The sequence below is a fragment of the Panulirus ornatus genome, chromosome 27, assembly GCF_036320965.1.
Source record: "Panulirus ornatus isolate Po-2019 chromosome 27, ASM3632096v1, whole genome shotgun sequence".
NCBI classification, from domain to species: Eukaryota; Metazoa; Arthropoda; class Malacostraca; order Decapoda; family Palinuridae; genus Panulirus; species Panulirus ornatus.
In genome coordinates this window covers 15557601-15629689 of record NC_092250.1, presented here as the reverse complement: position 1 = coordinate 15629689, position 72089 = coordinate 15557601, and the positions used below count along the sequence as shown (strand labels likewise).

Here is a 72089-nt window from a genome sequence, read left to right as displayed (position 1 = left end):
CTACGAAGGTACGACGATTTCGTACAGCCATTGTATTTACTTCAAGTCGATAGACATTCCCACCTCACTGTTGATTTTCAATTTTTTTTCGGAAAATTATTCTCAACGCAGAGGGATGAGCCACTGCTTATATTCCGTGCTTGCTGAGTATTGACACCTCGTCCTTGAATGAGTGGCAGTTCATTATCATCTCCAGTCCTGTGCTCCTCTATCGCTTAATACACCTCTGAAACCTCATTTACATAAGATGTTTCCATAAAACACGGTGGACTGTAGGATTTCGCAGACCGAGTTTACTCCTGCGTTTCATTCTGTGGTGTGCGGGATGATACTGTTCCCCAGACGTGTGTATGTGTTCATTTTAATCCCATTTTATCTCTTGCCCATTTATACATCCGTGCATTTTTTATCATTTTTTGGTGAAGGCTAACTTTATAGCGTGTTCCATTTGCCTCAGATATTTGGTATGAGTTGATGAACCAGGTTGAAAAAGCCTATGTCAAGCGCGCTTCCATGCAAGAATTCGCAGTGTTTACATGATTCTGTGCATGTTTGTAGAAGTTATTCCCATTCTCTGTGACGTGCTGTGACCCACCCTTTTATTCTAACCAAGGTTTATATGCACCATAGTCTAACCAAGGTATATGCACCATAGTCTAACCAAGGTCTATGCACCATAGTCTAACCAAGGTCTATGCACCATAGTCTAACCAAGGTATATGCACCATAGTCTAACCAAGGTCTATGCACCATAGCCTAACCAAGGTCGATGCACCATAGTCTAACCAAGGTCTATGCACCATAGTCTAACCAAGGTATATGCACCATAGTCTAACCAAGGTCTATGCACCATAGTCTAACCAAGGTCTATGCACCATAGTCTAACCAAGGTCTATGCACCATAGTCTAACCAAGATATATGCACCATAGTCTAACCAAGGTATATGCACCATAGTCTAACCAAGGTCTATGCACCATAGTCTAACCAAGGTCTATGCGCCATTTCTTTGTCTCTGATCGCACCGTCCCTTCTGCAGCGTTGTGTGGTCGTGCAGGAGGTCTTCCCTGATGGTCTGGTGGCCCAAGACGGTCGCCTGCAGCCTGGGGACCAGATCATCGAAGTGGACGGCGTGGACATGACCTCAGCCGCCCACCAGAAGGTCTGCCAGGCACTGAGGCGACCCCAGACGGTGCTCAAGCTCGGGGTGTACAGGGAGAGGATCGAGGCGCAGAAGAGCTTGTCGTCCAGTTCGACTCCAGCTCCGCCAGCGACGACCTACCAACCCCAGCCTGGTGAGTACAGTGGTGGTAGCGTACCCGACCGTGACGCATTCACGGGGCCGCCCGCCCGCCCAAGGGTTGAGTATGGCATAGGTTCGAATCCTCGTTCGCGGCAGGCGGTCCACAGTCAACCCAGCTGTTCATCCAACTAACATTAAAAAAAAAAGTGAGAGAATATTGACGATTCTCTCAAAAGTCGGCTTGGTTTATTCTCTCATTCTTGGCAACGTCTCACATCCTGCCTCTACCAATAGCCCTACAATTAAAAAAAGGCGGGGGCGCCCCCTTAGTGGGTCAAATTGACCACCTCGTTCATATTGTTTTTATGAGAAAAGTCTCGATATTGAACGTGACAATTACACCATTAGTCTTGAAGAAGTTACCCAATTTTGCCACAGCCTTTTTAGTAACTTTTTTTGTTTTGTTTTCTTTAAACTTTTTTGAGTGCCTATAAAAAAAAAAGGTTAGAAATTTAAGGGTGGAGCTGTTTCGCTCTCTCGTGAGCACTGGGACAGATACACTTCGTCTCGGACGTGTGGTACACTGAACTCATACGCTTGTGAACGAAGGAGTCCAGAGACGGACAGACAAACCACTGGGGCCCTTCGAGGCTGTTTGTGACAGTGGAAGAGACATAAACATCACTGATCAGTGTAGGAAGAAGAGAAATACGTACATATTAAAGATAAGAAAAAAGAAAAAAAACATTATTTAACTTTCCCTGTACTTAAGGAGACGCCACTATTCATGTCAATCTTGAATGTGAAGCCAAATACTTTTATATCAGTTCTGTTCTTAAACGCATCTATGGTGCTACTCTCAACCACTCTGATTGGTAAACCATTCCATATGTGAACGAGAGCCTGTTGGAGGAAAAGGTTATGTCGCCTCATTCGAGGTAAAAACGCTTGCCCACGAGTTTGTATGTAAGCACGACCACGAATGCAATCCAACGAATTCGTCCCAATAGAATTCGTGAGATCGAATTTACCGAAGCCTTTGATAAGTTCTATATATTATTTGTCACCAGTGATTCGGAGCCCAAAACATCGACTTCGTAAGATAATTCTTTGGGGGGACTTTTAGCTGGGGGTAATTTTTGCGGTGTGTGTAAATTGATTAGGAGTGTCATATGTGATAGAATTTTAGTATAGGATTAGAAAGATGGAGGGATATACAGTAGGATTTTAGTGTAGGATTAGAAGGATAGTTTCGTATGATCATTCTTTGAGGGGACTTTTAGTTGGGGGTAATTTTCTGGTATGTGTGTGTGTGTCTGTTGATTAGGAGTGTCATATGTGAGTAATGTGTGTGTGTGTGTCTATTGATTAGGAGTGTCATATGTGAGTAATGTGTGTGTGTGTGTGTTGTGGCAGGTGAAGCCATGATGGTCACCCTGCGGAAGGAGAGCAGCCGACAGCTGGGCCTGAAGCTGGGAGGGCGCCGCACCGAGCCTGGCATCTTCATCATGGAGGTGCTGGAGGCGTCCGTGGCCGCGCAGGACGGCCGCCTCCACCCGCACGACCGCATCCTGGCCATCAACGGCGCCGACGTCCGCTACGCCCGCCTCGACCACGCCTCCCGCCTCATCCAGCAGACGCGGAACCACGTCAGTCTGGTGGTGAGCCGCGGAGGAGGGGCGGCCACCAGCGCTGGCCACTCGTCCAGCCCGCCGCCAGAGTACCAGCACCTCTTCCGACGCCCCGACCCGGCTCTCCCCGTCCACCACTGGCGCACCAAGTCCGCGCCGGACCGCCTCGTCCCTCGCCTCGACTGCCACAACAAAGACGTCAACAAGAGCCTCGGGGACGTGACGGACGGCCTGGAGGACGACGTCGGCGGCAGCGTCGATGACGTGGGCCTCTCGGCCTCCTGCGAGTCGCTGGACGATCGCGGCTCGGCCGTCTCCCGAAGGGAAGGGTCGCTCCGACAGTCGAACGGGTCGCTGAGCACCCCCGGCGAGCCCTACAGCAGCTCGCTCGGCTCCCTCAACGGCGTCAGCACGCACTACCAAAGCAACGGATCCCTGGGTTCCATGGGCTCTGCGCTCCACCAGAGCTCTGGCAGTCTGTCGTCCGCCGTGCGGACAGGAGGGAACGTCCTGGAAGGGGAAGGTGTCCCGCCGGCTCTGCCACCCCGCCACCGCCACGCCCTGGCGCGGACACGCTCCAGCGACCAGCTCAACCCGCCGGACAACGCCAGCGACTCCACGCGGGAGAAGGCGCTGGAGCCGCAGAACCTGGATGTGTCTGTGCAGAGCGGTGGGTCGGCCCTCTCCGGCGGAGGTCAGGGGGTGGACACGGCCGACGGCTCCACCAGCAGCCGCATTAGGAGCCGGCGTTCCAGGGACTCCAGCGATATGTCTGACCTGGTGCATGGCCTCCGGAAGTCACTGCGCATCGAGAGTACGCAGCTCCACCAGAAGACTGTTACCATCTCCAAGGTCAGTTGAGCTTTCATCATTCCACCCAGTAGTATCTTAGTCCAATGGCTATTGGGTATTATACAGGATGTCATTGTCGATGTTATCCGCTCTTGTTACGATGATTAGAATGGTTTTCCAAAAGATGACCATCGCATGTAAACATGTCTCATCATTTCCTTCTCTTTTACAGGCCGGGAATGAGAGTTTGGGAATGAGAATTGGTGGCGGCGTCGGCAGTAATGAGGGAGACACGCCCATCTATATTGCCAACATCAACCCTCAAGGACCTGTGGGCAAGTCTAAGAAAGTCAAGGTATGATATGGTAACCCGTAGCCGACCGTATCTCTTCGACATCATGCTCACCTCATTTCATGACCGAGTGAGACCTAGACAGGAGTAAAATGGGGCACGATAGGAAGAGAGAGAGAGAGAGAGAGAGAGAGAGAGAGAGAGAGAGAGAGAGAGAGAGAGAGAGAGATGAGGAGATGAAGATACGACGAATTGTGAGGTGAAAGGATTTGATAATGGGAGTAGAAATCAGCGAAAGGTAGTATGCAGATGAAGGCATCAACATGGAATAGAAAACAAGGACGCTTCTGTAGTTTGCGCTTATACGCCTTCATCTGAAAGTAGATTTACTTTTGAAAGTAGATTGACATGAGACTGAGAGAAAGCATCTATTACTCAGGCAGTCTAAGTAGCGGGTTAGCACAGCAACTGGTCAACACTCCGGGTAGCTTTTGAGGAGCAAGGCTGGCAGGGCCCAGTGCAAGGGGGAGGGTCTGAAGTAAGGAGGCGAACCCAAAAAACAGTTGGAGAACCGTCTCTCTCTCTCTCTCTCTCTCTCTCTCTCTCTCTCTCTCTCTGCTGATGATGATGCACAAGCAGTCTTAATACACAAACTCGCACACCGACAATAGAATAAAGAAAAAGCAAAAATTTTTCAGTCCAGAAATCACCTCAGAGGAAGATAAGTTTGATATCCACCAGTGCCCAGAGCATCATTACGAAACGCGATGCACTTGTATCCTCTTCAGTTACTGAAAGACCAAACATTATTGCGAACTCAGGAACGTGGGTCAACTTTGAGATTAAACACTTCATCGCCGAGTTAGCAATACCCGGATACAAACTATTTACGAAAGATCGCTTTGTACAGGGTAGGTGGTGGTGGAGTTGAGATCCACTTCGCTAAAAAATCTAAACGCTATTAAGATTAGCTAACACACACACCCATCTCTCTTTATATTGACATTACATCTCTCTTTATATTAACAAGTTCAAAAGTAAACTACGCCTCGGCTTTATTTACAGACCTCCTTAGCAAATAAAGACGACAACGATAGGATGCTAGACAATAAAATTATAACTTTAGTAAACGGTAAAAAGAGGTTATGATGGTAGGAGACTCCAGCAGTCCAGACATAAACTGGAAGACGTTAACAAGTGACCGAGAGGGAACGAGACTTAACGGAACTGATTTAAGAACTTTTATTTAGAACAGTCACTTCAAAAACCAACTGGAGGTAAAAAAAAACATTCTTAATCTTGTCCTCACCAGTGACATAAAACTTAATTACCTCTAGCGAAGGAGGTGCGAGTTTGTCAAACAGCGATCACAATTTGATTAGTGATGAATTTAGATTTTGAAATAGATGACAACAAAGTCTTGGTCCCAGATTACAGGCGAGTGAATTCTGAAAACATTAGACACGAAGGTCCTGCCTGACGAATTTGTTGGAATTTTTTTAATGTTATCAGAATTAAGACGAAAAAGTGCCGTCTGATGTAGTATATTTAGAATTCCAAAGGGCTTTCGATAAAGTACCTCACAAGAGACTTTTACATAAACTCAAAGCGCACGGAATTGGTGAAGAAAACTATGTACATGGATCAGAGACTGGCTCACCGGAAGAAGGCAGCGTGTGGTATTGAACGGCGAAGCCTCAGATTGGCTGGACGTAACGCGTGGTGTGCCACAGGGGTCGCTCCTAGGCCCAATTCTTTTCATAATACACACTAAGAACTTAGAACTCGGTCTCATATCTAAGATCTCCAAACCTGCTAATGATACTAAACTAGGATGTAGAGCTGTAAACAGGCTGAACTGCGAAATGATTCAAAGAGATCTTAAAGCAGAGTGGTCGGATAGATGGCAAAAGAAGTTTAATTTAGACAAGTGTAAAATTATGCACTTTGGAGACAAGAATGTGCATTACAACTCCAAACTATTAGGAAATTCACTAACTAAAGTAAATGAAGAAAAGGATCCTGGAGTTGTCATTAGCCACAATTTGAAGTGCACTAGACAGTGTCAAGCAGCAAGTAAAAAAAAAGGCAACCCAATGTTAGGTTTCATAACCAGGAACATAGATTAAAAGGCACCAGGATCAATTTTCACCCTTTGATTCTCGAGTAAGACCTCGCCATGAATATGCAGTGAAATTTCGGTCCTCAAACGATAACAAGACGAGAAAGAAGAAAGTGCAAATACAAAGACGCGCAACAAAATTGATCCCATCTCTTTAGAAATCTGGCATACGAACAGAGGCTTGAACGATTGGATCTCTTCTCCCTTAAAAAAAAAAAAAAAAAAACATAGACTTCGTGGTGACTTAATCCAAGCGTTCAACATTCTGAACAAATTCGATAAAGTAAATCACGAAGATCTTTTTAAAATACGAGATAATGCGGTTACCAGGAAAATGGAATGAACCTCAGAGCTAATAGATACAGTAGGGACGTGGGGAAATACATTTTCTAAAGTTGGGTTGAGCACACGAATAAGTTGCCGTCAGACGTAGTGAATGCTAAGACTATTAAATACCTTCAAAAGTTTTATAAACAAATACTTTATAAATTCTGGTATGGTCTGAGAAAAAACGCCAGAAATAGAGTGTATGAACGACGGCATTAACGGGGACACTAAAAGGCCAATGTGCAGCAGCTGGGAGTCGGTGATAGCTTATAAAACTGCTGAGTGGAATTTCATTTTCTTGTCGACTTAAACTCCTTTTTTTTTTTTTTAACCAGACAACCCAGTCGTGGGTCAATCAGGCCTTTTGTTGTCAGTGTCTTGACTATCTCATGTAAACTCGTTTAAACTTAGGCAAATATTTCCCATGTTTACAATTACTTTGTTCTGACTATCTTATGTAAACTAGTTTAAACTTAGGCAAATATTTCCCATGTTTACAATTACGTTGTTCTGACTATCTCATGTAAACTCGTTTAAACTTAGGCAAATATTTCCCGTGTTTAATATTGCGTTGTTCCACGTAATGTAGTGTTCGATTTTTAGGGCTATTCCCTTCTTACATTCAGATTAAGATGTGAATCTGTTCACCAAACTAACCATTAGTATGTCTTGCGTCATCAACATCACATTCTCTTCTCTATGTCACTCTATAGCCAGTTACTGTACTAAGCTACCAGAGACCGTATGCAGAAAACTTCTTAGAATGTTTAAGTATGCTTAACCCCAAAGAATTTTACTTAACTTAAAGAATTTTGCTAAGCATGTTTCTGAAAGCTGCCCTACGCTTAAGTATATGTTTAGCAGACGACAAATTTTGACCCAAACTTCATTTCAGACTTCTTAAATATTATGCTTGAGTTTTGCTAAGCATCGTGTTTAGTCCTTTTCTGTGTGGCACTGAAGTCACTTGCTCAACTAAGCATGAAAATAAGCAGAAATCTAAGAATTTTTCTGCATACGGCCCCAGGACTTTTAATCCAGGATGGAGAAAGTGACTGGTGATGATCCCCTGGGATTTGTCTCACAAGTCCTCTCCCCTTGTAGTCAGTCTGCTTTCATTCATCGTGTCAGATGTGCAATACAGCATAATGAATATGTTTTGAATATTCACCACACATTGTTTTCGTAGATTGTGAACACTGCCAGATCCACAGCATGATTGGAAGTGGTGGTGGTGGTAGTTTCGTAGACTGTGAACACTGCCAGATCCACAGCATGATTGGAAGTGGTGGTGGGGGTAGTTCCGTCAGGTCAGTGTAAGGCAATGGTGTTTCTCCTCTCAACAGAAGGGCGACGTCTTGCTGTCGGTCAATGGACAGTCCCTCTTGGGTCTGACCCACGGTCAAGCGGTGGCGCTGCTGAAGGCCACGGCGGAGCTGGCAGGCGTCACCCTCTCTCTCCTAGATGGGCCCGAGACATCCCTAGGCTCTGCGAACTTCGTCCCATCTTGGCTCTACTGGCAGAAGCTGCCGCGCTCCCTCCACATCTCCAAGAGCGTGGTGCTCCACCGGGCATCGGGCGCCTCCTTAGGTTTCAGCATTGTCGGCGGTTCGGACCCACAGCGGGGCGCCGAACCCATCCACGTCCTCTTCGTGGTCCAGTCCTCCCCGGCTGCCGTCAACGGGAGGCTCCGCTGTGGCGACCGACTCCTCTCCGTGGATGGCCACTCGCTGGAGCAAGTCCGCCACGCCTCCGCCGTCAGCCTCCTGAAGCAGGCCGGACAGAGGGTACATCTGGAGGTGGTGTCGTGGCTCGGGACGGAACTGTGAAGGAAAAAAAAACAAAAGGGTGGGTCCCGGCATTTCCAGAAATGCTGACGACCACACACCTTTTAGCATTTCGAAGCGAAGAGGTCCTGGAAGGGGCCGAGGCCATGGTTAGGGGTCCAGCGTTGGACCACGAGGCCCTTTTTTATTTATAAGCCTCAGTCGTTATTTCCATTTCTCAGGAGGGCGATGCATCCAGTACTAAAGGCCGTACCCCCACAAGCCCACCAGCTTTCGGGGCCGAGTTCATGTGCTTCACCAGGCCAGTTCCTAAGGTGCATGGCAATGCTACGTGCAGGGGGGTCACAGCAGGGAGCCAGCGACCTCGCCAGGGATAAAACATTCAGCACCAGACACACTTTTTGCTAGCAGATGACTCCCGTCTTCATGGAGGAGTACACCAGTCCGATCCTTCGAGTACAGTAGCTGTGATTTCATATTTAAGGGTTCCTCTGTACGAAGAACTAGTCTCATATTTCTTAGACGGGGATGGGGTGGGGGTCAGAGGTGATGGGAAGTATTGACTAAGCTAACCTAACCCAACCATTTCAGTACCTACGAATTCCATTCTTGTAAATAAAAGGTCAGGAACGGAAAACCAATGAACGAAGCGAAAAAAGGAAAAGAGGGGAGGGACACACAACTCTCTATGCTGGCGCGCCCTTATAACTATAGCGATATAAGAATATTTAGGAATTTTCGTTGCATCATAATGTGTTTTTTTTTCTGTCTCTCTTTTGGTCAGCTGTTAATGATTAGGAGTTTAGTTAACTGTGCGTGAGACTTTTATTATAACCCGGTCATGTGTTTATCCATTAGGCATCTGGTGTAAACTCAACAGTTTTGGAGATTTTTGGTCAACGCTCTGGGTTATTCCTCAAAGTATATTGGCATATAGATAGATAGACACACACACTTTAAGGCATTAGTGATCTAGATATTACAAAAAAAAAAAGAAGTAATACACTAATTTAGAAAGTAACAATATCCCTTTTTTTTTTTTCATTCATTAGGCATAGACAGTTTGTATTAGTGGTGATCGTATTTCCACACTTGAATTGTTCCTAACACTGCAGATGTGTAAGTCATTTGTGATGACACACACACTCGAGCCAACCTCTCCAGCCTGTGGTGTTACTGTGCACTTCCCAAGGGCCGCGCCCCTTGGGATTGGGCCTTTGAAACCAAGTGCCTGTGATGTAGTATTGCTTTCCAATGTCCTGTTTTATTTTCCCCCCCTGTGTGTGTGTGTGTGTGTGTGTGTGTGTGTGTCTTCATGTCTTCTGTGCATCGTTGCCAGCCGCAAAATGCCTTCCAGTTTGGATTCCGTCGCGAATTTTGATCAGTTTTCAGGGTTCAAAACTAAACAGGTTTTGCCAATAGGATATATATATATATATATATATATATATATATATATATATATATATATATATATATATATATATATATTGGGGAGTCATAGTATATGGTTGCATTAACTAAGAGTCAAAAATTGTTCAAAAAAAAAAGAAACGAACTGATTGAGTATTTTTCAGAGTGAATCGCACAATGACATTCGCTGGTTTCGACAGAAGATATCAGAAGAAGGCATGTCCTACCTACCACTTTCTCCCTCCGCATTGTTAGTAAAATAGTTAGTTATTTGAGATAATAATACATAAAAAGCCCAAGATTAATTAGATGTTCTCGTGGCTAACTGGTTGTAGGCATGAATGAGCATCAACTGCTTCGTTAGGTGATAACTGCCATCTTTTCATGGTAGTGTCCCCCAGTTATTAACTGTATTTTGAAATTTTTTTTTTTTGTGTTTAATAAAAATGAACCTCAATTTGTATCATTTGATTTCCCCAATGAATTCCTATAACCTGTTTGTTTGTGTGTGTGGTTCACAAGGGGAAGACAGACCCTTGAACAGCTCCAGCTGCAAAAATTCTTGGAGCTGTTGGGTGCCAAACGCAACAGCTTCATGTGGGACAGCTGTGCCAAACACAACAGCTTCATGTGGGGCAGCTGTGCCAAACGCAACACTTCATGTGGGACAGCTGTGCCAAACACAACAGCTTCATGTAGGGACAGCTGTGCCAAACACAACAGCTTCATGTGGGACAGCTGTGCCAAACGCAACAGCTTCATGTGGGGCAGCTGTGCCAAACGCAACACTTCATGTGGGACAGCTGTGCCAAACACAACAGCTTCATGTAGGGACAGCTGTGCCAAACACAACAGCTTCATGTAGGGACAGCTGTGCCAAACACAACAGCTTCATGTAGGGACAGCTGTGCCAAACACAACAGCTTCATGTAGGGACAGCTGTGCCAAACACAACAGCTTCATGTAGGGACAGCTGTGCCAAACGCAACAGCTTCATGTGGGGCAGCTGTGCCAAACACAACAGCTTCATGTGGGGCAGCTGGGCCAAACACAACAGCTTCATGTAGGGACAGCTGTGCCAAAACATATCGAAGAACTCAAGTGTCACATGTCTCAAAAAGTCTGCATTCGCTGGCAGAATTTGCGTCTGACCTTTAGTTCAACAAATGTTCAGATGAAATGACATTCCCTGGCATACAAAACACCTAAGAGTCTAAACAAATTTATGGAACCAGTGTAGCAATTCATGTTACGCCATTTGAACATTTGTTGAACTAAAGGGAAGCAGCTGTCGTCTTTCCCATCAACAAAGCCAAACTCTCTCTCTAGTTCCCTTTTCTTCTCGTAACTCCACCTTGGATGACTCTTTTAACCATCCCTTCACACAGACACACACACACCGATGCTCCTCTTACTAGTCCTACGCCCCTTCCTCTTAATCACTTTACGAACAGTTAAAAAAAAATAAAACGCATCTCTTTCTTTTCTCTGGACACAAAGCAAGGCTGATGGTGCAAGGTTCCTATCTTACTAATGTCTAGCCATCATCCCAAAACGACTTAGGGTAGTCTTGTGAAGTTGCCCTCGACATAATTGAAGCTTTTGACAGATAATTACTACGTAAAAATAATGAAAATAAAAAAAAAAGGGCGAAATCCTCAGACGCTATGGATTCTGAAAATATCAAATCACCATCTAAACCTGTGGATTCTGTAACCATATCTTAAACCTTTGGTAAAGTATAAGGTTCATGGGGATGGGAGTCCCACAAATATTTACGGTATCTCACACCTACAGCCCCATCAACGAAGGTCAACAGATTCTTATTTATGTACACCACGAATTCTGTTGTGGAAAATTTTTTTTTTTTTTTTTTTTTTTTTTTTTTCATACTATTCGCCATTTCCCGCGATAGCGAGGTAGCGTTAAGAACAGAGGACTGGGCCTTTGAGGGAATACCCTCACCTGGCCCCCTTCTCTGTTCCTTCTTTTGGAAAAAAAAAAAAAAAAAAAAAAAAAAAAAAGAAAATATGTTACAAAAAAGGAACATAAATTTGGATGTTAAAACGTGATGCACAATATCGTTTTTAACTTCTTATAGGAATGTGTTATGGGAACTTCACCGTAACGCACTTTTGTGCAGTGTACAATATAACAGACAACGAAAATAAAAAAAATTAATAAGCAGCTATTTAAGCATAAGAATTATCATTCTGTGCTGTACGAGTTAAATCAGAAGTGGCACCAGATCGTGCTGCCGGCCATACGAAGTTTTGGATGGCACCTACATAAAAGCTCTACATTGATATATCGGAAGTGAACTTTACGAACTTTTCGGGCGACGTAAAATATATAAGACAACAACAATAGCAACAAAAAAAGAATCGTGAATAAGCAGCTATTCAAGCATGGGATTATTCTGTGCTGTACGAGTTGTCTCAGAAATGGCGCCAGATCGTGCTGCCGGCCATACGAAATTTTGGATGGAACTCAATTGAATACGTCATTACATAAAAGAGGCTCTATATCAACATATCAGAATTGTCTGTAGCATTATGATTCTCATCCTTAACACATACTTTTTCGAGTCTAAAAGCGATAATTACGGGCCTAAAGTTTGTTGCTTGCAATTCTTCGTCAAATAACTTTGTTATTCGTTATTATCATGAAATTTCTTAATGAATAAAGTCTTGTATTTCTTCACTTTCCGTGAGCAAATGTATAAGGAAATTCATCATTGTTTCTCGAGCAAAATATATATTTTACCCCCGTAGGAACCTCAGTCATGGTGGCGTATTTACCTTTGTGAAAAGTGACTAAGTTTGACGGCGGAAATCCTTATTTTTTTGAGTGATACAATCAGTGTGGCAGCTCTATAGCAGGACGTAGACTTACATGGATAATTACTGCATCGACAGGTTAGCGAAGGTGTCACGAAATGAACCATGAAGTTGTAATAACGGCCTGAATAAGACGACCCACTTCAGGCTTTCGAAAGGTAGGGTAATGGCCGTGGTATGGTATGGGGTCGAACGAGGCATATATATTCTTCCATTAACATCCACAAGTTGATTTTCTAGGTTAATATCTTGTCTGGAAGGACAAATGTAGAAATGTCTAGTCCTACTTGATATATTTGGCGAGTAATTGTAATATAACGGCCGCCCCGTTTAACGGTACAATGGAGTTTGTTAGGTGAGAATATAGTTAACAGACCGTTTAACGGTACAATGGAGTTAGTTATGTGAGAATATAGTTAAAATACCCGTTTAACGTCCGCTCGTTTAACATTATATGTTCTTCCGTTGGTGTTTTATTTGGATGTCTTTTGGCACGATTCCGACCTTCATTTCCACCCTAGAACCACCGAATCACTTAAAAGAAAAAAAAAAAGTATGGCCACTCCCTTTTGGGATATCCCAGAGTTAACGAAATTGAAAACCAGGGTTTGGTTTTAGTCATTTGAGAGAAAAAAAATCCCAAAATAATGATTTGCGAGGGGAATATAAAGGCCAGAATCGTTCAAAAGCCCATCGATGACCACCGAGACGCTTTCAACCCAGTCATATCTAACGTAACCTAACCACACCTAATTTAACCTAATTAGGACATAAAGTAACCAATTGGAACTTATAAACAGGTGTACTTACCCTAATTAACGTAAGAGGAGGCGTTGCCGTGGTCTTCCTCCTCCTCCTCCTCCTCCTCCCTGGCGTTGGAGTCTCCTCTCGCTGAACTGCCTAACGATCAAGCTAGGCCAATTTCACTCACTCCTTTATGTCCCCTCCTCAAATCCTGGATATTCTTAGAGGTTTTTTTTTTGGAGGGGGGTCAACGAAATTCTCGGGGCGGTTGATTATAAGGGGGGGGGGGGGGTGTCGAGTCGTATCCGTGGTTCACCAGGCTGTTGTAGGATGCTCATTTCTCGGGGCAACGGATTCTGTTTACGGGGCAACGGATTCGGTTTAAGGGGCAACGGATTCGGTTTACGAGGCAACGGATTCGGTTAACGAGGCAACTTATTCGGTTTACGGGGGCTACGGATTCGGTTTACGGGGCAACGGATTCGGTTTACGGGGGCAACGGATTCGGTTTACGGGGCAACGGATTCGGTTTACGGGGGCAACGGATTCTGTTAACGGGGCAACGGATTCTGTTTACGGGGCAACGGATTTTTTTACGGGGCAACAGATTTGGTTAATGGGGCAACGGATTCGGTTTACGGGGGCTACGGATTCGGTTAACGGGGCAACGGATTCTGTTACGGGGCAACAGATTCCACGAGAGGAATTACGTAAAACTTTTTTTTTCGACTGCTTCTCAGTGCCTTCAAAACACCTAGATATCACTTTTGAGGACACGGCCTCTTTCTCGTAGTTCCTCTCCCGTTTTTTCCCGTCACTGGCGAACAGAAGGTGCACCAGTCGACCACTCGTATTGGGAGACAGGTTCACAGACCGTATAGAAACCAGTGATTAACCGAGAATATTTTAGATTTCCTGTACACTTCCACATGTGCACCATTGGTTCCCTTCAGAAATAAGATGACACGTGTTGATTGTTACACTTCTTCCTCTCCTCACACTGAGGAATAACTCATCCTGCCCCAGAATTAAATATATTTATCAGCATATTTAAGTGAGAGACTGGTTACACTTCACACAATTCACTTTAATAAGTATACGCATCTCCCACTTCACTTCACTAGGTAAAGGCTAGGTACACTTCACACAATTCACTGTATTTAGTATACACATCTCCCACTTCATTTCAGTCGGTAAAGGCTGGTTACACTTCACACAATTCACTTTAATAGGTATACACATCTCCCACTTCATTTCAGTAGGTAAAGGCTGGGTACACTTCACACAATTTCCTTTAATAAGTATACACATCTCCCACTTCATTTCAGTAGGTAAATTTTCACAACATTTCCTTTAATAAGTATATACATCTCCCACTTCATTTCAGTAGGTAAAGGCTGGGTACACTTCACAACATTTCCTTTAATAGGTATACACATCTCCCGCTTCATTTCAGTAGGTAAAGGCTGGGTACACTTCACAACATTTCCTTTAATAAGTATACACATCTCCCACTTCATTTCAGTAGGTAAAGGCTGGGTACACTTCACAACATTTCCTTTAATAAGTATACACATCTCCCACTTCACTTCAGTAGGTAAAGGCTGGGTACACTTCACACCATTTCCTTTAATAAGTATACACATCCCCCACTTCAGTAGGTAAAGGCTGGGTACACTTCACACCATTTCCTTTAATAAGTATACACATCCCCCACTTCAGTAGGTAAAGGCTGGGTACACTTCACAACATTTCCTTTAATAAGTATACACATCCCCCACTTCAGTAGGTAAAGGCTGGGTACACTTCACACCGTTCACTTCACCAGGGAGGATTCTGTGCCTTGAGAAATAAAGGAAAAAAAATATATAATCCCATTTTCCTCGACCGTTATATTTGATCACGAAATCTCCCGTGGGTCTCCAAGCAGCGGGAAGACCATGGCCGCCCAACGTATTTGGAGGAGACTTTCAAAATCGAGCGCGGGGGCTCTTTGCTGCTGCTGAGAGAGCCTCGACCGAGCTGTGATTGGTGGATCCAAATTCGTACAGGCCAGTTGATGCCCAGAGACCGAGTACGCATGCGTTAGCAGCCCAGCCCAGCAACCAACCAGCGTACGAACACACACGCACGCGCGCGAGAGCTCTGTGGGATACGCGCCATGTCAAAATATTTACGAACAGAAGTCTCGTAATTTCCTGGGAATGCGGTCATTTCGGGATGAATGGCATAGGAGAAAAGGGTCTTAAAATGGCCTAAGCTACTGATTCCATGGCTTTAAATTCTCCCCCCCCCCAAAAAAAAAAAAAAAATTCGTTGGATGTTCTGGGATGCTGACTTTCATTTTTTTAAATGTCCACGGGAGTGGATGGGCTGCGCACTGTATTGTGCGAACTGGATATATATAAAGCCTTCCGTTTAATGATAGATGAATTTGATGTTTAATGATAGATACATTTGATGTCGAGTGGGAAACCATATATCCCAGAAGTAGCATTTAATGTCGATACGCGGGAAAACATCACTTTCAAATATGACACCGCTTGCATGGCCCTTCTTTCATATTGTAATAGATCGATTTCAAGCGACGTTTTTTTCATCAATTGCCTAAATGAACGTTATTTTGATTTCATATTTCGATAGAAGTAACTGTTAGAGTGAGGCAGGGATAACGTAATTATTAGGAAATTTGCGTCATTCACGCTTACCATTTCTACCTTCCTTCTTTCATATTGTAATATATTGAATTCAAGCGACGTTTTTTTCATCATTTGCATCATTAAACGTTATTTTGATTTCATATTTCGATACAAGTAACTGTAGAGTGAGGCAGGGATAACGTAATTATTAGGAAATTTGCCTCATTCACGCTTACCACTTCTACCTTCTTTCATATTGTAATATATCGAATTCAAGCGACGTTTTTTTTCATCATTTGCCTCAATAAACGTTATTTTGATTTCATATTTCGATAGAAATAACTGTAGAGTGAGGCAGGGATAACGTAATTATTAGGAAATTTGCCTCACATTCACGCTTACCACTTCTACCTTCCTTCTTTCATATTGTAATATATCGATTTCAAGCGACGTTTTTTCATCAATTACATCAATAGACGTTATTTTCATTTCATATTTCGATAGAAATAACTGTTAGAGTGAGGCAGGGATACCGTAATTATTAGGAAATTTGCCTCATTCACGCTTACACCGGGGATCACTTTTTTTTTTTGGGGGGGGGGGGATGTTCTTGTTGCGTTAATGGATTGGTATTACTTTATTGGATAGAATATGTTAAGGTGAGGTAGCAGAGGGTAGTGAGCTACTGGAGGTGCATGCAGGTTTATGGCGTGGTGATGGTGAAGAGCCAAGGGCCACAAGGAGGACTGGCACCAACTTTTAAGAACGCCACAGTGGCTTCTTTCTCCCTCACCGCTGTCCTGGTAGGAGACGGTCAGGGCGTGAGTAAGCGAGCTTGTTGTGTGTCTTACAGGCCAAAGGTTACAGGTTGACTGACTGACTGCGTGGATGGATGATGATGATGATAGGAAAGGCCCTTCTAAGCTAGGGGAAGGAGGAGGGGGGGAAGGTCAAGAGCTAGCTTAGAGGGAGTGAGATCCGTAGAAGGTGAAGAACCGGGGCTTTTGAAAAACCCAGCGTGTATTGGCCTGGCTAGGTTAGCCAGGACAGAGCCGGGGGGGGGAGAGTGGAGGGAGCAAGGAAGGGGTAGTTTTATTTCTGAGAGAGAGAGAGAGAGAGAGAGAGAGAGAGAGAGAGAGAGAGAGGTATAGGAGGAGAGGGGTTGTATCTGTGACGCTAGACACTGATTAGGCCATCAAGTTTTCTCCACGGATTCGCGATGTAAGGTCTGTCTATAAGAGTTTCAGCTTTCTTTTTTTTTCTTAAGTTTTGATAGATAGGGCTTTGGCTAGTGTCCAGGTGGGAATGTTGAATAGATTTGTTGGGATTGTCTATTCCTAAGAGATTGTCGAAGAATACTATTCAGGAGATATGGAGGGGATATCGAAACGCTCCACTGGTTCTTCGCCAAGCTTTCTCCAGTAGATGGTTAGTAGAGGCATCGCGCGCTCTCGTGGAGTTCTCTGTTCTCCTGGTGAACTCGTGCCATTTGGGGTTAAAGATCCACCGTGAGGCTTTCTTTTGTATTATGTGGAGGGAGCGGGTGTTGTTTCTTTTTGGGGTGTGAGCTCAAGCGCTGATGGGGTGTAAGTTATCAGTGGACGTATCACTGCTTTATACTTCCTTCTGTAATGCCTGGGTATGTAAGAGAGGGCGAGGTCTAGTCTGGGCTAGCTAGCTGTTTCCAAAGGGAATGTGAGACGTCGAAGCCAAACATCGCTGGCTCTTACTTCCCTCCATGCTTTTGGGCTGAGGTTTAACTTCGTAAGAGCGGCTTTTCCCATAAGAAATAGTCAGGTCATGTATTTGACTGAATGATGACACTGGCGGCTTTTGATCCGCCGCTACTGAACATCGGGTCTGAGTGTCATGGATTAATATTGCAGGTGCAGCTGTAGGTTGGGTCGCCAAACGTTTCTTGTAGGGATTATTCGGTTAGGTAAGGTCACTCACTCGCTTGCCACCTAGCCAAGGCGCCGTCAGCAAGGCAGGCATTCTGTGGGGCGACTGTGGGTCGCCCCACAGAATATGCTACTGTGGGTCGCTACACCACTCCCTTTCTTGCCCTTTTTCGAGTTTGAAGGGTTGGATGTTGAGGCATGTATGGTATAGTGGACTGATCTCGCAAGGAGCAGATTCCTCTTTAGGTTCCTGGCAGCGTTCGCGATCTGCAGGAGGGTCGCTTTTATTGTCTGATGACTGATGGGGTGTCTGTTGGAAACGCCAGGATCACGGGGACGTATTTGATCTGGGTTCAAAGTGATCTGATCGGGGGTGAAGGTTTTGTGTGTGTCTGTGCCCGGGCCAAGCCACATGTCGGCTGAAGAGGGCGAGTTTTGTCCCGTAGGGCCATGCTGGAAGCACTCGGTGTCACCACCTCGGGGTTCTAGCAGGTAGAGGGCAGAGTTACGGTGTGGTGTGCTAGACCTGACGACGAGACGAGGTGGTCTGGTATGGGATGACGCTGGTTGGGGTGGTGGAAATAGAACTATGGCAGTAGGGGGGTGTCTAGGAAGGCTGACAGTGGCACTGGAAGGACGTGTTTGAAAGCCTCTTTCATTCCACCTCCAGGGATCATCAGTTTTGTGGGTGTTTTTGGTCGGGTTATTGGAGTGGTATAACTGAGAAAGGATACAAAAACACATTTAACGACAACAGTACTTTATTGGATTGGATGTGTAAGGTGGGGTAGCAGAGGGCAGTGAGCTACCGGAGGTGCAGGTTTATGGTGTGATGGTGAAAAGCCAAGGGTCGCAAATATGAGAACACCACAGTGGCCTCTTTTGAGACAGCGTCCTGAGAGGAGACATCGGGGCGCTAGTAAGCGAGCTTATGTGTCTACAGGCCAAAGGTTACGGGTTAACTGACTTCCTTCAGTAATGCCCCGGGTATATGAGAGAGTGTGAGGTCTGGTCTGGGAGGGGTAGCTCATCCCATAGGGAATTTAAGACATCGAAGTCGACCATCGCAAGCTCTGACTTCTCTTCATGATCTTGGACTGAGTTTTAAGGCCGTAAGAGCAGCTCCTCTCATGGAAATAGTCGGGTCATCTATTTATCTAAATAATTTCAATGGCAGCTTTTGACCTGCCACTGCCGATCATCGACTTTGGGTGTCGTGGATTAACATTATAGGTGCAGTTGTAGGATGGGCCACCAGACACATTTCTTTAGGGATTATCAGGCCATGTGAGGTCACATTCTCTCACCTGCCACTTGGGCAAGGTGACACTTTTTGGAGTAACACTTGAGTCGCTGCAAGTTGTATTGGATCATTGTGAAATTCATCAAATCCATCCCGGACGATGATTTTTTTATTGTGTGTTCATTTTACCAGTCTTTTATATAGTTTTTGATATAGATACAGTTTAAGGATTTTCGTCAGGGGTAACCATGATATTCAGAAGCATCCGTGTTCCAGAACACCCATATCTAGAATCAGATAGATATGAGGTAAGAATATTATGTGATTATGTACGTGCTAATTTCGTGAGAATCAACAGTGTATGCGAGTTCACGTAATTCTAGGCTGATACCAATATTTTGTCTTCGGTGTGAGTGTAATGATGCTTTGGATTTATGTGTGAAGGGGTGATATGTTGGTCAAAACTGTCTGTTTGTCTATATCTCTGAAGCCCATTCCTCCAGGAACACCCTTCCAGCGGGTGGCCACGGGAAAAAAAAATGTCTCCACTTATCGCTGTCCTTACATGTCTCCCTCGCATACACCATTCCATGCATTCTTCCACCATTTCTCCATTTCCCCCCAGGTCACAGGTGGTCCTTCTCTCACAATGACCCCTTTAATTGCACTATTGTTCACTCTACTAATAAACTTCCAGTCTTGCATTCTCTTCATACACCCAAACTGCCTCAAAGTATTCTGTTTCACCCCCTGTGCCACTCCACAATGCTGTCCCTTTGCATTCCCGGCCATAGCACATCTCTCATACACCCCTCTTCATTTCCTTCTTCATTCCACCTAGCTTTACGACATGCTCCTCTCAAGCAGTCCATTTCCACAGCCTGGATTCTTGGCCTCTCTTTGTAACTCATTTCATGTCCATGTTTTGGGTGCAGAGATCAGGGTTGGGAGGATTAAGCTGTCCCTTACTCCTCTCTTCACTAAAATGATTACAAGCTCTCCTCTTCATTGTTCTGTTAAGGAACCCAGTAACTTCTACCCTGTACTGCTTTCTCTCTTGATCACTCCTCTATCATGAAGCTTACCGAAGACAGCTCCAAAATACTTTATTATACAACCTCTTCCTGTCTTTCTCCCCCCAATATCCAAAGCGCAGGTTAGTGTACTTTCTTCTTTTACCTTGTATGTTTCTGCAAAATCAGACACCATTACTGTACTTTTAACTGCATCAACTCTTCAATCACCCATGCTTACGCACTTCGTAAACCACGCAATCTTTTCTGCAACTCCTCTTCACTCTCAGCAAACGACACATTTGAAATAGATATATATTATCATCCACAAACAGGCTTGACACTACCCATCATATCACGCAGCCACACTCCATCTCTGCTACCCCCCTTCCCATAGCTTTGCTTTCATATGTTGATGTGGGAAGTAAGGAAGAGGAATGGCTGAATGAAAAGGAGGAAGTGAAAGGAAGATGGACAGAGTATTTCAAAGAACTGATGAATGTGGGAGAAGGGGAGGCAGCAATTGTTACACATCCATGGGTGTGGAGGAGGGAAGGAAGAGGAAAGCCAAAAGGGAGGTAAAAAGAGCATTAATGAGGCTGAGGGTAGGAAAGACACCTGAAGTGTAGATGATGGTATGGGCCATATCCCGAGTTCTTCGCCATTGTCATTGTCTTCTCGATGCGTCGGTTGGAGGCCACACTCGTCTTCACTATATCTCTCGTTGCCTTTGTAAAGCCTAGCGCCAGTTTAACCCACACCTTATGTGAGTTTTTTTGCGAAACATCATCGGTGAAAGAGAAATCATAATAGATGATAAGTCAACAGCTCTCGGAATTGCCGAGGAGAATGGAAAAAAAACATGGGACCTGGATTGCAGCATCTTCACACAGGTCATCAGTTGAAGAGGTGCTCTGATAATGTTAAGAGAGAAAGTAAGTGATATGTCATCAACTTTTACTCTTAAATAAGTTTTTTTTTCAGGTTATTTACTATAATTTCCTTTCCTACCCAAACAGGACACGCAAAACATTAATTGCCCTTTCACTAAAGCACAGTAATGCATCCATGCATTTTATTGAAAGTGCTAATTTTATTCCATTTCTATTTACCTTTAAGTATGATTCAGAATTGGCAGAGTTATGATTTAAATTAGAGAAAAAGAATCATGAATAATTTTTTATAAAGAAATTATTTGATTTCTTATTCTCTATGGTTGAACTGATATAAAATGCAGCAACCCAATCTAAATTATAAGGATTTTTATGTTATGCACAAGTTTGTGCTTATGCCTACATTGTTTCTAATAATAACTAATAATTCAATTACTAATATGGTAGCTGTATGTTTTTGAATTACTGTTCATAGGTATTATTCTTGACAAGATGGGAATTATATGTTTAATTATGTTTTAGGTTTGTGTTCAACTTCAGAATTCATATTCATTTCAACTTCAGTTTTTTCTCATTTTAAAGTGTTTCCCATGAACTTATTTTTCACAGAAAGAGCCTTGTATATATATTCAACTGTGCTTAATTTGATCATTTGGTGCATTAAAGATAATCCTCTGATAGCTATATGTTATCGTCAATGATGGTAACATATAGCTATCAGGGAATTATCAATACATCAAATTTCTTGAAATCCTTATATCAAGACCATAACCAGTTTTTATTTTTCTAAAAAAAATTATTAGACGAAAAGATCATTCTGTTGATTTAGAAAAATTATCTACATTGAGTAATTTTTTTAATCTTTCAAATCATGATTTTTTTCCAGCCCTGGAATTAGGTAATTATTGATGACAAGCACATGCACAAATAAATGGGTTTATACAAAATTCAACTCAGTTTATCTCTGTATCTTTGTTATTATATTCAGTATATTAATTTTTTTACAGGTGCATATGTCTTTTATATTGTCATGGCCAATAACATTGATTTTGTACATACCCCACGCAGTACTTTTTCCAAGATTAACCAAGAATTGATATTGATATATTACATATACAGTACACACACATTGTATGCATGCATTTATATATTTACAGTATATTTGTATGACATTTGTATTACAGGGGTTGACATGCTGTTAGTGTTTTGAAACAGGGCGTGTGAAGCATCTGGGATAAACCATGGAAAGTTCTGTGGGGCCTGGATTTGCAAAGGGAGCTGTGGTTTCGGTGCATTATACATGACAGCTAGAGACTGAGTGTGAACGAATGTGGCCTTTGTTGTCTTTTCCTAGCGCTACCTCGCACACATGCATGGGGAGGGGGTTGTCATTTCATGTGTTGCGGGGTGGCAACGGGAATGAATAAGGGCAGACAGTATGAATTATGTACATGTGTATATATGTATATGTCTGTTTGTGTATATATATGTATACATTGAGATGTATAGGTATGTATATGTGCATGTGTGGACATATACATGTGTATGTGGGTGGGTTGGGTCATTGTTTCATTTGTTACCTTGCGCTATCTTGCTAACGCGATAGACTGACAAAGTATAATGAATAAATATAAATATAAATAAAGATGAAAGGCAGCGGGTTTGGATGGTATTGCAGTGGAATTTATTAAAAAAGGGGGTGACTGTATTGTTGACTGGTTAGTAAAGTTATTTAATGTATGTATGACTCATGATGAGGTGCCTGAGGATTGGAGGAATGCTTGCATATTGCCATTGTACAAAGGCAAAGAGGATAAAAGTGAGTGCTCAAATTACAGAGGTATAAGTTTGTTGAGTATTCCTGGGAAATTATATGGAAGGGTATCGATTGAGAGGGTGAAGGGATGTACAGAGCATCAGATTGGGGAAGAGCAGTGTGGTTTCAGAAGTGGTAGAGGATGTGTGGATCAGGTGTTTGCTTTGAAGAATGTACGTGAGAAATACTTAGAAAAGCAAATGGATTTGTAGCATTTATGGATCTGGAGAAGGCATAAGATAGAGTTGATAGAGATGCTCTATGTAAGGTATTAAGAATATATGATGTGGGGGGCAAGTTGTTAGAAGCAGTGATAAGTTTTTATCGAGGATGTAAGGAATGTGTACGTGTAGGAAGAGAGGAAAGTGATTGGTTCTCAGTGAATGTTGGTTTGCGGCAGGGGTGTGTGATGTCTCTATGGTTGTTTAATTTGTTTATGGATGGGGTTGTTAGGGAGGTAAATGCAAGAGTTTTGGAAAGAGGGGCAAGTATGCAGTCTATTGTGGATGAGAGAGCTTGGGAAGTGAGTCAGTTATTGTTCGCTGATGATACAGCGCTGGTGGCTGATTCATGTGAGAAACTGCAGAAGCTGGTAACTGAGTTTGGTAAAGTGTGTGAAAGAAGAAAGCTGAGAGTAAATGTGAATAAGAACAAGGTTATTAGGTACAGTGGGGTTGAGGGACAAGTCAATTGGGAGGTAAGTTTGAATGGAGAAAAACTGGAGGAAGTGAAGTGTTTTAAATATTTTGGGAGTGGATTTGGCAGCAGATGGAACCATGGAAGCGGAAAAGAATCATAAGGTGGGGGAGGGGACGAAAGTTCTGGGAGCATAGAAAAATGTGTGGAAATCGAGAATATTATCTCGAAAAGCAAAAATGGGTAAGTTTGAAGGAATAGTGGTTCCAACAATGTTATATGGTTGTGAGGTGTGAGCTTTAGATGGAGTTGTGTGGAGGAGGGTGGATGTGCTAGAAATGAGATGTTTGAGGACAATATGTGGTGTGAGATGGTTTGATCGAGTAAGTAAAAATAGGATATGAGAGATGTGTGGTAATAAAAAGAGTGTGGTTAGGAGAGCAGAAGAGGGTGTTTTGAAATGGTTTGGTCACATAGAGAGAATGAGTGAGGAGAGATTGACCAAGAGGGTATATGTGTCAGAGGTGGAGGGAACGAGGAGAAGTGGGAGACCAAATTGGAGGTGGAAAGATGGAGTGAAAAAGATTTTGAGTGATCGGGGCCTGAACATGCAGGAGGGTGAAAGGCATGCAAGGAATAGAGTGAATTGGAACGATGTGGTATACCAGGGTGGAGGGGGTTGTTATTTCATGTGTGGCGGGATGGCGATGAGAATGAATAAAGGCAGACAGTATGAATTATGTACATGTGTATATATTTATATGTCTGTGTGTGTATATATGTGTATATGTTGAGATGTATAGGTATGTATATTTGCGTGTGTGGATGTGTATGTAAACACATGTGTATGTGGGTGGGTTGGGCCATTCTTTTGTCTGTTTCCTTGCGCTACCTCGCAAATGCGGGAGACAGCGACAAAGCAAAATAAATAAATATAAATATATATGTATATATATACCTCGCAAACGCGGGAGACAGCGACAAAGCAAAATAAATAAAATAAATAATATATGGGGATAGGGGAGAGAGAATGCTTCCCACGCATTCCTCACGTGTCGTAGAAAGCAACTAAAGGGGACGGGAGTGGGGGGCTAGAAACCCTCCCCTCCTTGTATTTTAACATTCTAAAAGGGGAAACAGAAGAAGGAGTCATGCGGGGAGTGCTCATCCTCCTCGAAGGCTCAGATTGGGGTGTCTAAATGTGTGTGGATGTAACCAAGATGAGAAAAAAGGAGAGATAGGTAGTATGTTTGAGGAAAGGAACCTGGATGTTTTGGCTCTGAATGAAATGAAGCTCAAGGGTAAAGGGGAAGAGTGGTTTGGGAATGTCTTGAGAGTAAAGTCAGGGGTTAGTGAGAGGACAAGAGCAAGGGAAGGAGTAGAACTACTCCTGAAACAGGAGTGGTGGGAGTATGTGATAGAGTGTAAGAAAGTAAACTCTTGATTCATATGGGTAAAACTGAAAGTTGATGGAGAGAGATGGGTGATTATTGGTGTATATGCACCTGGGCATGAGAAGAAAGATCATGAGAGGCAAGTGTTTTGGGAGCAGCTGAATGAGTGTGTTAGTGGTTTTGATGCACAAGACCAGGTTATAGTGATGGGTGATTTGAATGCAAAGGTGAGTAATGTGGCAGTTGAGGGAATAATTGGTATACATGGGGTGTTCATTGTTGTAAATGGAAATGGTGAAGAGCTTGTAGATTTATGTGCTGAAAAAGGACTGGTGATTGGGAATACCTGGTTTAAAAAGAGAGATATACATAAGTGTATGTATGTAAGTAGGAGAGATGGCCAGAGAGCGTTATTGGATTACGTGTTAATTGATAGGCGCGCAAAAGAGAGACTTTTGGATGTTAATGTGCTGAGAGGTGCAACTGGAGGGATGTCTGATCATTATCTTGTGGAGGCGAAGGTGAAGATTTGTAGAGGTTTTCAGAAAAGAAGAGAGAATATTGGGGTGAAGAGAGTGGTGAGAGAAGGTGAGCTTGGGAAGGAGACTTGTGTGAGGAAGTACCAGGAGAGACTGAGTACAGAATGGAAAAAGGTGAGAACAAAGGAGGTAAGGGGAGTGGGGGAGGAATGGGATGCATTTAGGGAAGCAGTGATGGCTTGCGCAAAAGATGCTTGTAGCATGAAAAGCGTGGGAGATGGGCAGATTGGAAAGGGTAGTGAGTGGTGGGATGAAGAAGTAAGATTATTAGTGAAAGAGAAGAGAGAGGCATTTGGATGATTTTTGCAGGGAAATAATGCAAATGAGTGGGAGATGTATAAAAGAAAGAGGCAGGAGGTCAAGAGAAAGGTGCAAGAGGTGAAAAAGAGGGCAAATGAGAGTTGGAGTGAGAGGGTATCATTAAATTTTAGGGAGAATAAAAAGATGTTTTGGAAGGAGGTAAATAAAGTGCGTAAGACAAGGGAACAAATGGGAACTTCAGTGAAGGGGGCTAATGGGTAGGTGATAACAAGTAGTGCTGATGTGAGAAGGAGATGAAGTGAGTATTTTGAAGGTTTGTTGAATGTGTTTGATGATAGATTGGCAGATATAGGGTGCTTTGGTTGAGATGGTGTGCAAAGTGAGAGGGTTAGGGAAAATGATTTGGTAAACGGAGAAGAGGTAGTAAAAGCTTTGCGGAAGATGAAAGCCGGCAGGGCAGCGGGTTTGGATGGTATTGCAGTGGAATTTATAAAAAAAGGAGGTGACTGTATTTTTGACTGGTTGGTAAAGTTATTTAATGTATGTATGATTCAAGGTGAGGTGCCTGAGGATTGGCGGAATGCTTGCATAGTGCCATTGTACAAAGGCAAAGGGGACAAAGGTGAGTGCTCAAATTACAGAGGTATAAGTTTGTTGAGTATTCCTGGTAAATTATATGGGAGGGTATTGATTGAGAGGGTGAAGGCATATACAGAGCATCAGATTGGGCAAGAGCAGTGTGGTTTCAGAAGTGGTAGAGGATGTGTGGATCAGGTGTTTGCTTTGAGGAAAATATGTGAGAATTACTTAGAAAAGCAAATGGATTTGTATATACCATTTATGGATCTGGGGAAGGCATATGATAGAGTTGATTGAGATGCTCTGTGGAAGGTATTAAGAGTATATGGTGTGGGAGGCAAGTTGTTAGAAGCAGTGAAAAGTTTTTATCAAGGATGTAAGGCATGTGTACGAGTAGGAAGAGAGGAAAGTGATTGGTTCTCAGTGAATGTAGGTTTGTAGCAGGGGTGTGTGAGGTCTCTATGGTTGTTTAATTTGTTTATGGATGGGGTTGTTAGGAAGGTGAATGCAAGAGTTTTGGAAAGAGGGGCAAGTATGCAGTCTGTTGTGGAAGAGAGAGCTTGGGAAGTGAGTCAGTTGTTGTTCACTGATGATACAGCGCTGGTGGCTGATTCATGTGAGAAACTGCAGAAGCTGGTGACTGAGTTTGGTAAAGTGTGTGAAAGAAGAAAGTTGAGAGTAAATGTGAATAAGAGCAAAGTTATTAGGTACAGTAGGGTTGAGGCTCAAGTCAACTGGGAGGTAAGTTTGAATGGAGAAAAACTGGAGGAAGTAAAGTGTTTTAGATATCTGGGAGTAGATCTGGCAGCGGATGGTATCATGGAAGCGGAAGTGATTCATAGGGTGGGGAGGGGGCAAAAATTCTGGGAGCCTTGAAGAATGTGTGGAAGTCAAGGACATTATCTCGGAAAGCAAAAGTGGGTATGTTTGAAGGAACAGTGGTTCCAACAATGTTGTATGGTTGCGAGGCGTGGGCTGTGGATAGAGTTGTGCGCAGGAGGGTGGATGTGCTGGAAATGAGATGTTTGAGGACAATATGTGGTATGAGGTGGTTTGATCGAGTAAATAATAATAGGGTAAGAGAGATGTGTGGTAATAAAAAGAGTTTGGTTGAAAGAGTAGAAGAGGGTGTTTTGAAATGGTTTGGTCACATGGAGAGAATGAGTGAGGAAAGATTGACAGAGAGGATATATGTGTCAGAGGTGGAGGGAATGAGAAGTGGGAGACCAAATTGGAGGTGGAAAGATGGAGTGAAAAAGATTTTGAGTGATCGGGGCCTGAACATGCAGGAGGGTGAAAGGCGTGCAAGGAATAGAGTGAATTGGAACGATGTGGTATACCAGTGTCGACGTGCTGTCAATGGATTGAACTAGGGCATGTGAAGCGTCTGGGGTAAACCATGGAAAGTTCTGTGGGGCCTGGATGTGGAAAGGGAGCTGTGGTTTTGGTGCATTATTACATGACAGCTAGAGACTGAGTGTGAACGAATGGGGCCTTTGTTGTCTTTTCCTAGCGCTACCTCGCACACATGAGGGGGGAGGGGGTTGTTATTTCATGTGTGGCGAGGTGGCGATGGGAATGAATAAAGGCAGACAGTATGAATTATGTACATGTGTATATATGTATATGTCTGTGTGTGTATATATATGTATACGTTGAGATGTATAGGCATGTATATTTGCGTGTGTGGACGTGTATGTATATACATGTGTATGTGGGTGGGTTGAGCCATTCTTTCGTCTGTTACCTTGCGCTACCTCGCTAACGCGGGAGACAGTGACAAAGCAAAATAAATAGATAAATAATATTTATTTCATACATATTCGCCATTTCCCACATTAGCAAGGTAGCATTAAGAAGAGAGGAATGAGCCTAATAGGAAAAAGTGTTCACTTGGCCCCCTTATCTGTCCCTGGTGTGGGGAGAAAAAATTCAAGCTCCATACTCCCCACATGTCATAGAAGGTGACTAAAGGGCTGGAAACCCACCCCTTCTTTTATTTCAATTGCTAAAAGTGGAAACAGATATAGGAGTCAAGTGGGGAGTGCTCATGCTTCTAGAAAGCTCAGATTGAGGTATCTGAATGTGTGTGGATGAAACCAAGATGAAAAGATAGATTGTAAGTTTTAGGAAAGAAACCTGGATGTTCTGGTGCTGAGTGAAATGAAGCTCAAGGGTACAGGGAAGAATGCTATGGAAATGTCTTGGGAGTAAAGTCAGGAGTTGGTAAGAGGACAAGAGCTATGGAAGGAGTAGCACTATTCCTGAAGCAGGAATTGTGGGAGTGTGTGATAGTGTTAAGAAGTTGTAGGTGAACCAGTGCATCAAGGGATCAGATCATGCACCACTTTGTGTAGAGCTTGACCTTAGTTATCACCAACTCGTCTGAATTACTTTCATCAGAAAGAGCAAGTTGCTTAGGCCGAACATATTACAGGCCATCTGTCACATGCTTGCCTGAGAAAAATATTCTGCACAGAGTGGTGGATGTCATAGTTCTAGCACTTTTATGGAGGATAACCCGCCACTAGATTTCTATAATGGAGAGGTTTAAAATCTGTCTGATGTGTTAAATGTAGGATGTCACATTATTGATGAGGTGTCTAGAGATTGGATTAAACAAATAATGAACATGGTAATGGATGGAACATTATCAATTGTAGATGGAAGAGACTTTTAAATACAAATGATAAAAAAGGTATTTGGAAAGCCATAAACTGGAAAGGAAAGGTTTCTAATCATGGTGCTGTTCAGCCTAATAATACTGAGTTTGTCACATTTGGAAAAATTATTAAATCCTAATAACCAGAGTGCACAAATATATACAGTAATGATATTGAGTTGGAAACTACTCCATATAATCCAGTGTTGGATGATCCACATACCCAAGAAGAGTTGGAAGTTGCCATGAAAAAGTTAAATACAAATAAGAGTTTTAACGGAGTATGTCCAGCATTAGTGACTAGATTGCCTGACATGGTTTATGTTCCTCTTAAATGTATTTGGTATGGTGGTATGTTTTACCCCATTTCATGGCAACAAGTTGATTACTTTTTTTTTTTGGTATGTTTTACCCCATTTCATGGCAGCAAGACAAGTTGATTACCTTTTTTTTTTTTTTTTTTTTTTTTTTTGGTTTTACCCCATTTCATGGCAGCAAGACTAGTTGATTACTTTTTTTTTTGGTATGTTTTACCCCTTTTCATGGCAACAAGTTGATTACTTCTTTTTTTTTTGTATGTTTTACCCCATTTCATGACAGCAAGACAAGTTGATTACTTTTGTTTTTGGTATGTTTTACCCCATTTCATGGCAACAAGACAAGTTGATTACTTTTTTTTTGGTATGTTTTACCCCATTTCATGGCAACAAGACAAGTTGATTACTTTTTTTTTTTGGTATGTTTTACCCCATTTCATAGCAACAAGACAAGTTGATTACTTTTTTTTTTTTTGGTATGTTTTACCCCATTTCATGGCAGCAAGACAAGTTGATTACTTTTTTTTTTTGGCATGTTTTACCCCATTTCATGGCAACAAGACAAGTTGATTACTTTGTTTAAGTCAGTAGATTACACTGCCTCAGTTTTAGAGGTATAAGTATCATAGTCACCATTGCTAAAGTATATGGCCTCTTAATATTAAGTAGATTATAACTATGGTGCTTTATCGATAAATGCCAAGGTGGCACAAAAAAAAGGCCAAGGATATTTAGAGCAAATGATGTGCCTTAGATTACTGATTGATTATGATCAAGGGAAAAAGGAAAATCTGTACATTCTTTTTGTTGATTTTAGCAAAGCTTATGACAGAGTCCCATGACATAAGTTAGTCATCTAAAATCTTTGGGATGTGGTAAGGTTATGCTCATGGCTCTTAGCGCTACACATAAATTTACATGAAATATACTAAAATCAATTGTAATATCTTCATCTGTTGGAGAGTGACAAGGTGCACCAACCAGCTGCTTGTTGCTTATTATTTATATTGATAATATGGTAAAGATGATAAAGCAAACTTCCTGATGACGGTTTCTTAGGGACTTTACCTGTTTATTATTAATGGATGCCGCTGTCATACTTGCAAACTCTGGAGATATGTGTAGAAGGAAATTTGATAATCTACTTGAGTATTGTAATGAGTATCTGATGATTTTGAATAAAATCAAAATTTTTCATAATAAATGGAGATGATAATGATAAGTTATCCTTTTAGAGCAGCACTGTTGAGATAAAGTATTGTCCTAAATACTTATATCTTGGATGACAATAAAACAAGCTCAGTTCTATCACTTCATGATGTGGAAATGTCAGTCTTAGTGAATATATTTGGTATTTTCTGTTATAAGAATAATGACACGCCATTTGTAAACAAACTAAAAGTCTTTAACGCTGCTATGTTATCATTGTTGTTTAGTTTCGAGACCTGATTTACCTTGAATACTAAGTGAGAAATTAGTCATTATAACCAATTAGTAAAATGCCTTGTAGGGATAAGGGAAAATACTTGTGCTAATTTATGTTTGGTTGAGTCGGGAATGCCGCCAGTTCAATAACTTATGTGTAAAAAGAGAACCTTATTCTTAAAGAAAAGTTACTGTCACTTGATATGGATGAACCATTTGCTTGTGTATGTGACCTGTGTAAAAAGCATGATATGGGAGGGTATAAATTTATTCAGGTGATGGATTTTTACTATTGTTTTTGACCCTCTAGAATTAATTAAGATCTCAATACGAAACAAGCATTTTTCAAGTACTAAATATGTTACATACAGGTCATTACTAAATCCCAAACTCTTTGATCATAATGTTTGCTGTAGTAAAGATTGTATACCAGACCATGCCCATATAGCATTTACAAGATTGCATTTCATGTCTCATAATCTGAAAATAGAAACTGGTAGATAGAGTCGAACACCAGTGGAATTTAGGCTTTGTGCTTGTGATCAAGGCAAAGTTCAGAATGAGACTCACGTTCTGCTAGAGTGTCCCATACTTAATGATTGTCGGAGAAGTTTTATGCTGTTAAATTTTTCGCCTGTGGACAGTTAGTTGAATGAGGGAGCTCACTGTGATATGTTGTGTAGATATGTTTATAAGGTCTTGCACATGGAGACTCACTGGGTATAGAAATAATTGTGAGCTCTCTTCTTTATAATGTACTCATTATTAAATGTGGACAAAAGTCTGTAGTTTTTACTGTGAAATCGGTCTTTTTTCAATGAATTACTAAGGAAGTAAATTCCAGATTGATGTAGGTAAAAGTGAAAGTGGATGGCGAGAGACGGTTGATTATTGGTGCTTATGTACCTGGCTGTGAGAAGAAAGATCATGAGGCAAGTGTTTTGGGAGCAGTGGAGTGAATTTGTCTGCAGTTTTGGTGCTCGAGACCATGTATTAGTGATGGGTGATTTAAATGCGAAGGTAAGTAATGTGGCAGTTGATTTTAGCTTTGCCTTTAATACAATCCAGCCACATATTTTGTTAAAGTATTAGGGATGGATGTAACCTGTAACTATGAAATGGCTCTTCAGCTTTTTATTTAACACAGAGACCAAAGTATACCAAGATAGATAACTTTAAGTCCAAAATAATTTTTACCAATTCAGGTACACCCCAAGGATGTGTTATATTCCCCACTTTGTTCAGTTTGTATACTGATGACTGTAGAAGTGTGTTTAAGAACTGCATTATTTTAAAATATGCTGATATAGTAATCTTAGGAAAAATAGTAAATGATAATTGTAATGATTATATCGCACAGGTTAGTTGCTTTGTTGATTGGTGTAAAACAAATTACTGCACTTGAATATAAAGAAAACTGAAGAGATGGTGATAGATTTTAGGACAAAAAACTTCATGTACCAGACTTAATTGCAATTGAAGATGAAAAATGTAGAAAAAGTGAGTCAGTACGAGTATCTAGGCTTTATCAAAGATAACCAGTTTAAAGGTGGTGCAAATACTGATATGATAGGTATGAAATGTTTTCAAAGATTTTTTTTGTATGTATCTTAAATAGTTCACATATAAACAATGCAATAATTAATCTTTTTTATAGGTCAACCATAGAGTCAATTTTTTTTTTTTTTTTTTTTTTTTTTTTTTATACTTTGTCGCTGTCTCCCGCGTTTGCGAGGTAGCGCAAGGAAACAGACGAAAGAAATGGCCCCCCCCCCCCATACACATGTACATACAAACGTCCACACACGCAAATATACATACCCACACAGCCTTCCACGGTCCACCCCAGACGCCCCACACGCCCTGCCTCAATCCACTGACAGCACGTCAACCCCTGTATACCACATGACTCCAATTCACTCTATTTCTTGCCCTCCTTTCACCCTCCTGCATGTTCAGGCCCCGATCACACAAAATCTTTTTCACTCCATCTTTCCACCTCCAATTTGGTCTCCCTCTTCTCCTCGTTCCCTCCACCTCCGACACATATATCCTCTTGGTCAATCTCTCCTCACTCATTCTCTCCATGTGCCCAAACCATTTCAAAACACCCTCTTCTGCTCTCTCAACCACGCTCTTTTTATTTCCACACATCTCTCTTACCCTTACGTTACTTACTCGATCAAACCACCTCACACCACACATTGTCCTCAAACATCTCATTTCCAGCACATCCATCCTCCTGCGCACATCTCTATCCATAGCCCACGCCTCGCAACCATACAACATTGTTGGAACCACTATTCCCTCAAACATACCCATTTTTGCTTTCCGAGATAATGTTCTCGACTTCCACACATTTTTCAAGGCTCCCAAAATTTTCGCCCCCTCCCCCACCCTATGATCCACTTCCGCTTCCATGGTTCCATCCGCTGACAGATCCACTCCCAGATATCTAAAACACTTCACTTCCTCCAGTTTTTCTCCATTCAAACTCACCTCCCAATTGACTTGACCCTCACCCCTACTGTACCTAATAACCTTGCTCTTATTCACATTTACTCTCAACTTTCTTCTTCCACACACTTTACCAAACTCAGTCACCAGCTTCTGCAGTTTCTCACATGAATCAGCCACCAGCGCTGTATCATCAGCGAACAACAACTGACTCACTTCCCAAGCTCTCTCATCCCCAACAGACTTCATACTTGCCCCTCTTTCCAGGACTCTTGCATTTACCTCCCTTACAACCCCATCCATAAACAAATTAAACAACCATGGAGACATCACACACCCCTGGCGCAAACCTACATTCACTGAGAACCAATCACTTTCCTCTCTTCCTACACGTACACATGCCTTACATCCTCGATAAAAACTTTTCACTGCTTCTAACAACTTGCCTCCCACACCATATATTCTTAATACCTTCCACAGAGCATCTCTATCAACTCTATCATATGCCTTCTCCAGATCCATAAATGCTACATACAAATCCATTTGCTTTTCTAAGTATTTCTCACATACATTCTTCAAAGCAAACACCTGATCCACACATCCTCTACCACTTCTGAAACCGCACTGCTCTTCCCCAATCTGATGCTCTGTACATGCCTTCACCCTCTCAATCAATACCCTCCCATATAATTTACCAGGAATACTCAACAAACTTATACCTCTGTAATTTGAGCACTCACTCTTATCCCCTTTGCCTTTGTACAATGGCACTATGCACGCATTCCGCCAATCCTCAGGCACCTCACCATGAGTCATACATACATTAAATAACCTTACCAACCAGTCAACAATACAGTCACCCCCTTTCTTAATAAATTCCACTGCAATACCATCCAGACCTGCTGCCTTGCCGGCTTTCATCTTCCGCAAAGCTTTTACTACCTCTTCTCTGTCAATTTTATTTTTTCAATTACTACCTGGTATGGCAAGTTAAAAGTATAGATAAAAATAGACTTGAGAAATTGTTAAGAAAGATAGGAAATTGGGTGTAAACAATAAGACATTAGATATGCTGTATCAGGAATGTGCAATAAAGCAGATGGAGATGATCATGCAAGATGCAATTCACCCGCTGTACCAATATTATGTATTTTTAAGGTCAGGAAGAGGACTGTCTCTGCCTACACAGTGCCCTGATAAGATCCAGGAAATCATTTGCATCAAAAACTATTCTACTGTTCAACCTCTAAAGACGCTGTATCTCCTCTGTAGTATAGCTTCTGGGCGCAATAGATAACTCTTTATATGGTATTTCATGTGGTATTTTTTGTGATATTCTCAGATTTAATTTTATAATTCTAATACTTTTTAACCTTGAATAGAACTTCTAGCCATAATTTCATTTTCTATCATATATCATATCTTAGTGTGATGTCTCCATGGTTGTTTAATTTATTTATGGATGGGGTTGTTAGGGAGGTGAATGCAAGAGTTTTGGAAAGAGGGGCAAGTATGAAGTCTGTTGGGGATGAGAGAGCTTGGGAAGTGAGTCAGTTGTTGTTCCCTGATGATACAGCGCTGGTGGCTGATTCATGTGAGAAACTGCAGAAGCTGGTGACTGAGTTTGGTAAAGTGTGTGAAAGAAGAAAGTTAAGAGTAAATGTGAATAAGAGCAAGGTAATTAGGTACTGTAGGGTTGGGGGTCAAGTCAATTGGGAGGTAAGTTTGAATGGAGAAAAACTGGAGGAAGTAAAGTGTTTTAGATATCTGGGAGTGGATCTGGCAGCGGATGGAACCATGGAAGCGGAAGTGGATTATAGGGTGGGGGAGGGGGCGAAAATCCTGGGAGCCTTGAAGAATGTGTGGAAATCAAGAACATTATCTCGGAAAGCAAAAATGGGTATGTTTGAAGGAATAGTGGTTCCAACAATGTTGTATGGTTGTGAGGCGTGGGCTATGGATAGAGTTGTGCGCAGGAGGATGGATGTGCTGGAAATGAGATGTTTGAGGACAATGTGTGGTGTGAGGTGGTTTGATCGAGTAAGTAATGTAAGGGTAAGAGAGATGTGTGGAAATAAAAAGAGCGTGGTTGAGAGAGCAGAAGAGGGTGTTTTGAAATGGTTTGGGCACATGGAGAGAATGAGTGAGGAAAGATTGACCAAGAGGATATATGTGTCGGAGGTGGAGGGAATGAGGAGAAGTGGGAGACCAAATTGGAGGTGGAAAGATGGAGTGAAAAAGATTTTGTGTGATCGGGGCCTGAACATGCAGGAGGGTGAAAGGAGGGCAAGGAATAGAGTGAATTGGATCGATGTGGTATACCGGGGTTGATGTGCTGTCAGTGGATTGAATCAGGGCATGTGAAGCATCTCTGGTAAACCATGGAAAGCTGTGTAGGTATGTATATTTGCGTGTGTGGACGTATGTATATACATGTGTATGGGGGTGGGTTGGGCCATTTCTTTCGTCTGTTTCCTTGCGCTACCTCGCAAACGCAGGAGACAGCGACAAAGCAAAAAAAAAAAAAAAAAGATCATATCTTAGTGGTGTGCATGAGGTATTCATTACTATGAATGGAAATGGTGAAGAGGTTGTGGGGTTATGTGCTGTAAAAAGATTGATGATTGGGAATACCTGATATAAAAAGAGATATTTATTATTTATTTATTTTGCTTTGTCGCTGTCTCCCTCGTTAGCGAGGTAGCGCAAGGAAACAGATGAAAGAATGGCCCAACCCACACACATACACATGTATATACATACACGTCCACACACGTAAATATACATACCTATACATCTCAATGTACACATATATATACACACACAGACATATACATATATACACATGTACATAATTCACACTGTCTGCCTTTATTTATTCCCATCGCCACCTCGCCACACATGGAATAACAACCCCCTCCCCCCTCATGTGTGCGAGGTAGTGCTAGTTACAACAAAGGCCTCATTCATTCACACTCAGTCTCTAGCTGTCATGTAATAATGCACCAAAACCACAGCTCCCTTTCCACATCCAGGCCCCACAGAACTTTCCATGGTTTACCCCAGATGCTTCACGTGCCCTGGTTCAATCCATTGACAGCACGTCGACCCCGGTATACCACATTGTTCCAATTCACTCTATTCCTTGCACACCTTTCACCCTCCTGCATGTTCAGGCCCCGATCACTCAAAATCTTTTTCACTCCATCTTTCCACCTCCAATTTGGTCTCCCACTTCTCCTCGTTCCCTCCACCTCTGACACGTATATCCTCTTTGTCAATCTTTCCTCACTCATTCTCTCCATGTGACAAAACCATTTCAAAACACCCTCTTCTGCTCTCTCAACCACACTCTTTTTATTTCCACACACTCTTACCCTTACATTACTTACTCGATCAAACCACCTCACGCCACATATTGTCCTCAAACATCTCATTTCCAGCGCATCCACCCTCCTCCGAACAACTCTATCCATAGCCCACGCCTCGCAACCATACAACATTGTTGGAACCACTATTCCTTCAAACATACCCATTTTTGCTTTCTGAGATAATGTTCTTCGCCTTCCAAACATTCCTCAAGGCTCCCAGAATTTTTGCCCCCTCCCCCACCCTATGATTCACTTCCACTTCCATGGTTCCATCCGCTGCCAAATCCACTCCCAGATACCTAAAACACTTTACTTCCTCCAGTTTTTCTCCATTCAAAGTTTCCTCCCAATTGACTTGACCCTCAACCCTACTGTATCTAATAACCTTGCTCTTATTCACATTTACTCTCAACTTTCTTCTTTCACACACTTTACCAAACTCAGTCACCAGCTTCTGCAGTTTCTCACATGAATCATCCACCAGTGCTGTATCATCAGCGAACAACAACTGACTCACTTCCCAAGCTCTCTCATCCACAACAGACTGCATACTTGCCCCTTTCCAAAACTCTTGCATTCACCTCCCTAACAACCCCATCCATAAACAAATTAAACAACCATGGAGACATCACACACCCCTGCCGCAAACCTACATTCACTGAGAACCAATCACTTTCCTCTCTTCCTACACGTACACATGCCTTACATCCTCGTTAAGACTTTTCACTGCTTCTAACAACTTGCCTTCTTAATACCTTCCACAGAGCATCTCTATCAACTCTTTCATATGCCTTCTCCAGATCCATAAATGCTACATACAAATCCATTTGCTTTTCTAAGTATTTCTCACATACATTCTTCAAAGCAAACACCTGATCCACACATCCTCTACCACTTCTGAAACCACACTGCTCTTCCTCAATCTGATGCCCTGTACATGCCTTCACCCTCTCAATCAATACCCTCCCATATAATTTACCAGGAATACTCAACAAACTTATATCTCTGTAATTTGTGTAATTTGAGCACTCACTCTTATCCCCTTTGCCTTTGTACAATGGCACTATGCAAGCATTCCGCCAATCCTCAGGCACCTCACCATGAATCACACATACATTAAATAACCTTACCAACCAATCAACAATACAGTCACCCCCTTTTTTTTATAAATTCCACTGCAATACCATCCAAACCTGCTGCCTTGCCAGCTTTCATCTTCTGTAAAGCTTTTACTACCTCTTCTCTGTTTACCAAATCATTTTCCCTAACCCTCTCACTTTGCACACCACCCCGACCAAAACACCCTATGTCTGCCACTCTATCATCAAACATTCAACAAACCTTCAAAATACTCACTCCATCTTCTTCTCACATCATCACTACTTGTTATCACCTCCCCATTAGCCCCCTTCACTGAAGTTCCCATTTGTTCATTTGTCTTACGCACTTTATTTACCTCCTTCCAAAACATCTTTTTATTCTCCCTAAAGTTTAATGATACTCTATCACCCCAACTCTTATTTGCCCTCTTTTTCACCTCTTGCACCTTTCTCTTGACCTCCTGCCTCTTTCTTTTATAAATCTCCCTCTCATTTGCATTATTTCCCTGCAAAAATCGTCCAAATGCCTCTCTCTTCTCATTCACTAATGATCTTACTTCTTCATCCCACCACTCACTACCCTTTCTAATCAACCCACCTCCCACGCTTCTCATGCCACAAGCATCTTTTGCGCAAGCCATCACTGCTTCCCTAAATACATCCCATTCCTCCCCCACTCCCCTTACCTCCTTTGTTCTCACCTTTTTCCATTCTGTACTCAGTCTCTCTTGGTACTTCCTCACACAAGTCTCCTTCCCAAGCTCACTTACTCTCACCACTCTCTCCACCCCAACATTCTCTCTTCTTTTCTGAAAACCCCTACAAATCTTCACCTTCACCTCCACAAGATAATGATCAGACATCCCTCCAGTTGCACCTTTCAGCACATTAACATCCAAAAGTCTCTCTTTTGTGCACCTATCAATTAACACGTAATCCAAAAAGAGATATATATATATATATATATAGGGGGGAAAGAATACTTCCCACGCATTCTTCACGTGTCGTAGAAGGTGACTTAAGGGGATGGGAGCGGGGGCTAGAAATCATCCCCTCCTTGTATTTTAACTTTCTAAAAAGGGAAACAGAAGAAGGAGTCACGCGGGGAGTGCTCATCCTCCTCGAAGGCTCAGATTGGGGTGTCTAAATGTGTGTGGATGTAACCAAGATGAGAAAAAAAGGAGAGATAGGTAGTATGTTTGAGGAAAGGAACCTGGATATTTTGGCTCTGAGTGAAACGAAGCTCAAGGGTAAAGGGGAAGAGTGGTTTGGGAATGTCTTGGGAGTAAATTCAGGGGTTAGTGAGAGGACAAGAGCAAGGGAAGGAGTAGCACTACTCATGAAACAGGAGTGGTGGGAGTATGTGATAGAGTGTAAGGAAGTAAACTCTAGATTGATATGGGTAAAACTGAAAGTTGATGGAGAGATATGGGTGATTATTGGTGCATATGCTCCTGGGCATGAGAAGAAAGATCACGAGAGGCAAGTGTTTTGGGAGCAACTGAATGAATGCGTCAGTGGTTTTGATGCAAGAGACTGGGTTATAGTGATGGGTGATTTGAATGCAAAGGTAAGTAATGTGGCAGTTGAGGGAATAATTGGTATACATGGGGTGTTCAGTGTTGTAAATGGAAATGGTGAAGAGCTTGTAGATTTATGTGCTGAAAAAGGACTGGTGATTGGGAATGCCTGGTTTAAAAAGAGAGATATACATAAGTATATGTATGTAAGTAGGAGAGATGGCCAGAGAGCGTTATTGGATTACGTGTTAATTGATAGGCGCGCAAAAGAGAGACTTTTGGATGTTAATGTGCTGAGAGGTGCAACTGGAGGGATGTCTGATCATTATCTTGTGAAGGCGAAGGTGAAGATTTGTAGAGGTTTTCAGAAAAGAAGAGAGAATATTGGTGTGAAGAGAGTGGTGAGAGTAAGTGAGCTTGGGAAGGAGACTTGTATGAGGAAGTACCAGGAGAGACTGAGTACAGAATGGAAAAAGGTGAGAACAAAGGAGGTAAGGGGAGTGGGGGAGGAATGGGATGTATTTAGGGAAGCAGTGATGGCTTGCGCAAAAGATGTTTGTGGCATGAGAAGCGTGGGAAGTGGGCAGATTAGAAAGGGTAGTGAGTGGTGGGATGAAGAGGTAAGATTATTAGTGAAAGAGAAGAGAGAGGCATTTGGACGATTTTTGCAAGGAAATAATGCAAATGAGTGGGAGATGTATAAAAGAAAGCGGCAGGAGGTCAAGAGAAAGGTGCAAGAGGTGAAAAAGAGGGCAAATGAGAGTTGGGGTGATAGAGTATCATTAAATTTTAGGGAGAATAAAATGATGTTTTGGAAGGAGGTAAATAAATTGCGCAAGACAAATGAACAAATGGGAAATTCGGTGAAGGGGGCTAATGGGGAGGTGATAACAAGTAGTGGTGATGTGAGAAGATGGAGTGAGTATTTTGAAGGTTTGTTGAATGTGTTTGATGATAGATTGGCAGATATAGGGTGTTTTGGTCGAGGTGATGTGCAAAGTGAGAGGGTTAGGGAAAATGATTTGGTAAACAGAGAAGAGGTAGTAAAAGCTTTGCGGAAGATGAAAGCCGGCAAGGCAGCGGGTTTTGATGGTATTGCAGTGGAATTTATTAAAAAAGGGGGTGACTGTATTGTTGACTGGTTGGTAAGGTTATTTAATGTAAGTATGATTCATGGTGAGGTGCCTGAGGATTGGCGGAACGCTTGCATAGTGCCATTGTACAAAGGCAAAGGGGATAAGAGTGAGTGCTAAAATTACAGAGGTGTAAGTTTGTTGAGTATTCCTGGGAAATTATATGGGAGGGTATTGATTGAGAGGGTGAAGGCATGTACAGAGCGTTAGATTGGGGAAGAGCAGTGTGGTTTCAGAAGTGGTAGAGGATGTGTGGATCAGGTGTTTGCTTTGAAGAATGCATGTGAGAAATACTTAGAAAAGCAAATGAATTTGTATGTAGTATTTATGGATCTGGAGAAGGCATATGATAGAGTTGATAGAGATGCTCTGTGGAAGGTATTAAGGATATATGGTGTGGGAGGCAAGTTGTTAGATGCAGTGAAAAGTTTTTATCGAGGATGTAAGGCATGTGTACATGTAGGAAGAGAGGAAAGTGATTGGTTCTCAGTGAATGTAGGTTTGCGGCAGGGGTGTGTGTTGTCTCCATGGTTGTTTAATTTGTTTATGGATGGGGTTGTTAGGGAGGTGAATGCAAGAGTTTTGGAAAAAGGGGTAAGTATGCAGTCTGTTGTGGATGAGAGAGCTTGGGAAGTGAGTCAGTTGTTGTTCGCTGATGATACAGCACTGGTGGCTGATTCATGTGAGAAACTGCAGACGCTGGTGACTGAGTTTGGTAAAGTGTGTGAAAGAAGAAAGTTGAGAGTAAATGTGAATAAGAGTAAGGTTATTAGTTACAGTAGGGTTGAGAGTTAGGTCAGTTGGGAGGTAAGTTTGAATGGAGAAAAACTGGAGGAAGTGAAGTGTTTTAGATATCTGGGAGTGGATTTGGCAGCGGATGGAACCATGGAAGCGGAAGTGAATCATAGGGTGGGGGAGGGGGCAAAAATTCTGGGAGCCTTGAAGAATGTGTGGAAGTCGAGAATATTATCTCGGAAAGCAAAAATGGGTATGTTTGAAGGAATAGTGGTTCCAACAATGTTGTATGGTTGCGAGGCGGGGGCTATGGATAGAGTTGTGCGCAGGAGGGTGGATGTGCTGGAAATGAGATGTTTGAGGACAATATGTGGTGTGAGGTGGTTTGATCGAGTAAGTAATAATAGGGTAAGAGAGATGTGTGGTAATAAAAAGAGTGTGGTTGAGAGAGCAGAAGAGGGTGTTTTGAAATGGTTTGGTCACATGGAGAGAATGAGTGAGGAAAGATTGACCAAGAGGATATATGTGTCAGAGGTGGAGTGAACGTGGAGAAGTGGGAGATCAAATTGGAGGTGGAAAGATGGAGTGAAAAAGATTTTGAGTGATCGGGGCCTGAACATGCAGGAGGGTGAAAGGCGTGCAAGGAATAGAGTGAATTGGAACGATGTGGTATACCGGGGTCGACGTGCTGTCAATGGATTGAACCAGGGCATGTGAAGCGTCTGGGGTAACCCATGGAAAGTTCTGTGTTGCCTGGATGTGGAAAGGGAGCTGTGGTTTTGGTGCATTATTACATGACAGCTAGAGATAGCTAGAGATTGAGTGTGAACGAATGGGGCATTTGTTGTCTTTTCCTAGCGCTACCTTGCACACATGAGGGGGGAGGGTGTTGTTATTCCATGTGTGGTGGGGTGGCAGTGGGAATGAATAAAGGCAGACAGTATGAATTATGTACATGTGTATATATGTATATGTCTGTGTGTATATATATGTATACATTGAGATGTATAGGTATGTATATTTGCAGGTGTGGACCGTGTATGTATATACATTTGTATGTGGGTGGGTTGGGCCATTCTTTCGTCTGTTTCCTTGCGCTACCTCGCTAACGCGGGAGACAGCGACAAAGCAAAATAAATAAATAAGTAAATGATTCATGGTGAGGTGCCTGAGGATTGGCAGAATGCTTGCATAGTGCCATTGTACAAAGGCAAAGGGGACAAATGTGAGGACTCAAATTACAGAATTATAAGTTTGTTGAGTATTCCTGGGAAATGACATGGGAGGGTATTTATTGAGAGGGTGAAGGCATGCACAGAGCATCAGATTGGGGAAGAGCAGTGTGGTTAGAGAAATGGTAGAGGATGTGTGGATCAGGTGTTTGCTTTGAAGAATGTATGTGAGAAATACTTAGAAAAGCAAATGGATTTGTATGTAGCATTCATGGATCTGGAGAAGGCATATGATAAGAGTTGATAGAGATGCTCTGTGGAAGGTATTAAGACTATATGGTGAGGGAGGCAAGTTGCTAGAAGCAGTGAAAAGTTTTTATCGAGGATGTAAGGCATGTTTACGAGTAGGAAGAGAGGAAAGTGATTGGTTCTTGGTGACTGTCAGTTTGCGGCAGGGGTGCGTGATGTCTCCATTGTTGTTTAATTTGTTTATGGATGGGGTTGTTGGGGAGGTGAATGCAAGACTTTTGGAGAGAGGGGCAAGTATGCAGTCTGTTATGGATGAGAGGGCTTAGGAAGTGAGTCAGTTGTTGTTCACTGATGATACAGTGCTGGTGGCTTTTTCGGGTGAGAAACTGCAGAAGCTGGTGACTGAGTTTGGTAAAGTGTGTGAAAGAAGAAAGCTGAGAGTAAATGTGAATAATAGCAAGGTTATTAGGTACATTAGGGTTGAGGGACAAGTCAATTGGGAGGTAAGTTTGAATGGAGAAAAACTGGAGGAAGTGAAGTGTTTTAGATATCTGGGAGTGGATTTGGCAACGGATAGAACCTTGGAAGTGGAAGTGAGTCACAGGCTAGGGAGGCAGCGAAGATTCTGGAAGCGTTCAAGAATGTGTGGAAGCGAGAACATTATCTTGGAAAACAAAAATGGGTATGTTTGAAGGAATAGTGGTTCCAACAGTGTTTTATGGTTGCGAGGCATGGGCTATATAGATAGGGTTGTTTGGAGGAGAGTGGATGTGTTGGAAATGAGATGTTTGAGGACAATATGTGGTGTGAGGTGGTTTGATCGAATAAGTAATGAAAGGGTAAGAGAGATAATAAAAAGAGTGTGGTTGAGAGAGCAGAAGAGGGTGTTTTGAAATGGTTTTGTCACATGGAGAGAATGAGTGAGGAAAGATTGACAAAGAGGATATATGTCAGAGGTGGAGGGAATGAGGAGAAGTGGGAGACCAAATTGGAGGTGGAAGGATGGAGTGAAAAAGATTTTGAGCGATCGGTGCCTGAACATGCAGGAGGGTGAAAGGCATGCAAGGAATAGAGTGAATTGGAACGATGTGGTATATCGGGGTCGACGTGCTGTCAATGGATTGAGACAGGGCATGTGAAGCGTCTGGGGTAAACCATGGAAAGTTCTGTGGGGCCTGGATGTGGAAAGGGAGGTGTGGTTTTTGTGCATTATACATGACAGCTAGAGTCTGAGTGTGAATGAATGTGGTCTTTGTTGTCTTTTCCTGGCACTACCTCGTGCACGTGAGGGGGGAGGGGGGTGTCATTCCATGTGTGGTGGGATGGCGACAAGAATGAATAAAGGCAGCAAGTATGAATTATGTACATGTGTATATATGTATATGTCTGTGTATGTATATATATGTATACATTGAAATGCATAGGTATGTATATATGCATGTGTGCACGTGTATGTATATACATGTGTATGTGGGTGGGTTGGGCCATTCTTTCGTCTGTTTCCTTGCATTATCTTGCTAACGTGGGAGACAGCGACAAAGTATAATAACATATTCATACTTGCTGCCTTCCTCCATTCCCATCACTACCCTGTCACACAGGAAATAGCATCCCCCCTCTATTGAGGTAGCACCAGAGAAAAGACAAAAAGGCCACATTCATTCACACTCAGCCTCCAGTTGTCATGTGTAATTTACTGAAACCACAGCTCCTTTTCCACATCCAAGCCCCACAGACCTTTCCATGGTTTACCTCAGATGCTTCACATGCTCTGGTTCAGTTCATTGACTGCACATTAAGCACATTGCCCCTGGTACACCACATTGTTCCAATTCTCTTTATCCCTTGCATGCCTTTCATCCTCCTGTATGTTCAGGTCCTGATTGCTTTAGATCTTTTTCACTCCATCCTTCCGCCTCCAATTTGGTCTCCCACTTCTCGTTCCCTCCACCTCTGACACTTATATCCTCCGTCAATGTTTCCTCACTCATTCTCTCCACGTGACCAAACCATTTCAGTACACCCTCTTCTGCTCTCTCCATCACAAACTTTTAATTACGACTCATCTCTGTTACCTTTCCATTACTTACACAATCAAACCATCTCACACAACATAATGACCTCAAATATTTCATTTCCAACACATGCACCCTCCTCCATACATCCCTGTCTATGGCCCATGCCTCGCAACCATATAACATTATTGGAACCAATATTCCTTCAAACATACCCATTCTTGCTTTCTGAGATAATGTTCTTGCCTTCCACACATTCTTCAGTGCTTCCAGAACCTTTGCCCCCTCCCCCACCCTGTGACTCACTTCCGCTTCCATGGTTCCATCAGCTGCTAAATCCACTCCCAGATATCTGAAACACTTCACTTCCTCCAGTTTTTCTCCATTCACACTTACCCTCCAATTAACTTGTCCCTCAATCCTACTGAACCTAATAACTTTGCTTTTATTCACATTTACTCTCAACTTTCTTCTTTCATACACTTTACCAAAGTCAGTCACCAGCTTCTGCAGTTTCTCACCCGAATCAGCCACCAGCACTGTATCATCAATAAACAACAATTGACTCACTTCCCAGGCCCTCTCATCCACAACAGACTGCATTCTTGCCCCTCTCTTGAGAATTCATGCATTCACCTCCCTAACAACCCCATCCATAAATAAATTAAACAACCATGGGGGACATCATGCATCCTTGCTGCAAACTGACATTCATTAGGAACCAATCACTTTCCTTTCTTCCTCTCCTACACATGCCTTACATCCTTGGTAAAAACTTTTCACTGCTTCTAGCAACTTACCTCCCACACCATATACTCTTAAAACCTTCCACAAAGCATCTCTATCAACCCTATCATATGCCTTCTCCAGATCCATAAATGCTGCATACAAATCTAACTGTTTTTCTAGGTATGTCCCACAAACATTCTTCAAAGCAAACACCTGATCCACACATCCTGTACCACTTCTGAAACCACACTGCTCTTCCCCAGTCTGATGCACTGTACATTTTTTTTTACTTTCTCAATCAATACCCTCCCATATAATTTCTCTGGAATACTCAACAAACTTATGCCTCTGTAATTTGAACACTCACCTTTATCCCCTTTGCCTTTGTACAATGGCACTATGCATGCATTCCGCCAATCCTCAGGCACTTCACCATGATCCATACATACATTGAATATCCTTACCAACCAATTAACAACACAGTCACCCCATTCTGATAAATTCCACTGCAATGCCATCCAAACCTGCCGCTTTTCATCTTCTGCAAAGCTTTCACTAACTCCGTTCTTTTACCAAACCATTCTCCCTGACCCCTCTCACACCACCCCGACCAAAACATCCTATATCTGCCACTCTATCAAACTCATTCAACAAACCTGCAAAATACTCACTCCATTTCCTTCTCACTTCACTACTTGTTATTACCTCCCCATTTATCCCCTACACTGATGTACCCATTTGCTCTCTTGCCTTATGCATGCTATTTACCTCCTTTCAGAACATCTTTTATTCCTCTTAGAATTTAATGATACTCTATCACCTTAACTCTCATTTGCCCGCTTTTTCACCTCTTGCACCTTCCTCTTTCTCTTGACCTCTTGGTCAGCAGGCATTATCTGATTACGTATTGATAGACATGTAAGAGAGACTTTTGAATGTAAATGTGCTGGTGGGATGTCTGATCACTAACTTATGGAGATGAAGGTGAAGACTTGCAGAGGTCTTCAAAAAAGAGGAGATAATATCGGGGAGAAGCGAATTGTGAGAGTAAGTGAACTTGGAAATGAGACTTATGTGAAGAAATACCAGCAAAGATTGAATGTAGAATGGCAAAAGGTGAGAACTAATGAAGTGAGGGGAGTGGGTGAGGAATGGGAGGTATTTAGGAAGCCATGATGGCATGTACAAGAGATGCTTGTGGCATGCAAAATGTGGAGGGTGGACAGATTAGAAAAGGTAGTGAGAGGTGAGATGAAGTAAAGTTGTTAGTGAAAGAGAAAAGAGAGGCTTTTGGGTGGTACTTACAAGAGGGAAATGCAAATGATTGTGAGATGTATAAAAGAAAGCAGCATGAAGTCAAGAGGAAGGTGCAGGGATTCAAAGAAAAAAAAAGGCAAACGAGAGTTGGGGTAAGAAAGTATCATTAAAGATTAGGGGAAATAAAATATTTTGGAAGGAGATAAATATATATGCTCTTTGACATATGTCCCAGTTCCGTTCTGACCAACTGGTTGTATTTCAGAATGGACGTAAGCCAGACAAATGTCAACACGGCGTATAGAATTCGTATACCTGTACAGTATTCTTTTATCCTACTCAGTTTCTATCATAATTATTTTGTCTTTTATTTACCAGTTTTATTATATGATTGTTGTTTCTTTTTACCTTTTATTTATTTAAGATTCTTTAGTTCACAGATTGACTCATCCAAACTTTCAGTGAACTTTGCTGCAGCTCCTTCGTCAGCACTTGCTGCGTCACCTGTGACTCGAACATTGTGCAAGCTATCTATCTTCTTTTAAACCTGTTGAACACATCATGACTTCCTGTGAAGTTCCTGATGTAATCCTCTCCTGTTCACTCCTGCAAAGTCTCAAAAAGACTTTAAGTAAACTTAGTGGTACATGTTGTTTAATTTGATCTTCCATCCACAGCATCAACAACTTTTCCATCTCGTGGATGAGCGCTTGTTGTTGCTTTGTTATTATTGTAGACTTCATACTCATCAAACCTTTCACTGCTTCATGCATTTTTTCTTTGTCCTTTAAGATTGTGGAGACCATCGAACGGGACAACTGTAAATCACGTGTAATCATTAATTTTTTTTTCTCCTTATTGGTTGACTACCTTCATTTTCAATTCCAAATCGAGCATCTTTCTCATCTTCTTGCCAGATCTATCATTATGTGATGGGTTTTTCCTTTTGTTCGTCATCTTCTTTGGGGTTTAATACAAAAATGGTTTAATTCTGCACAAAAATTTGTTAGCTTCCCTTGAATAATGTTTGCTTACAGAATGGTAGCTGAGAGAGATGCTGTGATGGACACAATGCTGGGATTGTCTTAATGCTACTTCACTAACATGGGAAATGGCGAATATGTATGAAAAAACTTTATAATTTTTCAGGTCATAAGTCAGGGAGTATCTGTAATGTACAAAAGAACAAATGGGGACATCAGTGAAGGGGCAAAAGAGGAAGTGCTAATAGGTACTGATATAGTGAGTATTTTGAAGGATTGTTAAATGTGTATAATGATGAAGTGGTAGATGTAGGGTGGTATGCAAAGTGAAGAGAGTCATGGAAAGTTGTTTGGTGAAGAGAGAGGAGGCAATGAAAGCCTTGTGGAAGAAGAGATCCGGCAATGAGGTGGGAATGGATGGTATTGCAGTTGAATTTATTAAGAAAGGTGGTGACTGTGTTATTGATTGATTGGTAAGGATAATCAAAATATGTATGGATCATGGTTAAGTTTCTGAGGAATGGAGGAATGCATGTATAGTACCACTGTGTAAAGGCAGAGGGGATAAAGGTGAATGATCAAAACTATGGCATAAGTTTGTTGAGCATACCTGGTAAATTATATGGGAGGATGTTGATTATGAGAGGGTGAAGACATGTACAGAGCATCAGATTGGGGAGGAGCAGTGTGGTTTCAGAAGTGGTAGAGGATGAGTAGATCAGATGTCTCCTTTCCTAGCTCACTTACTCTCACCTTTCTCTTCTTTTCTGAAAACCTCTACAAATCTTCAACTTCACCTCCACAAGATAATGATCAAACATCCCTCCAGTTGCCCCTCTCGGCACATTAACATCCAAAAGTCTCTCTTTCACGCGCCTATCAATTAACACATAATCCAATAACGCTCTCTGGCCATCTCTCCTACTTACATACGTATACTTTTGTATATCTCTTTTTAAACCATGTATTCCCAATCACCAGTCCTTTTTCAGCACACAAATCTATAGGCTCGTCACCATTTCCATTTACAACACTGAACACCCAATGTACACCAATTATTCCCTCAGCTGCCACATTACTCATCTTTGCATTCAAATCACCCATCACTGTAAACCAGTCTCGTGCATCAAAGCTGCTAACACACTCACTTAGCTGCTTCCAAGACATTTGCCTCTCGTGATCTTTCTTCTCATGATCAGGTGCATAAGCACCAATAATCACCTATCTCTCTCCATCCACTTTCAGTTTTACCCTTATTAATCTAGTGTTTACTTTCTTACACTTTATTACATACTACCACAACTCCTGCTGCAGGAGTAGTGCTACTCCTTCCTTTGCTCTTGTCCTCTCACCAACCCCTTACTTTACCCCCAAGACATTCCCAAACCACTCTTCCTATTTACCTTTGAGCTTTGTTTCACTCAGATCCAAAACATCCATGATCTTTTCCGCAAACATACTACATATCTCCCTTTTTGTCATCTTGGTTACATCCACACACATTTAGACACCAAAGTCTGAGCCTTCGAGGAGGATGAAGGCATGTACAGAAGATCAGGTTGGGGAAGAGCAGTGTGGTTTCAGAAGTGGTAGAGGATGTGTGGCTCAGGTGTTTGCTTTGAAGAATGTATGTGAGAAATACTTTGAAAAATAAGTGGATTTGTATGTAGCATTTATGGATCTGGAGAAGGCATATGATGGATTTGTATGTAGCATTTATGGATCTGGAGAAGGCATATGATCTTTGGAGAAGGCTTTGGAGAAGGTGTTAAGAGTATATGGTGTGGGAGGTAAGTTGCTAGAAGCAGTGAAAAGTTTATATCGAGGATGTAAGGCATGTGTACGAGTAGGAAGAGAGGAAAGTAATTGGTTCCCAGTGAACGTCGGTTTGCGGCAGGGGTACGTGATGTCTCCATGTTATTTTAATTTGTTTATGGTTGAGGTTGTTAGGGAGATGAATACAAGTTTTGGAGAAAGGGGCAAGCATGCAGTCTTGTGGATGAGAGGGCTTAAGAAGCGAGTCATTTGTTGTTCACTGATGATACAGCGCTGGTGGCTGATTCGGGTGAGAAACTGCAGAAACCTGTGACTGAGTTTGGTAAAGTTTGCGAAAGAAGAAAGCTGAGAGTAAATGTGAATAAGAGCAAGGTTATTAAGTACAGAAGGGTTGAGGGACAAGTCAATTGGGAGGTAAGTTTGAATGGAGAAAAACTGGAGGAAGTGAAGTGTTTTAGGTATCTAGGAGTGGATTTGGCAGCAGATGGAACCATGAAAGTGGAAGTGATCACAGGGTGGGGGAGGGGGCGAAGGTTCTGGGAGCGGTAAAGAATGTGTGGAAGCGAGAACATTATCTTGGAAAGCAAAAATGGGTATGTTTGAAGGAATAGTGGTTCCAACAATGTTATATGGTTGCAAGGCATAAGCTATAGATAGGGTTGTGCGGCTGAGGGTGGGTGTATTGGAAATGAGATGTTTGAGGACAATATGTGGTGTGAGGTGGTTTGATCGAGTAAGTAATAAAAAGGTAAGAGAGATGTATGGTAATGAAAAGAGTGTGGTTGAGAGAGCAGAAGAGGGTGTATTGAAATGTTTTGGTCAAATGGAGAGGATGAGTGAGGAAAGATTGACAAAGAGGATATATGTGTCAGAGGTCTAGGGAACGAGGAGAACTGGGAGACCAAATTGGAGGTGGAAGGATGGAGTGAAAAAGAATTTGAGCGATCGGAGCCTGAACATGCAGGAGGGTGAAAGGCATGCAAGGAATAGAGTGAATTGGAATGATGTGGTATACCAGGGTCGACGTGCTGTCAATGAATTGAGCAAGGGCATGTGAAGCGTCTGGGGTAAACCATGGAAAGTTTTGTGGGGCCTGGATGTGGAAAGGGAGCTGTGGTTTCAGTGCATTATACATGACAGCTAGAGTCTGAGTGAGAATGAATGTGGTCTTTGTTGTCTTTTCCTGGCGCTACCTCGCGCACATGAGGGGGTGTCATTTCATGTGTGGTGGGATGGTTGACAACAATGAATAAAGGCAGCAAGTATGAATTATGTACATGTGTATATATGTATATGTCTGTGTATGTATATATATGTATACGTTGAAATGTATAGGTATGTATATGTGCATGTGTGGACGTGTATGTATATACATGTGTATGTGGGTGGGTTGGGCCATTCTTTCGTCTGTTTTCTTGCCTTATCTTGCTAATGCAGGAGACAGCGTCAAAGTATAATAACATATTCATCCTTGCTGCCTTCCTCCATTCCCATCACTACCCTGTCACACAGGAAACAGCATCCCCCCTTTAGTGAGGTAGCACCAGAGAAAAGACAAAAAGGCCACATTCGTTCACACTCAGCCTCCAGTTGTCATGTGTAATTTACTGAAACCACAGCTTCCTTTCCACATCCAAGCCCCACAGACCTTTCCATGGTTTATCCCAGATGCTTCACATGCCCTGGTTCAGTTCATTGACTGCACATTAAGCACATTGCCCCCAGTACACCACATTGTTCCAGTTCTCTTTATCCTTGCATGCCTTTCACCCTCCTGTATGTTCAGGCCCTGATCGCTTTAGATCTTTTTCACTCCATCCTTCCGCCTCCAATTTGGTCTCCCACTTCTCGTTCCCTCCACCTCTGACACTATATCCTCTGTCAATATTTCCTCACTCATTCTCTCCACGTGACCAAACCATTTCAGTACACCCTCTTCTGCTCTCTCCATCACACTCTTTTAATTACGACTCATCTCTGTTACCCTTTCATTACTTACACAATCAAACCACCTCACACAACATATTGACCTCAAATATTTCATTTCCAACACATCCACCCTCCTCCGTACAACCCTGTCTATGGCCCATGCCTTGCAACCATATAACATTATTGGAACCAATATTCCTTCAAACATACCCATTCTTGCTTTCTGAGATAATGTTCTTGCCTTCCACACATTCTTCAGTGCTTCCAGAACCTTCGCCCCCTCCCCCACCCTGTGGCTCACTTCCGCTTCCAAGGTTCCATCAGCTGCTAATTCCACTCCCAGCTATCTGAAACACCTCACTTCCTCCAGTTTTTCTCCATTCACACTTACCCTCCAACTAACTTGTCCCTCAATCCTACTAAGCCTAATAACTTTGCTTTTATTCACATTTACTCTCAACTTTCTTCATTCATACACTTTACCAAAGTCAGTCACCAGCTTCTGCAGTTTCTCATCCGAATCAGCCACCAGCGCTGTATCATCAATGAACAACAATTGACTCACTTCCCAGGCCCTCTCATCCACAACAGAGTACATACTTGCCCCTCTCTTGAGAATTCTTGCATTCACCTCCCTAACAACCCCATCCATAAACAAATTAAACAACCATGGGGGACATCATGCATCCTTGCTGCAAACTGACATTCATTAGGAACCAATCACTTTCCTTTCTTCCTCTCCTACACATGCCTTACATCCTTGGTAAAAACTTTTCACTGCTTCTAGCAACTTACCTCCCACACCATATACTCTTAAAACCTTCCACAAAGCATCTCTATCAACCCTATCATATGCCTTCTCCAGATCCATAAATGCTGCATACAAATCTAACTGTTTTTCTAGGTATGTCTCACAAACATTCTTCAAAGCAAACACCTGATCCACACATCCTCTACCACTTCTGAAACCACACTGCTCTTCCCCAATCTGATGCACTGTACATTTTTTTTACTTTCTCAATGAATACCCTCCCATATAATTTCTCAGGAATACTCAACAAACTTATGCCTCTGTAATTTGAACACTCACCTTTATCCCCTTTGTCTTTGTACAATGGCACTATGCATGCATTCCGCCAATCCTCAGGCACTTCACCATGATCCATACACACATTGAATATCCTTACCAACCAATCAACAACACAGTCACCCCATTCTGATAAATTCCACTGCAATGCCATCCAAACCTGCTGCCTTTCATCTGCAAAGCTTTCACTAACTCCGTTCTTTTACCAAACCATTCTCCCTGACCCCTCTCACACCACCCCGACCAAAACATCCTATATCTGCCACTCTATCAAACTCATTCAACAAACCTGCAAAATACTCACTCCATTTCCTTCTCACTTCACTACTTGTTATTACCTCCCCATTTGTCCCCTTCACTGATGTACCCATTTGCTCTCGTGCTTATGCATGCTATTTACCTCCTTTCAGAACATCTTTTACTCTCTTAGAATTTAATGATACTCTATCACCTAACTCTCATTTGCCCGCTTTTTCACCTCTTGCGCCTTCCTCTTTCTCTTGACCTCTTGGTCAGCAGGCATTATCTGATTACGTATTGATAGACATGTAAGAGAGACATTTGAATGTAAATGTGCTGAGAGGGATAGCTGGTGGGATGTCTGATCACTAACTTATGGAGATGAAGGTGAAGACTTGCAGAGGTCTTCAAAAAAGAGGAGATAATATCGGGGAGAAGCGAATTGTGAGAGTAAGTGAACTTGGAAATGAGACTTATGTGAAGAAATACCAGCAAAGATTGAATGTAGAATGGCAAAAGGTGAGAACTAATGAAGTGAGGGGAGTGGGTGAGGAATGGGAGGTATTTAGGAAGCCATGATGGCATGTACAAGAGATGCTTGTGGCATGCAAAATGTGGAGGGTGGACAGATTAGAAAAGGTAGTGAGAGGTGAGATGAAGTAAAGTTGTTAGTGAAAGAGAAAAGAGAGGCTTTTGGGTGGTACTTACAAGAGGGAAATGCAAATGATTGTGAGATGTATAAAAGAAAGCAGCATGAGTCAAGAGGAAGGTGCAGGGATTCAAAGAAAAAAAAGGCAAACGAGAGTTGGGGTAAGAAAGTATCATTAAAGATTAGGGGAAATAAAATATTTTGGAAGGAGATAAATATATATGCTCTTTGACATATGTCCCAGTTCCGTTCTGACCAACTGGTTGTATTTCAAAATGGACGTAAGCCAGACAAATGTCAACACGGCGTATAGAATTCGTATACCTGTACAGTATTCTTTTATCCTACTCGGTTTCTATCATAATTATTTGTCTTTTATTTACCAGTTTTATTATATGATTGTTGTTTCTTTTTACCTTTTATTTATTTAAGATTCTTTAGTTCACAGATTGACTCATCCAAACTTTCAGTGAACTTTGCTGCAGCTCCTTCGTCAGCACTTGCTGCGTCACCTGTGACTCGAACATTGTGCAAGCTATCTATCTTCTTTTAAACCTGTTGAACACATCATGACTTCCTGTGAAGTTCCTGATGTAATCCTCTCCTGTTCACTCCTGCAAAGTCTCAAAAAGACTTTAAGTAAACTTAGTGGTACATGTTGTTAATTTGATCTTCCATCCACAGCATCAACAACTTTTCCATCTCGTGGATGAGCGCTTGTTGTTGCTTTGTTATTATTGTAGACTTCATACTCATCAAACCTTTCACTGCTTCATGCATTTTTTCTTTGTCCTTTAAGATTGTGGAGACCATCGAACGGGACAACTGTAAATCACGTGTAATCATTAATTTTTTTTTCCTCCATATTGGTTGACTACCTTCATTTTCAATTTCAAATCGAGCATCTTTCTCATCTTCTTGCCAGATCTATCATTATGTGATGGGTTTTTCCTTTTGTTCGTCATCTTCTTTGGGGTTTAATACAAAAATGGTTTAATTCTGCACAAAAATTTGTTAGCTTCCCTTGAATAATGTTTGCTTACAGAATGGTAGCTGAGAGAGATGCTGTGATGGACACAATGCTGGGATTGTCTTAATGCTACTTCACTAACATGGGAAATGGCGAATATGTATGAAAAAACTTTATAATTTTTCAGGTCATAAGTCAGGGAGTATCTGTAATGTACAAAAGAACAAATGGGGACATCAGTGAAGGGGCAAAAGAGGAAGTGCTAATAGGTACTGATATAGTGAGTATTTTGAAGGATTGTTAAATGTGTATAATGATGAAGTGGTAGATGTAGGGTGGTATGCAAAGTGAAGAGAGTCATGGAAAGTTGTTTGGTGAAGAGAGAGGAGGCAATGAAAGCCTTGTGGAAGAAGAGATCCGGCAATGAGGTGGGAATGGATGGTATTGCAGTTGAATTTATTAAGAAAGGTGGTGACTGTGTTATTGATTGATTGGTAAGGATAATCAAAATATGTATGGATCATGGTTAAGTTTCTGAGGAATGGAGGAATGCATGTATAGTACCACTGTGTAAAGGCAGAGGGGATAAAGGTGAATGATCAAAACTATGGCATAAGTTTGTTGAGCATACCTGGTAAATTATATGGGAGGATGTTGATTATGAGAGGGTGAAGACATGTACAGAGCATCAGATTGGGGAGGAGCAGTGTGGTTTCAGAAGTGGTAGAGGATGAGTAGATCAGATGTCTCCTTTCCTAGCTCACTTACTCTCACCTTTCTCTTCTTTTCTGAAAACCTCTACAAATCTTCAACTTCACCTCCACAAGATAATGATCAAACATCCCTCCAGTTGCCCCTCTCGGCACATTAACATCCAAAAGTCTCTCTTTCACGCGCCTATCAATTAACACATAATCCAATAACGCTCTCTGGCCATCTCTCCTACTTACATACGTATACTTTTGTATATCTCTTTTTAAACCATGTATTCCCAATCACCAGTCCTTTTTCAGCACACAAATCTATAGGCTCGTCACCATTTCCATTTACAACACTGAACACCCAATGTACACCAATTATTCCCTCAGCTGCCACATTACTCATCTTTGCATTCAAATCACCCATCACTGTAAACCAGTCTCGTGCATCAAAGCTGCTAACACACTCACTTAGCTGCTTCCAAGACATTTGCCTCTCGTGATCTTTCTTCTCATGATCAGGTGCATAAGCACCAATAATCACCTATCTCTCTCCATCCACTTTCAGTTTTACCCTTATTAATCTAGTGTTTACTTTCTTACACTTTATTACATACTACCACAACTCCTGCTGCAGGAGTAGTGCTACTCCTTCCTTTGCTCTTGTCCTCTCACCAACCCCTTACTTTACCCCCAAGACATTCCCAAACCACTCTTCCTATTTACCTTTGAGCTTTGTTTCACTCAGATCCAAAACATCCATGATCTTTTCCGCAAACATACTACATATCTCCCTTTTTGTCATCTTGGTTACATCCACACACATTTAGACACCGAAGTCTGAGCCTTCGAGGAGGGTGAAGGCATGTACAGAAGATCAGGTTGGGGAAGAGCAGTGTGGTTTCAGAAGTGGTAGAGGATGTGTGGCTCAGGTGTTTGCTTTGAAGAATGTATGTGAGAAATACTTTGAAAAATAAGTGGATTTGTATGTAGCATTTATGGATCTGGAGAAGGCATATGATCTTTGGAGAAGGCTTTGGAGAAGGTGTTAAGAGTATATGGTGTGGGAGGTAAGTTGCTAGAAGCAGTGAAAAGTTTATATCGAGGATGTAAGGCATGTGTACGAGTAGGAAGAGAGGAAAGTAATTGGTTCCCAGTGAACGTCGGTTTGCGGCAGGGGTACGTGATGTCTCCATGTTATTTTAATTTGTTTATGGTTGAGGTTGTTAGGGAGATGAATACAAGAGTTTTGGAGAAAGGGGCAAGCATGCAGTCTTGTGGATGAGAGGGCTTAAGAAGCGAGTCATTTGTTGTTCACTGATGATACAGCGCTGGTGGCTGATTCGGGTGAGAAACTGCAGAAACCTGTGACTGAGTTTGGTAAAGTTTGCAAAAGAAGAAAGCTGAGAGTAAATGTGAATAAGAGCAAGGTTATTAAGTACAGAAGGGTTGAGGGACAAGTCAATTGGGAGGTAAGTTTGAATGGAGAAAAACTGGAGGAAGTGAAGTGTTTTAGGTATCTAGGAGTGGATTTGGCAGCAGATGGAACCATGAAAGTGGAAGTGATCACAGGGTGGGGGAGGGGGCGAAGGTTCTGGGAGCGGTAAAGAATGTGTGGAAGCGAGAACATTATCTTGGAAAGCAAAAATGGGTATGTTTGAAGGAATAGTGGTTCCAACAATGTTATATGGTTGCAAGGCATAAGCTATAGATAGGGTTGTGCGGCTGAGGGTGGGTGTATTGGAAATGAGATGTTTGAGGACAATATGTGGTGTGAGGTGGTTTGATCGAGTAAGTAATAAAAAGGTAAGAGAGATGTATGGTAATGAAAAGAGTGTGGTTGAGAGAGCAGAAGAGGGTGTATTGAAATGTTTTGGTCAAATGGAGAGGATGAGTGAGGAAAGATTGACAAAGAGGGTATATGTGTCAGAGGTCTAGGGAACGAGGAGAACTGGGAGACCAAATTGGAGGTGGAAGGATGGAGTGAAAAAGAATTTGAGCGATCGGAGCCTGAACATGCAGGAGGGTGAAAGGCATGCAAGGAATAGAGTGAATTGGAATGATGTGGTATACCAGGGTCGACGTGCTGTCAATGAATTGAGCAAGGGCATGTGAAGCGTCTGGGGTAAACCATGGAAAGTTTTGTGGGGCCTGGATGTGGAAAGGGAGCTGTGGTTTCAGTGCATTATACATGACAGCTAGAGTCTGAGTGAGAATGAATGTGGTCTTTGTTGTCTTTTCCTGGCGCTACCTCGCGCACATGAGGGGGTGTCATTTCATGTGTGGTGGGATGGTTGACAACAATGAATAAAGGCAGCAAGTATGAATTATGTACATGTGTATATATGTATATGTCTGTGTATGTATATATATGTATACGTTGAAATGTATAGGTATGTATATGTGCATGTGTGGACGTGTATGTATATACATGTGTATGTGGGTGGGTTGGGCCATTCTTTCGTCTGTTTTCTTGCCTTATCTTGCTAATGCAGGAGACAGCGTCAAAGTATAATAACATATTCATCCTTGCTGCCTTCCTCCATTCCCATCACTACCCTGTCACACAGGAAACAGCATCCCCCCTTTAGTGAGGTAGCACCAGAGAAAAGACAAAAAGGCCACATTCGTTCACACTCAGCCTCCAGTTGTCATGTGTAATTTACTGAAACCACAGCTTCCTTTCCACATCCAAGCCCCACAGACCTTTCCATGGTTTATCCCAGATGCTTCACATGCCCTGGTTCAGTTCATTGACTGCACATTAAGCACATTGCCCCCAGTACACCACATTGTTCCAGTTCTCTTTATTCCTTGCATGCCTTTCACCCTCCTGTATGTTCAGGCCCTGATCGCTTTAGATCTTTTTCACTCCATCCTTCCGCCTCCAATTTGGTCTCCCACTTCTCGTTCCCTCCACCTCTGACACATATCCTCTGTCAATATTTCCTCACTCATTCTCTCCACGTGACCAAACCATTTCAGTACACCCTCTTCTGCTCTCTCCATCACACTCTTTTTATTACGACTCATCTCTGTTACCCTTTCATTACTTACACAATCAAACCACCTCACACAACATATTGACCTCAAATATTTCATTTCCAACACATCCACCCTCCTCCGTACAACCCTGTCTATGACCCATGCCTTGCAACCATATAACATTATTGGAACCAATATTCCTTCAAACATACCCATTCTTGCTTTCTGAGATAATGTTCTTGCCTTCCACACATTCTTCAGTGCTTCCAGAACCTTCGCCCCCTCCCCCACCCTGTGGCTCACTTCCGCTTCCAAGGTTCCATCAGCTGCTAATTCCACTCCCAGCTATCTGAAACACCTCACTTCCTCCAGTTTTTCTCCATTCACACTTACCCTCCAACTAACTTGTCCCTCAATCCTACTAAGCCTAATAACTTTGCTTTTATTCACATTTACTCTCAACTTTCTTCATTCATACACTTTACCAAAGTCAGTCACCAGCTTCTGCAGTTTCTCATCCGAATCAGCCACCAGCGCTGTATCATCAATGAACAACAATTGACTCACTTCCAAGGCCCTCTCATCCACAACAGAGTACATACTTGCCCCTCTCTTGAGAATTCTTGCATTCACCTCCCTAACAACCCCATCCATAAACAAATTAAACAACCATGGGGGACATCATGCATCCTTGCTGCAAACTGACATTCATTAGGAACCAATCACTTTCCTTTCTTCCTCTCCTACACATGCCTTACATCCTTGGTAAAAACTTTTCACTGCTTCTAGCAACTTACCTCCCACACCATATACTCTTAAAACCTTCCACAAAGCATCTCTATCAACCCTATCATATGCCTTCTCCAGATCCATAAATGCTGCATACAAATCTAACTGTTTTTCTAGGTATGTCTCACAAACATTCTTCAAAGCAAACACCTGATCCACACATCCTCTACCACTTCTGAAACCACACTGCTCTTCCCCAATCTGATGCACTGTACATTTTTTTTACTTTCTCAATGAATACCCTCCCATATAATTTCTCAGGAATACTCAACAAACTTATGCCTCTGTAATTTGAACACTCACCTTTATCCCCTTTGTCTTTGTACAATGGCACTATGCATGCATTCCGCCAATCCTCAGGCACTTCACCATGATCCATACACACATTGAATATCCTTACCAACCAATCAACAACACAGTCACCCCATTCTAATAAATTCCACTGGAATTCCATCCAAACCTGCTGCCTTTCATCTGCAAAGCTTTCACTAACTCCTTTCTTTTTACCAAACCATTCTCCTTGACCCCTCTCACACCACCCCGACCAAAACATCCTATATCTGCCACTCTATCAAACTCATTCAACAAACCTGCAAAATACTCACTCCATTTCCTTCTCACTTCACCACTACTTGTTATTACCTCCCCATTTGTCCCCTTCACTGATGTACCCATTTGCTCTCGTCTTATGCATGCTATTTACCTCCTTTCAGAACATCTTTTACTCTTCTTAGAATTTAATGATACTCTCTCACCCTAACTCTCATTTGCCCTCTTTTTCACAGTCATGCGCCTTCCTCTTTCTCTTGACCTCTTGGTCAGCAGGCATTATCTGATTATGTATTGATAGACATGTAAGAGAGACAATTGAATGTAAATGTGCTGAGAGGGATAGCTGGTGGGATGTCTGATCACTAACTTATGGAGATGAAGGTGAAGACTTGCAGAGGTCTTCAAAAAAGAGGAGATAATATCGGGGAGAAGCGAATTGTGAGAGTAAGTAAACTTGGAAATGAGACTTATGTGAAGAAATACCAGCAAAGATTGAATGTAGAATGGCAAAAGATGAGAACTAATGAAGTGAGGGGAGTGGGTGAGGAATGGGAGGTATTTCGGAAGTCATGATGGCATGTGCAAGAGATGCATGTGGCATGCAAAATGTGGAAGGTGGACAGATAAGAAAAGGTAGTGAGAGGTGGGATGAAGTAAAGTTGTTAGTGAAAGAGAAAAGAGAGGCTTTTGGGTGGTTCTTACAAGGGAGAAATGCAAATGATTGGGAGATGTATAAAAGAAAGCAGCATGGTCAAGAGGAAGGTGCAGGGATTCAAAGAAAAAAAAAAGGCAAACGAGAGTTGGGGTAAGAAAGTATCATTAAACTTTAGGGGAAATAAAATGATATTTTGGAAGGAGGTAAATATAGATGCTCTTTGACATATGTCCCAGTTCCATTCTGACCAACTGGTTGTATTTCAAAATGGTCGTAAGTCAGACAAATGTCAACACTGCATATAGAATTCGTATACCTGTACAGTATTCTTTTATCCTACTCAATTTCTATCATAATTATCATCTTTTATTTACCAGTTTTATTATATGATTGTTGCTTCTTTTTACCTTTTGTTTATTCAAGATTCTTTAGTTCACAGATTGACTCATCCAAACTTTCAGTGAACTTTGCTGCAGCTCCTTCGTCAGCACTTGCTGCGTCACCTGTGACTCGAACATTGTGCAAGCTATCTATCTTCTTTTAAACCTGTTGAACACATCATGACTTCCTGTGAAGTTCCTGATGTAATCCTCTCCTGTTCGCTCCTGCAAACTCTCAAAAAGACTTTAAGTAAGCTTAGTGGTACATGTTTAATTTGATCTTCCATCCACAGCATCAACAACTTTTCCATCTCGTGGATGAGCGCTTGTTGTTGCTTTGTTATTATTGTAGACTTCATACTTGCCAAACCTTTCACTGCTTCATGCATTTTTTCTTTGTACTTTAAAGATTGTGGAGACCATCGAACGGGACAACTGTAAATCACGTGTAATCATTAATTTTTTTTTCCCTCCATATTGGTTGACTACCTTCATTTTCAATTCCAAATCAAGCATCTTTCTCATCTTCTTGCCAGATCTATCATTATGTGATGGGTTTTTCCTCCTGCTTGTCATCTTCTTTGGGGTTTAATACAAAAATGGTTTAATTCTGCACGAAAATTCGTTAGCTTCCCTTGAATAATGTATGCTTACAGAATGGTAGCTGAGAGAGATGCTGTGATGGACACAATGCTGGGAGTCTTAATGCTACCTCACTAACGTGGGAAATGGCGAATATGTATGAAAAAACTTCATAATTTTTCAGGTCCTGTGTACGTAATCACATAGGTCGTAAGTCAGGGAGTATCTGTAATGTACGAAAGAACAAATGGGGACATCAGTGAAGGGGCAAAAGAGGAAGTGGTAATAGGTAGTGATATAGTGAGTATTTTGAAGGATTGTTAAATGTGTATAATGATAAAGTGGTAGATGTAGGGTGGTATGCAAAGTGAGAGAGTAATGGAAAGTTGTTTGGTGAAGAGAGAGGAGGCAGTGAAAGCCTTGTGGAAGAAGAGATCCGGCAATGAGGTGGGAATGGATGGTATTGCAGTTGAATTTATTAAGAAAGGTGGTGACTGTGTTATTGATTGGTTGATAAGGATAATCAATATGTGTATGGATCATGGTGAAGTATCTGAGGAATGCATGTATAGTGCCAATGTGTAAAAGCAGAGAGGATAAAGGTGAATGATCAAAACTATGGCATAAGTTTGTTGAGCATACCTGGTAAATTATATGGGAGGATGTTGATTATGAGAGGGTGAAGACATGTACAGAGCATCAGATTGGGGAGGAGCAGTGTGGTTTCAGAAGTGGTAGAGGATGAGTAGATCAGATGTCTCCTTTCCTAGCTCACTTACTCTCACCTTTCTCTTCTTTTCTGAAAACCTCTACAAATCTTCAACTTCGCCTCCACAAGATAATGATCAGACATCCCTCCAGTTGCCTCTCTCGGCACATTAACATCCAAAAGTCTCTCTTTCACACGCCTATCAATTAACATGTAATCCAATAACGCTCTCTGGCCATCTCTCCTACTTACATATGTATACCTATGTATATCTCTCTTTTTAAACCATGTATTCCCAATCACCAGTCCTTTTTCAGCACACTAATATATAGGCTCGTCACCATTTCCATTTACAACACTGAACACCCCATGTACACCAATTATTCCCTCAGCTGCCACATTACTCACCTTTGCATTTAAATCACCCATCACTATAAACCAGTCTCGTGCATCAAAGCTGCTAACACACTCACTTAGCTGCTCCCAAGACTTTTGCCTTTAGTGATCTTTCTTCTCATGACCAGGTGCATAAGCACCAATAATCACCCATCTCTCTCCATCCACTTTCAGTTTTACCCATATCAATCTAGCATTTACTTTTTTACACTCTTTTACATACTACCACAACTCCTGCCGCAGGAGTAGTGCTACTCCTTCCTTTGCTCTTGTCTTCTCACCAACCCCTGACTTTACCCCCAAGACATTCCCAAACCACTCTTCCTATTTACCTTTGAGCTTTGTTTCACTCAGATCCAAAACATCCATGATCCTTTCCGCAAACATACTACTTACCTTCTTTTTTCTCATCTTGGTTACAACCACACACATTTAGACACCCCAATCTGAGCCTTCGAGGAGGGTGAAGGCATGTACAGAAGATCAGGTTGGGGAAGAGCAGTGTGGTTTCAGAAGTGGTAGAGGATGTGTGGCTCAGGTGTTTGCTTAATGTATGTGAGAAATACTTTGAAAAATAAGTGGATTTGTATGTAGCTTTAATGGATCTGGAGAAGGCATATGATAGAGTTGACAGAGAGGCTTTGGAGAAGGTATTAAGAGTATATGGTGTGGGAGGTAAGTTGCTAGAAGCAGTGAAAAAGTTTTTATCAAGGATGTAAGGCCTGTGTACGAGTAGGAAGAGAGGAAAGTAATTGGTTCCCATTGAACGTCGGTTTGCGGCAGGGGTACGTGATGTCTCCATGGTTGTTTAATTTGTTTATGGATGGGGTTGTTAGGGAGGTGAATGCAAGAGTGTTGGAAAGAGGGGTAAGTATGCAGTCTTGTGGATGAGAGAGCCTAAGAAGCGAGTCAGTTGTTGTTCACTAATGATACAGCGCTGGTGGCTGATTCGAGTGAGAAACTGCAGAAACTGGTGACTGAGTTTGGTAAAGTTTGTGAAAGAAGAAAACTGAGAGTAAATGTGAATAAGAGCAAGGTTATTAAGTACAGTAGGGTTGAGGGACAAGTCAGTTGGGAGGTAAGTTTGAATGGAGAAAAACTGGAGGAAGTGAAGTGTTTTAGGTATCTAGGAGTGGATTTGGCAGCAGATGGAACCATGAAAGTGGAAGTGATCACAGGGTGGGGGAGGGGGCGAAGCTTCTAGGAGCGTTAAAGAATGTGTGGAAGCGAGAACATTATCTTGGAAAGCAAAAATGGGTATGTTTGAAGGAATAGTGGTTCCAACAATGTCGTATGGTTGCGAGGCATGGGCTATAGATAGGGTTGTGCAGAGGAGGGTGGTTGTATTGGAAATGAGATGTTTGAGGACAATATGTGGTGTGAGGTGGTTTGATCGAGTAAGTAATAAAAAGGTAAGAGAGATGTATCGTAATAAAAAGAGTGTGGTTGAGAGAGCAGAAGAGGGTGTGTTGAAATGGTTTGGTCACATGGAGAGGATGAGTGAGGAAAGATTGACAAAGAGGATATATGTGTCAGAGGTCTAGGGAACGAGGAGAACTGGGAGACCAAATTGGAGGTGGAAGGATGGAGTGAAAAATATTTTGAGCGATCGGGGCCTGAACATGCAGGAGGGTGACAGGCATGCAAGGAATAGAGTGAATTGGAATGATGTGGTATACCAAGGTTGACATGCTGTCAATGGATTGAACCAGGGCATGTGAAGCGTCTGGGGTAAACCATGGGAAGTTTTGTGGGGCCTGGATGTGGAAAGGGAGCTGTGGTTTCAGTGCATTATACATGACAGCTAGAGACTGAGTGTGAACGAATATGGCCTTTGTTGTCTTTTCCTAATGCTACCTCGCCCGCGTGCGGGTAGGAGGGGGTGTCATTTCATGTGTGGCGGGGTGGCGATGGGAATGAATGTCCCCATGGTTGTTTAATTTGTTTTTGGATGGGGTGGTTAGGGAGGTAAATGCGAGTTTTGGAGAGAGGGGCAAGTATGCAGTCTGATGTGGATGAGAGGGCCTGGGATGCGAGTCAGTTGTTGTTCGCCGATGATACAGCTCTGGTGGCTGATTTGTGTGAGAAGCTGCAAAGGTTAGTGACCGAGTTTGGAAAAGTGTGTGAGGTTGAGAGTAAATGTGAATAAGACCAAGGTTATTAGGTTTCAGTAGGGTTGAGGGACAAGTTAATTGGGAGGTTAGTTTGAATGGAGAAAATTTGGAGGAAGTTTCAGATATCTGGGAGTGGACTAGCAGCAGATGGAACCATGGAACTGAAAGTGAGTCACAGGGTGGGAGAGGGGGCGAAGGCTCTGGGAGCAATGAAGAATGTGTGAAAGGAGAGAACATTAGTAGTAGTAGTTCCAACAATGTTATGTGGTTGCGAGGCATGGACTATAGATAGAGTTGTATGGGGGAGGGTGGATGTGTTGGAAATGAAATGTTTGAGGACAGTATGTGGTGTGAGGTGGTTTGATCGAGTAAGTAATGTAAGGGTAAGAGAGACGTGTGGAAATAAAAGAGTATGGTTTAGAGAGCAGAAGAGGGTGTGTTGAAATGGTTTGGACATATGGAGAGAATGAGTGAGGAAAGATTTAAAAAGAGGATATATGTGTCAGAGGTGGAGGGATGAAGAAGTGGGAGACCAAATTGGAGTTGGAAGGATGGAGTGAAAAATTTTTGAGTGAGTGGGGTCTGAACATACAGGAGGGTGAGACGCGTGCAAGGAATAGAGTGAATTGGAACGATGTGGTATACTAGGGTTGACATGCTGTCAATGGACTGAACCAGGGCATGTAAAGTGTCTCGGGTGAACCACGAAAAGGTGTTTGGGGCCTGTATGTGGTTTTGGTGCATTACACACTACAGCTAGAGACTGAGTAGTGAACAAATATGGCCTTTAGTGTCTGTTCTCCTGGTGCTACCTTGCTGAAGTGGGGGGTATCAATGCTATTTCCTGTGAGGCAGGGTAGCAACAGGAACGGATAAAGGCAAGCAAGTATGAAAATGTACTTCTGTATATATGTATGTCTGTGTATTTATATGTATGTATACGTTGATATGTATATGTATGCATATGTGCATGTATGTGCGTTTATGTACATATATGTGTATATGAGTGGATGAGTCAGTCTTCGTCTGTTTCCTGCCACCACCCCACTGAAGAAGGAAACAGCGATTAAGTATAATAAATAAAATAAATGAATATATGTATATGTATGGCAGATGGAGCCTGGCTCTTGTTGTGGCTGGGCAGGCATTGTAAATGCAAATAAAAGTAAATCATTGGTATCTGAAAGGAAACAGAGAGCAGGTATAGATTTTGCAAATTCGTATAGAGTGAAAGAAAAAAAGTGTACTGAAGTGTTTTATAGATATAGGGGGAGAGAATTAATGAATTTAGGGGCTATCTTGGTTGGGTCTGGAGATATGGAAAAGAGCAGTACAATGTAGAAGTCATTTGGTCCCTTAATAGAATAATGAAGGGAAGAGCAGAAAGGATTAAGGGACAGAACAGTCCTCCCAACCCTGACCTATGCAGCCAAAACATGGAAATGGAATGAGTCGCAGAGGTCAAGAGTTCAAGCTGTGAAAATAATCTGTTTGCAAGGAGCATGTGGTATGACTAAATGGAATGATATGGTAGGGAATGCAAAGGGAATGAATTGTGGAGAGCTGGAGTGGGTGATACAGTATACTTTTGAATTTTTTTTGGCATATGGAAGGAATACAAAATGGGGAGTTTAAAAGTAGATTACTTGATAGCACAGTTAAATGGGTTAGTGTAAGAGTAGGACCACTTGTGACATGGGGAAATAGAGTGGAAGAGTACTACTGGAGGGAGGGAAATGCTAGAAGTATATGTTGAATAGTAGATACGAGGGAGACATGTAAGGATGAGGATAAGTGGAGACACGTTTACTGTGGCTAACACCTTGATGGGAGTTGCAGGAGGGAACATGCCTGAGAAATCTATAGATAGATAAATTGATATTCATAATTATTTGCCATTTATAGTTGTTTGTTGTCTTTATTATAAGTTATTTTTAGGTATTATATGCCACATTCCAGGTGCCTGAGGATCGGTGGAATGCATGTATAGTGGTGCTGCATAAAGGTAAAGGAAACAAAGGTAAGTGTTCATACCTGAGATTTATGAGTTTATTGAGTGTACTTGGTAAGTTGTATGGGAGAGTGGTGATTGAGGGGGTGAAGGTATGTACAAAGCATTTGATTGAGGAGGAAGAGTGTGGTTTCAGGAGTGGCAAAGGATGTGTGGATCAGGCGTTTGCTTTAAAGAATATTTATGAGAAATACTAAAGATAATCAGAAGGATATGTTTGTAAGTTGTACGTATCTGGAGGAAGCATATGATAAGAGTTGATAGAGATGCCGTACATGTATATGGTGTAAGAAGAAAGTTATTAGAACTTGTTTCTATCAAAAGTGTAAGGTGTTTGTGCATGTAAGTTAGAGATGAAAGGTGAAGTTTGGTCTGAGGCAAGCATGTGTAATGTCCCTATGATTGTTAAATTTGTTTATGGAAGGGGTGGTAAGCTTGGTAAATGCAAAAGTTGCAGAGAAAGGGGTGGGTATGCAGTCTACAGGGGTAATGGGGCTTGGGAAGCGAGCCATTTGTTTGCTGATGAAACAGCACTGCTAGCAAATTTGAGTGAGAAACTATAGAAGATGGTTTGTTAGTTTGGGAGAGTGTGTGAAAGGAGAAAATTGAGAGGTGTACAAATGCTGAGGGACATGTTAGATGGGGGAATGAGTTTCAATGGAGAAGATTCAAAAGTGAATTGTTTTAGATATCAGGGAATGGACATGGCAGCACATGAAAGCAGAAGCGAGTCATAGTGTGGGTGGAGTCAGAAGAGGTTTTGGGAGCACTGAGGAATGTGTAGAAAGAGAGGTTGTTTTCATGGATGGCAAAAATGGGTATTGGAGCATTGGAGAATGTGTGGAAGTCGAGAACATTACCTCGGAAAGCAAAAATGAGTATGTTTGAAGGAATAGTGGTTCCAACAATGTTATATGGTTGCAAGGCGTGGGCTATAGATGGGTGGGTTGGGCCATTCTTTCATCTGTTTCCTTGCACTACCTCTCTAACGCGGGAGACAGCGACAGCTATAGATGAGAATGTGTGAAGAAGGGTAGATATGTTTGAAATTAAGTGTTGAGGACTACATGTGGTTTAAAATGGTATGAGCAAGAAGATGGGTTTGGTTGAGAGAGATGAAGATGATGTGCTGATATGGTTTAGACATATGATGAGAATGAGTAGAGGTTGGCAAAGAGGATATATATATATATATATATATATATATATATATATATATATATATATATATATATATATATATGTGTGTGTGTGTGTGTGTGTGTCAGAGATGGAAGGGATAAGGAAAAAGTGGAGACCAAGTTGAAGATGGAAGAATGGAGAGAAAAAGATTTTGGGTGTTTGGGGCCTGAACATGCAGGGGGGTGAAAGGAATGCACATCATATGGAGTGATGTGGTATTTACTGTCAGTGAAGTGAAACAGGTCATATTGAAGAAGCCAGTGGAAACCATAGAAAGGACTTTTGGGGACTGGTTGTGGATAAGGGGCTGTGGTTTCATGACAGCCAAAGATTGGATGCAAGAAAATGAGGCCTTTCTTCATCATTTTCAGCATTAGCTTGCTAATGTGGGTAATGGCTAGCAACCCCTTCCAAAAAAATCCAGTTTTTTTAAACTGTTTTTAGTCAAGAAAAACACCCTGCATTTTTGTCAAATTTTTGTCCTCTCAAACTTTCGTTATAATCTTCTAAGATTTTGAAGTCCAAACATTGCTTTACAACCATTAAATTCAATAATTAAGCTTTTTAATTAACAATAACTTTAACTTGTTTCAGCCTCGCATAACATGTCAATGCAACACATTCAGTCTCTATTGTTATTTCAGTTGGTTTTGAAAAGAAGTGGAGCTACTGCTAGAATGCTACATTGTAATGGCTTCAAATAAAAGGTAATTTACAGCAACAAATACTGTAGTATGGACAATTTCTAGTTATGAATTATGGGGCTCAAGATTGTAATTTACATAAATGCTTTTCTTTCTTTCTTTCATACTATTCACCATTTCCCATTTTAGCAAGGTAGCTTTAAGAACAGAGGACTGGGCCTTTGAGGGAATAGCCTCACCTGGTCTCCTTCTGTTCCTTCTTTTGGAAAATTAGAAAAAAAAATGAGAGGGGAGGATTTCCAGCCCCCTGCTCCCTTCCCTTTTAGTCGCCTTCTATGACACACAGGGAAATATTTTCATACGACTATTGCACTTTTCATCTTTTATGCGTGTCTTGTAGGCTAATAAAGGGATATTTGTAGTAAAAATTCTTATTTTCTTTCCTCCTTTGCAACTGATGGTGTATGTTATTCTACTCTGATAATAATGATGATAAGCTTTAAGTAAAACAAGTAGGAATTCAATATTTATTACTGCTTATGATCAACTGAGATATGAATATAATGATGCTTTTTCTTCTTACAGATTACTGACTTGCCATGAAATGCTGATGATCTTAGAAGATTCCCTTGGAGCAGTATATGTTGAGCTAGATGATGAAGAATCGAATGAAGAAGATTACACAGATGAAGATCAGAGAGAATACACACATTTATATGGTGGCGAATGGAACCATGGAAGGGGAAGTGGGTCATAGGATGTATGAGGGAGTGAAGGTTCTGGGAGCATTAAAGGTGTGGAAAGAGAGGCTGTTGTCTTGAAAGGCAAAAATGGGAATTCAATATTTATTACTGCTTATGATCAACTGAGATATGAATATAATGATGCTTTTTCTTCTTACAGATTACTGACTTGCCATGAAATGCTGATGATCTTAGAAGATTCCCTTGGAGCAGTATATGTTGAGCTAGATGATGAAGAATCGAATGAAGAAGATTACACAGATGAAGATCAGAGAGAATACACACATTTATATGGTGGCGAATGGAACCATGGAAGGGGAAGTGGGTCATAGGATGTATGAGGGAGTGAAGGTTCTGGGAGCATTAAAGGTGTGGAAAGAGAGGCTGTCTTGAAAGGCAAAAATGGGTACGTTTGGAAATTTTGAGAATAGTATGTGGTGAAATGGTTTGATTGAGTAAGTAATAAAAGAGTATGAGGAGAGATAATAAACGGTTAAGAGAGCTGAAGAAGGTGTGTTGAAATGATCTGGACATAAGACAATGAGTGAGATGTTAAGAAAGAGGATGTATGTGTTAGAAGTAGAGGGAACAAAGAAAAGGGGTAGACAAAACTGGACACTGGAGGATGGAGTGTAACAGATTTTGAGAGATCAGAACCTTAACATGCGGGATAAATTGGAATGACGTAGTATACCAGGGTCCACCTGCTGTCAATGGACTGGACTTGGGGCATGTGAAACATATGGGGTAGAACTTAGGGCATGTGAAATGTCGGGGTAAACCATGGAAAGGTCTGTGAGGCCTGGTTGTGGATAGAGAGCTGTGGTTTCAGTGTATTACATGACAGCAACAGACTGAGTGTGAACAAATGTGGCCTTTTTTGTCTTTTCCTGGCGCTACTTTGTTGATGCAGGGGGGTGGCAATGCTGTTTTCTGTGGGGCGGGGTGGCACTGGAAATGGATAAAAGCAAGTATATGCCCACACACACACACACACACATATATATATATATATGGGCATGAGAAGAAAGATCAAGAGAGGCAAGTGTTTTGGGAGCAGCTGAATGAGTGTGTTAGTGGTTTTGATGCACGAGACCGGGTTATAGTGATGGGTGATTTGAATGCAAAGGTGAGTAATGTGGCAGTTGAGGGAATAATTGGTATACATGGGGTGTTCAGTGTTGTAAATGGAAATGGTGAAGAGCTTGTAGATTTATGTGCTGAAAAAGGACTGATGATTGGGAATACCTGGTTTAAAAAGCGAGATATACATAAGTATACTTATGTAAGTAGGAGAGATGGCCAGAGAGCGTTATTGGATTACGTGTTAATTGACAGGCGTGCGAAAGAGAGACTTTTGGATGTTAATGTGCTGAGAGGTGCAACTGGAGGGATGTCTGATCATTATCTTGTGGAGGCTAAGGTGAAGATTTGTATGGGTTTTCAGAAAAGAAGAGTGAATGTTGGGGTGAAGAGGGTGGTGAGAGTAAGTGAGCTTGAGAAGGAGACCTGTGTGAGGAAGTACCAGGAGAGACTGAGTACAGAATGGAAAAAGGTGAGAACAATGGAAGCAAGGGGAGTGGGGGAGGAATGGGATGTATTTAGGATATCAGTGATGGATTGCGCAAAAGATGCTTGTGGCATGAGAAGAGTGGGAGGTGGGTTGATTAGAAAGGGTAGTGAGTGGTGGGATGAAGAAGTAAGAGTATTAGTGAAAGAGAAGAGAGAGGCATTTGGACGATTTTTGCAGGGAAAAAATGCAATTGAGTGGGAGATGTATAAAAGAGACAGGAGGTCAAGAGAAAGGTGCAAGAGGTGAAAAAAAGGGCAAATGAGAGTTGGGGTGAGAGAGTATCATTAAATTTTAGGGAGAATAAAAAGATGTTCTGGAAGGAGGTAAATAAAGTGCGTAAGACAAGGGAGCAAATGGGAACTTCAGTGAAGGGCGCAAATGGGGAGGTGATAACAAGTAGTGGTGATGTGAGAAGGAGATGGAGTGAGTATTTTGAAGGTTTGTTGAATGTGTTTGATGATAAAGTGGCAGATATAGGGTGTTTTGGTCGAGGTGGTGTGCAAAGTGAGAGGGTTAGGGAAAATGATTTGGTAAACAGAGAAGAGGTAGTGAAAGCTTTGCGGAAGATGAAAGCCGGCAAGGCAGCAGGTTTGGATGGTATTGCAGTGGAATTTATTAAAAAAGGGGGTGACTGTATTGTTGACTGGTTGGTAAGGTTATTTAATGTATGTATGACTCATGGTGAGGTGCCTGAGGATTGGCGGAATGCGTGCATAGTGCCATTGTACAAAGGCAAAGGGGATAAGAGTGAGTGCTCAAATTACAGAGGTATAAGTTTGTTGAGTATTCCTGGTAAATTATATGGGAGGGTATTGATTGAGAGGGTGAAGGCATGTACAGAGCATCAGATTGGGGAAGAGCAGTGTGGTTTCAGAAGTGGTAGAGGATGTGTGGATCAGGTGTTTGCTTTGAAGAATGTATGTGAGAAATACTTAGAAAAGCAAATGGATTTGTATGTAGCATTTATGGATCTGGAGAAGGCATATGATAGAGTTGATAGAGATGCTCTGTGGAAGGTATTAAGAATATATGGTGTGGGAGGAAAGTTGTTAGAAGCAGTGAAAAGTTTTTATCGAGGATGTAAGGCATGTGTACGTGTAGGAAGAGAGGAAAGTGATTGGTTCTCAGTGAATGTAGGTTTGCGGCAGGGGTGTGTGATGTCTCCATGGTTGTTTAATTTGTTTATGGATGGGGTTGTTAGGGAGGTAAATGCAAGAGTTTTGGAAAGAGGGGCAAGTATGAAGTCTGTTGGGGATGAGAGAGCTTGGGAAGTGAGTCAGTTGTTGTTCGCTGATGATACAGCGCTGGTGGCTGATTCATGTGAGAAACTGCAGAAGCTGGTGACTGAGTTTGGTAAAGTGTGTGGAAGAAGAAAGTTAAGAGTAAATGTGAATAAGAGCAAGGTTATTAGGTACAGTAGGGTTGAGGGTCAAGTCAATTGGGAGGTGAGTTTGAATGGAGAAAAACTGGAGGAAGTGAAGTGTTTTAGATATCTGGGAGTGGATCTGGCAGCGGATGGAACCATGGAAGCGGAAGTGGATCATAGGGTGGGGGAGGGGGCGAAAATTCTGGGGGCCTTGAAGAATGTGTGGAAGTCGAGAACATTATCTCGGAAAGCAAAAATGGGTATGTTTGAAGGAATAGTGGTTCCAACAATGTTGTATGGTTGCGAGGCGTGGGCTATGGATAGAGTTGTGCGCAGGAGGATGGAAGTGCTGGAAATGAGATGTTTGAGGACAATGTGTGGTGTGAGGTGGTTTGATCGAGTGAGTAACGTAAGGGTAAGAGAGATGTGTGGAAATAAAAAGAGCGTGGTTGAGAGAGCAGAAGAGGGTGTTTTGAAGTGGTTTGGGCACATGGAGAGGATGAGTGAGGAAAGATTGACCAAGAGGATATATGTGTCGGAGGTGGAGGGAACAAGGAGAAGAGGGAGACCAAATTGGAGGTGGAAAGATGGAGTGAAAAAGATTTTGTGTGATCGGGGCCTGAACATGCAGGAGGGTGAAAGGAGGGCAAGGAATAGAGTGAATTGGAGCGATGTGGTATACCGGGGCTGACGTGCTGTCAGTGGATTGAATCAAGGCATGTGAAGCGTCTGGGGTAAACCATGGAAAGCTGTGTAGGTATGTATATTTGCGTGTGTGGACGTATGTATATACATGTGTATGGGGGGGGGGTTGGGCCATTTCTTTCGTCT

At 42.1% G+C, this 72089-nt stretch overlaps 1 protein-coding gene and 1 long non-coding RNA gene across 4 annotated transcripts in view; both read left to right on the top strand.

The window, feature by feature from the left end:
- Positions 1–10062, top strand: part of LOC139757597 (uncharacterized) — an 11050-nt gene extending 988 nt beyond the window's left edge. Inside the window, exons 2-5 of the mRNA XM_071678227.1 lie at positions 1038–1293; positions 2658–3724; positions 3897–4019; positions 7752–10062. Of these exons, the coding sequence (XP_071534328.1) occupies positions 1137–1293; positions 2658–3724; positions 3897–4019; positions 7752–8234 (1830 nt within the window). The 5' untranslated portion in view covers positions 1038–1136 and the 3' untranslated portion in view covers positions 8235–10062. The remainder of the gene's footprint in view (positions 1–1037; positions 1294–2657; positions 3725–3896; positions 4020–7751) is intronic.
- A 2335-nt stretch (positions 10063–12397) lies between these two features.
- LOC139757593 (uncharacterized) lies at positions 12398–69295 on the top strand. Of its 3 annotated transcripts, none has more exons than XR_011714674.1 (8): positions 12398–12603; positions 31352–31527; positions 46679–46876; positions 53380–53548; positions 59991–60188; positions 65699–65759; positions 67577–67639; positions 68162–69295. It is a non-coding gene; the product is annotated as an uncharacterized lncRNA (long non-coding RNA). The 3 variants fall into 3 exon arrangements; XR_011714673.1 differs by having other exon boundaries at positions 53351–53548; XR_011714675.1 differs by lacking the exon at positions 12398–12603 and adding an exon at positions 17388–20920 and having other exon boundaries at positions 53351–53548.
- The last annotated feature ends 2794 nt before the right edge of the window (positions 69296–72089 follow it).